Genomic DNA, 60948 nt, shown 5'->3' with positions numbered 1-60948 from the left:
GCTTTATACCATGTCTGAAAGAACCAGATGCTTAGGGTGCTTCTTCTTCTTTGTTCATTTTTTTTTCCCTCAAACTCTAGATACAAGCATGAAATTCTTCCCTCACACAATTTTATTTGATCACCAAAAAGCCTTTTTCTGCATGAGAGACGTACCTTTACATGATAGCAAGATTATACATGCCCAGATAATATTTTCCATAATACTAATTACAGATTAGCTCATTCCCATAATTTTGGACATGAGATACATGGCAGTTCATATCTTGTGGACTTCACTTGTAATCATCATATAAAGTGCTGGGAAACTGCCATAATCCATGCCAAATGCATCGAACACCAGAAGCAGCTTTTAAGAAAGGTGAAAAAGGAAAATTATGGCAATCTTTACATAAAATGATCTCAAAGTGTGATCTATCACATATCCTCTTGATTTACTCTCTCTCTCTCTCTCTCTCTTATAATAAAAATTACATAATACACCTTCCTAATATACAACTGAACAAGGAACTCGAGGTCAGAGGATATTCAGATGGATACTAGAGCAGGTCATAATATTACAGTGGGCACAGAACAAATTCTTCTTGAATCCAGAAGTTGGTCACTGTTACATTATTGATTTTAAAGTTTAGTAACAACCAAAAATCAAATTAAGACCCACTAGAAAGTCATTACAGTAATTCAATTGCAAAAATTAGATGTGTGGAATTAGAAATAATAGTTGATGCAATGAAAAGAAGCATGTCATTCATTTTTCTTTGCAGCCCTATTGGATCGCAAGCAACAAGAAGCATTAGATAGAATTAATGAACTTAATCCATTTCTCCATTCTTCAAAGGAGAAAATAACTGGCTTTTTGACCATTCTTCTAGGGCCATATGCTGGAGAGCATTCATATGGATATAAGGGCGTCTTTCTCGAATTAGCCTCTCAGCGTTTTTCCAATCTTCTGCCTTGCCTAGAGCCACTAATAGTGCACACATGACAGCAACACTTCTTCCATGACCTAAAATAGAAAAAAAAAAAGAAAAAAAAGAGAGGAAAAGTTAAACTATAAATCTACAACACCTCACTACTCACAAGCATGACAACAAATTAGGCCAGAAGGAAATGCATGTTAAAAAAAAGCAACAGTTCTCATCAGCAATATAAATGATTCTGACGACACTCACAGCAGTAGAATAAAAAAATTTCTTAGTTTATATAGAAAATTGTAGGGTCCTGATTCTTTTAGTACTAGTTGTAATATGCATTTACTCTCCAATAAGCAGTGGTCATATGCCCCTTGCTAGAAACCAATTTAAAAGGAGACTAAGCAGCCAACCTAAAAATAAAATTCTGTGTTAACAGCAGTGTTTTACTATTTGTAAGAATGGCAGAAATTTAATAAGAGAACCTGAGACCCATGCCGACCCATTTCCCCCTTATCACTTTAAGTTAAGGCCTGCATAGGAGTTGATTATATTAGTTATTTGAAAATTTTCTGTACCTTTAACCTCTAGTCAGGCTGCAAAATTCTTTGTAAAGACTTTATTGGTACCTAATTCTTGCAGGACATCCGAGCAATAAGATATTCCACAGCCCGCACGAAATTTGTCATGTGGAAAATATATAAATGCCAAATCCCAGGAAAGGCAAGGTGTTTTCACCCTCCCATTGAAACACACAAAATTTTGCCATCTCCCCTTGTGGAAGAACAGCATTACTTTGTCCTGAACCTTCTCCACATGGCATACAAGTAAAAGAAACTTCTTCCACAAGTTGCATATAAGTACCAGTTTGCAGTCAGCTGCAGAACTTTCTTAGTCTGGTTACAAACAGGATCCCCTGTCCCAGCTGATACATGAGTATTAGTGACAGCACTCTAATATGGGTCCATGTGCACCTTTCCTAGAGCAACCCACCCCCATACATGAAGAATCAACTGACAAACACCAAACCATGCTCATTGCTGGCTCCAGATTCATACTCAGTGCAAAAATCAACTATCTCATTCAACAACAACAACAAAAAAATAACTAATTGAATGGTAGAACAATTGTTCCCTAATTATCATTAGGCACACACTCGGGGATTTTAGTTCAAAATGATTTCATTAGAAGAGAACATGACAGTAGAGCATCATAGAAAAAGTATCCCAAGTAATATGAGATACGGCTCTCGTCACCTCTCAACAAAGACTCCAAAGGCTGCTAACCCCAGAAAGCATGAGACCTTAAAACTGAGAACATTACTAAGAGCCACCCCATTTGAATTTTCAATTGAATTCACTCCACAATCCTAGCCTACTTACATGGCCTCATAATTAACAATAATACTAAACTAGGATACCCCACGGTCTCCACCTAATTTCCTGAGATGAAAATGAAGATAGTAAATTAGTAATAGTTTCACCAAAAGAAACAGGGTCATTGACTTTATATGTAAACAAATTTATCAAATTCTACATGACTTTTCTCCATCAAAAGAGGGGAGAAAAATAACTACAAAAGGAAAAAAACAAGAATCATTCAATCCCCCTGGCTTGTTTGTATGTGTGAGCACATGTGCAAAGTAATCACGTCTAAGACAGGCTAAAAACTAACATATATTGTATTCAGCATTTTCAATTCACAAGACATAATTGGATGCTACGCTGTCCAGCCTTAAAAAGCAACTATGTGAGAAATGCAGGAAAAGAAACATAGGAAAATTAAACCAGAGACACCTAGCAAGAGTTCACTATGAAATTTTTATGTAAGACAAGAAAAGGCTAGTATCATGAAAAATTCCCATTGTAAATCTATATGAAGCAATGAAACTGGAAAGAGATTTACTTGGGAAAGGAAAATGAACGAAAGGAGAGAGAGAGAGAGAGAGAGATGATTAGTGGATCATATGGGAAGCTTCACCCAGTAAAGGGAAAAAACTGAATATGTTAAAATCATATAAATCCATGTTCATAAGATATGAAAAAAGTTTACACTGGATGTCAATCTACCACAATCATTTTCCTTTATCTGGGCTTCGGACTAGCTATGCAAAAATACATAACTGGTCTAAAAAGAGGCATCTTAAACATTCAGCAGAGAAATTTTTCTAACATCCAAAACTCCTCCTTTGTCATGCTTAGTTAACATAGCCAGTCTCAAATGTGGAGAAAGCAGGAGAGCTGCAGTAGAGTTTGACAGCCAGCATAAAACCCAAGCCATATCTTATGAAGGTCACATTGGAGACTTACCCCAAAAAAGGGTCACATCACATTGAAGTCCTTTTTGACATAACTCTAAATTAGAATTACAGGAGGAAAAGATTGAGTACAAGTCCAGTAAAACTAGAGTTAGATATGAATCATTGAAACCAATAGGAATACAAAAGACAATCATTTGTTATATCCTCAACAGATCATTCATAAAGACGGGAATTGAGACTTACAAAAGCATTGACTTCATACATACATACATACATACATACATATATATATATATATAGGGTCGATGTGTTCAATTGGCCATGCCTATTTGATAACATGACAACTGTGTTTGTGTTAAAAAATTATAAATGGAAGTAGCATATCCTTCAAAGGGTATTATGATGACACATAGTTTTGTAATATGGCTGTAATTGTAGGTTTCTTCAGGGTTCAAATAACCCAGGTAATAAACAAAAACTCTTATGATGTGAGCATGGTCAAACTTAACATTTAAAGATTAAAATTAAAAAAGAAAAAAGAAAAGAAAAGAAGAGAGATAAACAAAGCTAGAGGCAGCTAATTGAAGACAAAATCAAAGACCAGTACTAAGATTTAGATTACAAGTCATTTACAACAAAGGCAAATGACAACGCGTACTAAAGCTGATGTTATTTAAGCTGTAATTGTAATAAGAAAAAGGGAAATGTGCCAATGTGCCTCTGATGCAATTACAGAAGAAATGATGGCCTGTGGCTAAACAGATATATCTGACTATCCTTGTGATCAAGTACTTAGGTTGCGAGTAAATAATATTGATTTGAGTAGTTAGGTCTGCTAATATAAGCATCTAGGTGACTTTCTCAGAGTTCTCACTTACATAGACCCTAATGCATTAACCATGTAGATGTTCCAAGCAAAGCATATCAAGTGAAAAGAAGAATTAATCATGCTGTTTGAACCATGAGAAAAAAAACACAGAAGATCTAACATACTATGCATTAAAGAGGAGGAGCATTACTCTTCCAGTCTATGAAATCAATAAAATGGCTTCAAAGTTAAGTAATATACCATATGCACAGTGGATAAACACAGGCCTATTCAGCGCTCTCTTTCGACAAGCCCACCGAACAGCAGTTGCGATATCAGCTGGCTTAGGAGCCCTTGTATCCCAAGCCGGAATGCACAAATAGGCATGCCCCGAGAATTCCAGCATTCTTGGCAATTCACAGGTACAATCGATAACTGCAGGGTTACCCGGGGGCAATTTATCTGGAGAATATGGCCATCCACCAACATACAAACCCTCACTAACTTCACTATAAGGATCTTCCCCACTTTTCAATCTCCGCAATGCTGAGAAACCCCGAACAAAGTTCAAGTACGGGCTAAACATTATTTTGGACAAAATGGGGAAGGTCCCATCTGGGTTCTTGCCCAAGAGCAAGGGAAGATCAATGGATGGGAGTGAAGCAATGGAAACTAAGAAATCTACCAAAGAAGCATACAGGAATGGTAATGATAACAATGTTAAGTCACTGTTTCTAAGGTATGCAAAGGACAAGAACAGAACAGTTGCTTTCAATCCTATCAAAGTTGATATACCCAAACCCATGATTTCTTTACACAGAAACTAGAATATTGGAACAAAAACAGGAACTTCAAATCAAAAATCGAAATGGGTTCATTACAATTCCACAAACTTTTCACATTCAACTTTCAATCAAGATTGATAGACCCAAAACCCCATTTTGGCTGAACCCAAAAACTACAATTTTAGGACAGACACAAAAACTCCAATTAAACACAGAAAGCCAACTACAAGACAGAACAAGAAACTGTATCGAACACTCCGAAAGTCCTCAAGGAAAGTACAAAACAATTGAGAACCAGTTGTGGAACAAAGTAGTTAAACGATACCTTCCGGTTCACAACTCAGAATATAAAGTATGCGTGCGGAACTTTCGGAGGATTTTTATCACAATTCACAACTCACAAGCAAAGCTGAATTCTTAGGTTTCGTGTAAAACGAAAGAAGAGTGAATAGGTTCTGCTGGAACCGTTTTTAGCAGAGTCCATTCGGATGTAGTTGGACTGAATAACTGAATAATAAAATGGAAAAGGATATCAGATGCCTTTTAGTTTAGTAACTATTTTTAAACGAAAAAATATATTTTTTTTGGTAAAAAATTTCCTATTATGGTTTATTAATAATTATTATAAAGTTATCATTTAACATGACTTTAATAAAACTTGGAAAAAGTTATGATTAAAGGAATATATTTAGAAATCTTTTAGAAAATTTTTAGGAAAAAAAATTAAATTAGTTTTTTTAACAACTTTTTATCTACACTTTTATGTCTATATCTATCTATATTCTACTATTTAAGAGACTTTCAAACCATTTAAGCCTCTTGATGATACATCTTTATCATAAGACTAAGATACCAATTAGTTTTTAGTGTAGGCGGGAATTGAACCCCAGATTTCTTATACAACCATTAGAGACTTTACTAGTTGAGCTAACTGGAACCTACATGGATTCTAAATCTTGAATATTTCAAAATTGGGCAAAATTTAACTACGAAATTGGTTGTAAAGCTACAACAATACTCAATAAAATAACTATTACTACATATTTTAAAAATCTAACTATTAAATTACATGTTCTTTACTCTCTTAATATACATGTTAAGTTTTGTGTTAATTAGATATTATTTAAGACAAAATTTAGTTACAAAATTAGTTGTAGTTTAAGGCTACAATATTACTCAATAAAGTAAATATTACTACATGTGTGGGCCTTTTTTTGCAAGTGTTGGGCTAGGCTGCCTACCGCTACACTAGGCCCAAAGTTTTCTGGATTAAGGAGTTGAGACCGGTCTGAGAGCAAACCTTCCTGGTCCGGCTTGTGCACAAAAAATTCCCTTGTTAGTCAGGTCTTGATCATGCGCTTACGGCAGACAGAACTATCACGTTAACTACAACAAACAGATATAGTAAAGACAATAATAGGAATTTAGACAAAATAGTCAGTGGGCCTTAATGAAGGGTGCCTATTTTTTACACGATGGTAATAAAGGGATGAGTTTTAGATGGAGAATAAGGAGTGTATTAAAGACATAAATGTCATCCTGCCGTGTTAAGCCATTCTGCGTCAGGAAAGGAAACCACTCCTTCAACGCTACTAATATCTCAAAGAAGGGAAATTAGCTACTTTGAAGGAACAGTCCTAAGTGACTTGGGTCGAGTGAAATTTCTTCCTTTCGTCATCAGAGAGCATGGGTTAGAGGGGGAGATGAAGATTAACCCATTCGGTGCATGCCAATCACTCTATTCTCTCTGCTTCTCTCTTACTTTTTTTTTTTTTTTGTTTCTTTAATCCTTTTCTTTTGTTTTTACTCTCTTTTTATTTTTTCTCTCTTTTTCTTCTTGTTTCTCTTGCTCCCCTGTTTGTGTGATTCTAGCAACTATCTCACAGAGGTTTTTCTCTTCTTCTTTTTTAGTCGTGCACAGTAGGGCTCCTTATATAGGGTCAATCGTGCTTGGCTTTTTACCATTTTAGCCCTTAACCATTTTTTTCTGGCATGAGTTCCTTTGCCGACTGTCACTGACAGGTCAGTCACCCAGCCAGCGCCTCTCCGCCTCAGACAGAGAAGGCTTTTTTCGTTTTGCTTGCTCCTTGTGGCACTCTTACCTGCTGCAGTGTGAATACTCTTCTTCTCTCTACCCCTTTCGGCATGCACCTGGTGGTTCCCACCCAGCTTTACCTCTTTTGGGTAGTATGTCATCCCAGCAGGACAGTACTTCCAAAAGGGCTTGAGTAGGAAACATGAAAATGAGTTTTTCCTCCTCCCCACCGCCAAACTATATCCCCTTAACTTTAACCCATGACCTCACCATTTCTTGTATTGGCTAGGTACAAGCTGGTGGTGCCTAGGCCTTGCGCATGCCTTGCCTTCATGCTTGTTCAAAATTTTGCCTGCTGCTCATCTGTCTGCCGCGGTCTGAACGTCAAACTGCCTAGTCTGTTGCTTGTTTTTGGCTTTTTTGGGCATGGGCTGTTTCGTCTGACTCCTCATTTATGGCCTGCATCTTCTAAGGATTGGGCATTGCCTGGTTGTGGGCCATTCCATGTTTTTATTCCCAACTCTTGTTACTTGCTTCCTGCTACACAATTTTGTTATGCCTGCCGTAAGGTCTACTTGACTCAAGTCTGCTAGGCCACTTTAGACCTTTTTTGTTTATTCTTTCTCTGGAGGCCCAATGATCTTACTGGGCCTCTTGCTACTCGTGGGCTCCCTTGTCCCACCTACTTTCATTTGGGCGTCCTTGGCCCACTTACTCTCTTAGGCATCTTGGGCCATTTTTTTTTCAATTCTATGTTTCTCATGGGCTTTTACTAACTTCTTGGGTTTCCTCGGCCCAAGTACTTCTCACCTTTTCTTTGGGGGTCATGGGTTTTCCATAGCCCCTTACTTTCTTTACTTGCACTACTTTGGGCCTGTTGTAGCAACCGTGACCCATTCTTAGTTTTCCACATCCATACAGCCCATGATTTTGTTTTTATTTTCTTTCGGACCTTTTTAGGCCCACTTACTTCCTCAGGATCCATTTATTTGCTTTTTAGATCCACTATCCGTTATTCTTGCCACTTAGCTTAATGGCATTCCATATACCTTCTTTTGCCCATGACTTTGGGTCTGCTTCCTTGCTGGGCTCGCAAAAAAATGAGCATCTACACTATATATTTTAAAAATCTAACCGTTGAATTATATATTTTTTATGCTCTTAATACACAAGTCAAATTTTTTGTCTATCAGATATTATTTATTATATGATCTATAAGTTTATATTTTATGCATAATTTTAAACTACAAAAACTTGCAATTTAAACAATTTAATGATGGCATAGCTATTGATATTTAATTTTTTAGAAATTTTACAAGTATGGATGATATGAGAAGAAGATGTAATCTAATGATGGATTTGTCAAAATTCACCTCCAATAAAAGATATTGAGTAAGGTTGTAGCCTAAGGCTACAATCAATTTTGTAACTAAAATTTGTTCTCTTATTTACTATATAATTTACAAACTTATATTTTATGCATAATTTTAAATCTACCAAAAGACGTAATTAAATATTGATAGGAATCATTTAAACAATTTATTGATGACATAATTATTGATTTTTAATTTTCTAGAAATTTTGCAAGTATGGAGAATATAAGAAGAAGATGTAATTCAATGGTGGATTTGTCAAAATTCACATTCAATAAAAACATATTGAGTTTTCGTTTGGGAGTAGCTTATCTAACTTTTTGTTGAATTTTTTTTACTGAAAGTGTGCTAAAATATATTTGTACCTTGAAAAAAAAAGAAAAAAAAGGAGAAAAGTAAGGTTTTAGAAAGTTATACATAAAAACTAAAAGCTAAAAATTTAAGTTGATGCCAAACATACTCCGAGCAATTAAGGTTGTAGCCTAAGACTACAATCAATTTTATAACTAAATTTTTTTGTCCCCAAAATCTCTCCTTCTCGCTCACAAGTTTTTAATAAAGAGGGAAAATTTGTAAAATAACAGCTCACATTTTAAAACCTCCCACTAAACTAACATTCTTAGCAGTTTACAATATCTTTATTTCTTATTATTTTTTAAATTTAAAAAGACGCACCCTATTTTCCTCTTCCTCTCTTATAATTTTTTTAAATTTAAACGGACATACTCTATTTTATTTTCTTTCTTTCTTTCTTATTCTATTTTCTCTTTGTTTTTAAATAGAAAAATATCTAGGCATTTGACAAACTCAAATTCACTTGCATGAAAAGAGATGAATGAATGGAAAGCTATGGTACTAAACCGGAAAAGAAAAGTCTCATTGGATGCATGAAGTACTTATGATGAGGCTAGTATTTCTTATTAAAGTGGTACTAATTTTTTTTAAAAATGGTCAATTAACAAATACTCTATGCCCTCGTTTGAGATGAGAGAAATGAATAAAAAAAATAATTTTAGAATATTCATTCATTTCTCTTGTTTGATAGTTTAAACGGAGGGAATGAAAAGACTATTTCTCTTAATTGGAAGTTTAAGTGTGAGATAACGGAATGGGTAAATGAGAACATGTATTCCTCTCTATTCTCTCAAAACTTTAAATTTTTATTCCCTCTAAAATTGAGAGGAATCAGGGGGAATAAAATGAAGTGTAATACAATTTTCACTAAAACTCCTAAAATGCCCTTATATATTCAACCATTTATGTATAAAAAAAAAAAAGGGGTCTAGTAGCAATATTGTTGTGTGAGACGTAAAAACGGCACTTAATGGCCCAAAGGTTGAGGCTTGGGCTTTAGATGTGAGCTCATTGCAACTAATTATTTAGAGATGGGTAAGGCAGACCAATATGTGGATTCCTTAGCTTATGGGCTAAAGCTGGGAAATATGGATAAAACAAAAAGCAAAGAGAATTGAGCAAGAAAAAACTGAAGCTTTTTATTAATGTTCCCCCGGTTGGTCGAGAAAGGTTTTACTTAGCTTTCAACAATACAAGCTTGAGTGATTTCTCCCCCCCCCCCTTCCTCCTGGGCCTGCCCCTTAATGGGGTTTTTCCCTCCTTTTATAGCAGTTTGCCCTTAATCTTGACGCTCTAGCTGAGGGTGTCGGATTTCTCCCAGATACTTGTCCCATCCCTAGTTTAGGAGAAGTGCTTGGTGAGCTACAAGCTTTTTGGGCGCTGTTCAGGCGTCCCTTCCTCCATTAATGCGATTGTCCTAGTTGGTGTAACAAATTTAATGCGGAGGTGATGGATGCTTCCTCAACATATCTCCCTCTCTCTCCTCCTCCTCTAGTGCCTACCCTTAGATGTCCATCTCGGTTTGAATCTCCTGGTATGGTGGTAGATCATTTACCCCCCTCGCAATGCGAGGGGCTCTTGCCAAGCCTTCCTCCCTTAGTCAACCCAATACTTTCTTATCTATCCGTTGGGCTCATACAGTCCTTGGGCATGGTCCAGTGGTGGTTCTGCCCTTGAACCACCCCTCCCAAAACCCCATTTCCTTATTTTCTTGTAAGCAGGGGGTTCACATGTGCCACCCATGTTCATATGTGCAGGCTTGTCTTTTCAATTGCCTGTGCACACTCCTAACGTTTTGGATTCCTAACGCCACATTAAATGTTCTAGGTGGCTGTCTGCTTCCCACATCCAATGGTGAGATGGGGATCTTACGGTCCTTATTTCACCTTGATTTGGGGGAGGGGGGGGGGGAAATTACTGCTTCTTTCCCCCTATATAAGAGGGGGAAGGAGCTCATTTTCTGCCCCAAGAAGAAAAAAAATTTTAAGCCACCAAGAGTCTCCTGAAGAGTGACGTTGTGCTCCCAGCTTTGTAAGTGGTCTCATTTCCCTCCTTGGTCGAGTAGGTTTTGTGTCTAGGATTTACTTCTTACCATATTTTCTTCTTTATTTCATAGTATAGGTGTTTGGTAGATACCGATGAGAAAAAGGAGGCCTTTAAGGCTAAGTATGACATCCCAACTAGTGTCACCATAGAGCATTGTGAAATGGGTGAACACTATACAAAAAGAGCTTTAGGTGTCATGGCATGATCACCTTCATTGAAGGTGGGATGAGTATACCTATGGATAGAGTAATGCATGACTTCTTTCTGTTTTTAGAATAAGCCCCTCCCAGTGTTCCATCAACCTTTTTTAGATAGTTAACAATGTAGCCCGAATAAACAAGAAGATGGGCGTAGACCTAACCCACTACGACATCAATTAAGTTTATAGCTACCATGATAGCCAGGTCACTAGTGTCACACCCCAAACCTGAAAGGGTCCAAAGCATGAGAAAAACATCTCAAAGGTACTTGTACATTTTGTTTCTTTTAGCAATTCAACCCAAATAAAATCATAACAAGTACCAATCCTAATAATTCCATTAAATATACTCCCAAAGTAAGTTAGAGCTCTATGTAATAAATACAATGACCATTTGTCACAAAAGAAATGGAGGTCTGAATAAATAATTACATAACATCAACTTGTTCCATTAGTGGAAATAAATGCATAACCACTATTAGATACAAAAGAATTGGGTCAAGCCTACTCTAAATTATACATCATCAATTATCTCCATCACAAAAGTCAGCCTCCATTAGTAGTTAGTCTAATTACTACTAGCCACCAAAAAGCTATCTCAAAAAGATAGTTGCCTACTTTGAAAAAGTTTGTAAAATAATAGAATGAGATAGAGCCCAGTAAGTAGCACAATTAACGGGGGTGGGGGAAATTCAAATTTCATGATGATAACAATTTACAAATCATGTTTTAATTTGGGAATTTCCAAATAATTTCTACAAAACCATTTCCAAAAATAATATGACAAGAATGAATAAAATGACATGGCACAAAACTTCTCAAAATGCTCTCATGAAACTACATACTATAATTTGTGAGCAATAACAATACAATTCCAAAACCAAGGTCACATGATAATGCCGTCATAAAGACGAAACTAATTTGCCGTCACAAAGATGAAACTCATCGCCGACACACAACCGGAACTAAAAATGTCGTCACAAAAAAGGAACTCATTGTCATCACAAAGACGGAACTAATATGCCGTTACAAAGACGGAACTCAATAACTGTCACAAAGACGGGTGCTAAGATACCAATGTCACACAGACTATAGTATCTAGCTAGGTAATCACTTGGTAATCACATGTCACAACACATGGGTAGAACATAAAGAGCTCACAAATTACCTTTAATTCAAAATACATAATTCACTTCCAAGTAGTTTCTTAAAATATTTGAATGCCCAAGATATTCACAAGGTTCTCAAAGCCCTTAACTTATTTCTTGTCAAAATGATTTTGCATCAACTTCCCAAATAACATAGGTCAAGATAAAATATCTTTATATTTTGCAAATAATGCAATAAATCCATGAAATTCATTCTCAAGAATTTGATCAAAATGCTAGTCTTTTCCATGCTAACAAATCATGCAATTCCCCATATGAAATAAGAATATGCACTTTCATATATAATCATAAATAGTAGGGTTACAACACAACACTTTTTAGAAAAAGATAGTTCCACCATTAATTTTCCAAAAAGTGTTTGACTCAAGAATAATTTTTATGCAACATGGTTATTTTCCAAAAATCCCACTAAAAGCTACTTACCTTGCAACCCGAAAAAACCTAATTTTCCAAGCTCCAAATAAGATTAGCTAGAACCTAAACAATATCAAGCAAACTTATCACAATAGGCATAAAGCTTGACATTGCATCTAGCTATGAATTAGAAATTGCTAACTAAGAAATTAATTAGGCAAACTTAGAATTTAACCTCACGAATAATGTATTCCATTTCCAAAGTTTCTCAACAATTTCATTACAAGGAATAGACTCCTATTATACTCAAGAATCATTCAAGGTATTATTTTTACATCAAAACCTCACTAATTTATGAGTAGTTTCCACAAAATTTTCAAAACATCATCAAGAGACCCATGACACCAAAATCACAATATCCTTCAAAACTAACAATTGAAATCTTTAACTAGCTCCAAATAAACCATAAAAATTATATTCACCATTTATTTCATATGATACACCTCAAAACCCCTAAATTTTCACCATACATAAACCTTAGTTGCCACCACTAGTAAAACCATAAACCCACTCATCAAATTAGTCCACCATATCAAAAATCCATAAACAAAATTACAAGAATATCACCCAAGAAGGTCATAAATCTCAAGAACATTATTATTAAAGCTTGGGTAAAATAACCTTAAACAAGAACATAATACCCATCAAAAAAGATTCGAACTTTTACCTCAACTAACTTATGTGAAGGTGTGATGTTCTTGAGGGTTTTCCGGAAAAATGGTGGAGGTGATGAGGAGTGTACTGGTGGGAGAGTGAGGGAGAGAAGTGTGTGTATGTGTGTTGTGTTGAGTGAAAAAGAAAAAGAAAAGAAGAACAAGAGTGAGAGTGACTGGCCAAAAAGAGAAAAGAGAGAATTGTGAGATATGTGGTGGGGGAGGATGGGTTATGTGGGGCACGTGTGGGCCTTAAAAAAAATGACTTCCTTTTTTTTTTTTTTTATTTATTTAAAGGTGGGCTGGGGTGTTACAACTAGTTACTACCTTTGAACTAGGAATGCACCCGTTAGGCTCATCTCTTGCCTTCCTAAGAACAGCAAAGGCCTCAGTGATTGGTTTTATATATATATATATATATATATATATATATATATATATATATATATATATTTTTTTTTTTTTATCATTTCGGAGGATTGGCATGATGGGCTTACTGCCTTGTCTGAGATGGGGAGTCAAGTGGGATGGGCAGTCTGAGATGCTTGCATTTTCGAGTCTAGTGAATAAAGAAGGGGCCTTTTCTTCTTCTTCTTCTTCTTTTAATTTTTTTTTTCTTTTACTTTAGATTCCTGGATACATTTTTCTAACCTTTTCCTCAAATTCAAATTTCTTGAACCTCCCTTCGGAGGAGGTTGATTTACTCCCTAAGAACATTTGCTTCTTGGTCCCTAGGATCTGGCCCTGAGGGTGTTAGGTTGTCCTGACTTTTCCGGTTGGACTATGCTAAGTTACTTCTGCTGTTCCCAATGAATGGGGTCCCGTCTCTCGCCTCTCTCCTAGGCTCTTGATTCACCCAGTTTTGCCTTTGGCCAGATCCCATAGACTCTCTTCCTTCATTTTGTTCCATCGTTCTACTTCTATCTCTAGAGGCTATTTTCCCATTGTCACAATTGGTTTAGCAAGAATTTAAGGTAGCCTTTCCCATAGGTGGCGCTAGTTGTGTGGGGCGTAAAAGTGGCACCCAAGGGCCTAAAGGCTAGGGCTTGGGCTCTAGATGTGAGCTCACTACAACTAATTATTTAGAGATGGGTGAGGTGGACCAACACATAGAGTCCTTAACTTATGGGTTAAAACTGCAAAATATGGATCAGATAGAAAGCAAAAAGAATTGAGTAAGAAAAACTGAAGCTTTTTATTAATGTTCCCTCAGTTGGCCGAGGAACGTTTTACTTAGCTTTCAACAATACAAGCTTGAGTGATTTCTCCTTAATTCTTCCCCCCCTAATGGGGTTTTCCCCTCCTTTTATAGTATTTTGCCCTTAATCCTATCCCTCCAGTTGTAGGGTGTTGGATTTCCCCCAGGTACTTGTCCCAAACCTCTTTTGGGAGAAGTGCAGGGTGAGTTATAGGTTGTCTGGACACTGTTTAGGCGTCCCTTCCTCCATTAATGTGACTATCCTAGTTGATGTAGCGAATTTAATACGAAAGTGATGGGTGCTTCCTCAACACGCCTTTCTCTCTCTCTCTCTCTCCTCTAGTGTCTAGCCTTAAATGTTTGCTTCGGTTTGAATCTCCTGGTACAGTGGTAGTTCATCTCCCCCCCCTCCTGCAGGGTGCGAGGGGCTCTCACCAGGCCTTCCTCCCTTGGTTAGCGCAATACTTATCTATCTGTTGGGCCTATACGATCCTTGGGCATGGCCCAGTAGTGGTTCTGCCCTCATACCCCCCACCCCCTACAATTGTGATTAAATGATTTTATTCCTTCTTCTCTATATTATTTCCAAAAAATAGTTATTTACATTCATTCTAAAAAACAAAAAGTTACTTCCATTCTATTACTTTTTATTCATTTATTTTAAAACTTCCAACAATGTAACTTAAACAAATTCTATTCTCTTCCATTCCTTTCAATTTCTTAAATGCATTCTATTCTATTTCATTTCATTTCATTCATTTCTTGTATGAACTCCCAAACAAAGTGTACGAGCATCCATTAACAAAACTCATAAAATTTTAGATAAAAATGACATAATATAAAATTATGCTATTGGTTTGTAAAGTCTATAAGTTAAGCATTTTTGGTCTTTGATGTTTTAAATGAGTGAATTGGAGTACCTTAAGTTTAAAACAAGATATCTACATGTCCTTCTATCTAGTTTTGTTAATTTTTCTATGTTTGTAGCTAACGGAATAATAAGATGGTTTATTTTTAGTGACAAAATATATTTTATATCTAAAAGGCCATACATTAGATTTGCTCAACTCAAACCCGTATTTTTGCCCCAATATCACATTTCTCCATTATGAGCCCTAGGCAACTATAGTATGAAAATTTCCTCAATTTCAAATTGCAATCTCAAATCTCCCCTCCCAATCTAGCATTGATTAAACCCTAAAGCATCTCAAGTTCATATTGTGAGATCATTTGCTTTCTTTATACAGAGTATTGAGTGGATCAACAACTGCTTGAGGGTGTCTAGAAATCATAATTTTAAGAGCGGATTATAAGATCTCAATTTCGACAATGTAGCTTCATTGCAATCTACATGGTAGTTTTCAGACACATTTTTAACAGTCTTGGATGAGTTGCAACCTAACATTAGGTAGCAAAAGTCTATAACATGATCACATTCCATTCATTATATAATATAGTTTCCATCATAGGATAACAAATGAAATTTCATATATAATATAGCTACATACTTGAGGAATTGTTTGGAAGCTAAACTAAAATTTTTAAACCCAAAACTCATAATTAATTAATTGGGAAATGTTAAATTTGGACACACAAATATGTTTGGTTTGGGTATTGTGTACTTTAAAAACTAAAATAAAAATTGGATGCCACATCATTAAAATAGGCCATTTTGTTTGATAAGATAAAATAGGCCACCTTGTATCTAGGCTAGACATAATATAAAATTAGCAAAAACTGATTGGTGAAGTCTTTGGGGTAATTTGCAGAGTAGCATGAGTTTGCCACACTATGTCATTAATTATCAACTATTGGAAAGAATTGAGGAGAATAACATCTCGAGCCTTTGAGGCTCGAGTTCAATGAAGAAATCGAGCCTCAAAGATTACTGACATGAAGATGTTTTTGCCACATGGAACTTGAGTCTTTAAGACTCAGAAGACTCGAGTTCCATAAAAGAGGAAGAACAAAGATGATGATGAAGATGAAGAACTAGAAATGAAGGAAGAAGTACCAGATCCGAAGACCTCTCTGGAGAATGTAGATCCGAAGAAGCAGAATAGGGGAAGAAGAGGAAGAAATATGGGCTAGAGGAGAGAAGAGAAGGAAGAAGAAGCACGAGTTGGAGGAGAGAAGAGGGAGAAGAATAGGCATTGGGAAAGTAATTGGTGGAACTTGAGTCTAAAAAACTTGAGTTCTATCTTGGAACTTGAGTTTTAGATACTTGAGATGCTAGTTTGCAGAAAAACTAGACAACTAACTAAAATATTATGAAATGAAGCTAAATGCAAAAAAAAAAAATTCTGAAGTGTTTGATGATTGAATAAAGAGTTATTATCAAGAACAGACGTTATATGTTGAAACTCTTTCAACATATATATATATATATATATATATATATATAATTAACAGAATTAAAAATGGGTAAAATTAATAAAACTCATTTCTAAAAACTGTTGGACTAAATTCGCACGTTCGAAAATTCAAATACTAAAAATATTATTGTTGGATAAAAGATATATGGTCCAATTTTCACCTATACAAATTAATGTCTTGATTTAATAATAGATAATATGTTGAAAATTTATATATATATTAAAAAAATTACTAAAAATATTAAACATATATAAACTTTAGAGGCAATTTTGACCAAATTTTTTTCCCTTTATAAAAATAAATTAACCGGCCTGTGGGACTGAACCTATGATCACTACCCAAAGTGGAATACCGGTTGTGCTATAATCAAAACTGAGAGAAACTTGTCCCCCGAAAAAAAAAAAAAAAAAAAACAGAGAGAAATCTGAAGAGAGAGAGCAAAGCTTTTAATTAATTCTAAAGTTTGATAGTAGAAATGGAGAAGGGAGTCCAGAGATGGGTAGTGGACATATCAAAGTGGGACCCATCTCCCCATGACTTCTGCTCTGTCCTCTCTCTTCTCCCTCAACATCAACGCTCCTTTGTTACAAGGTTTTTGCTTCTCTTTTCTCTCCTTTACTCTCTGTTTGCTTTCTGGGAAAATTGAAAGAAAACCAATTCTGTTCTATGCTATTCTTAAAAGTTATATATATATATATTTTAAACGAGTTGTCATTGAAATTCACATACATCATCATATCTGTCCTTTTTCAGTAATAGTTTTTGATGCGTCTTTCAGAATCATGCAGTGAAGCTCTCTTTGGTCTCTAAGAAAATTAATAATTGGAATTCTGAACATATACATTCACAAACTGAAATAGCATAATTATTTTCTTCAAGATTTAATCTTGGTGTCTTTCCTAGAGGTGATTCAGTTTGATTTTTTTATCAATGTTATAACTTGGTTGATCTTTGTTTAGTTATATGAAGTTGGTGTTGTAGATTGTAGTTTGTAGGGTGTTTTAACAATGTAGAATTGTTTTTTTCACTGTATCTGTACTTTAGTTTTCTTGTTTGCAGCTTGTTGCTGTATGATGATGACTTTTGTTGTACTATGTTCAAATTTATTAATAAAATTTCAGCTTATTTATCAAGAAAGAAATGTTGAATTGTCTGTGTAAGAGTCCATGACCTTTCAATTCGCCTTCACATTGGTAGGTTTGTGAGAATGGAGGATAGAAAACGGGCACTCGTGAGCCAATTGCTTCAGTATGCTCTTGTACATGAAGTGCTGGGAATCCCCTTTGATGAAATCACCATAAATCGCACATTGGAGGGCAAGCCATATCTGGTATAACCATAGCTAACAAGTTTATTATTATTATCATTTTTTGAATTCAACAGATAATATGTGTGTGTTACCCAATTTTGGGACATTTGGTGATTATGTGGTCAGGTTCAAATTCAAATATGAAATTCAAGTCAATTTTGGGTTTTATATTTGATGTTAAGTTTTTGCATCTTATTCTTAAGACATCAATTAAAGTATAACTTAGGGATAAGAAATATTACACGTAAAATTACAAAGATCAATGAACCCTAAAAGAGAAAAACAACAAACATCCCCAATTTTCCTCAACTAGTTAAACAAATAATTTTGAAGAGTATGCTTTAATCCCATCAAATGATCTAGTATTGACTATGTAATTTTAAGCAGGAGTAGTCATCATGTGGCCAACATGCCAATAAGCTATTGCTCAAATGGCACCTCCTCTCCTTGTAAGAGTAAGTTGCAGAGTGAGGCCATGAATTTGAGATCCACTGGGTGTGTGGCATTCTCCACTGTGTTCCCCATGGATTCAACTTAATTAGGAAAAAGTAGTCTTAGCATAAAGAATCGATTTGTTCCCATGAATTCAATTGCATTTAGGAAAAATTGGTTTTTGGCAAAAAGATTTTCAACTGAGAATTATGTGATGGACATGGATAATTATGATGGAATGACAATCTGAAATTTGCTGCATCAGAGATAATTGGGATAAGTGCATAATGGTCCATTTATATTGGCTTGGCTATGAACAACCAAATTGAGGCTTTGGCTGAACCCTTATAGCTTCAAGCAGTTTTACCGGTCAGACCACTAAAACATAGATGGATGGGTGTAGTCCTATCAAAAGTTAATACAAATAGTAAGTCTTACAACAATTTCACCCATCTCTTTGCTACTTAAGCCAAGCCTAGATGCAATGAAGTAATATTCAATATAGCGACAGGAAAATTTCAATTATCAATAAGGGGTAAAAGAGAGAGAGAGAGAGAGAGAGAGAGAGAGAGACTAACATATGAGAAAGTTTCTATAATGCAGAGGATATTTCTGCCATGTGTGATAGTGTGATCATTTTTTCTTTTACCCAAATTTACTGTGTGTGTGTCTCTATATATAAACTGAATAGATATGTTCCTTTTCCACTTTTATAATTCAGTTTATATCATATATAATTATTGTGTCATGCATGTCATAGTTTTCATTATGTCTTTTCCATGTATCCTGATGTAGATTCAATGTTGCAACTCATTTCATATGTGATATGATGCACTCTCTTGTACCTATAATTATCAATTGTCAATAATCACAACTTTTAAAAATATTTCATGCAAAAAAGTTTATATAAGAAACAAACATGACATATTTTTTGATAATTTGATAGTCGGGGGAGGAGGGAGGGAGAAATCAAACCTAATAGATATTAGAAAGATGGTAGACTTTTGCACTAACTTCAAAATTTCTTGATATGCATGTTATTGGTCTTTAGAGTCATGGTAAATATCAAAAGATAATAAATAAATAAAAGGAAATCTATTGGATTTTTCCAAGAGGTTACAATTAATTGGGTCAGAATGGCTCATTTTGTTACTTGCTTTTAAATAATGTGGAAGCAAGCTATGTCTTTGTTATTCTCTCTCATTAAAACCCACAAACTTGGAAACTTTCTTTTGTCTCTATTTTTCTCAAACAAAACCTGCTCTCCTTAGATTCTCAATTGTAGAATTGTGTTGAGAGTTTCATCATTATGGAGAAGAGTGAAAGGAAAGTATGACAATAAACTGCAGATCTAGAAAAATAGAGAGGAGAGTAATATTCTAGTGACAATATTTATCTGTGAATGTGAATAGTATGAAATTCTATTGGGAGCCAGTGTTTATGTCTATTTCTGTTTTCTAGTAGAAACATCTATTGGTAAGGAGTTGCCGAGTTGAAGTTTATTCAATTTACTACTTTAGCCTCGTCGTTTAGTAGTTTTTAAATTTTTTGTTATTATTGTTGATTTTAAATATGTAAATTAGAGGGTGACATCAAAATCATCCTTCTATACTAGTGTAGCACTAAAACCCTGCCCTTGACAGAGCAAGGTACATGGTAAGGTCATGGGTTCAGGTTTATGTATAACTTACCAATAAAAAAATAGCATTAGATTTTGTGCCCTACCTGATGCTCAAAGTGATTGTTCTTGGGCTTCTTAACAATGGACATAAAGAACAAGACCATGAAAAAAATTTAACATCACGAAATTTCACTGTAAGAAGTTGCGGACATTTGGTACTCACATTTATACGTGAAGTGGAATACCAGAGTGAGTTTTGGGAATCTAAAACTTTAAATGTAGAAAACGGCCTGGAATGCGAGCACGATGACAAATGAAATTTGTTGCTGAATATGAAAAACTTCATCCTTTAAGCAGTATTGATTTTGGGAATAATTAGTCACTTCAATATGCAATAGAAGTTCTGGATATTAATTTATTGAAATTTAAAAGAGGTTCTCCATTAACAAATAACAACTTTCAACAAAGGTTGTAGTTTTCTTTTTCTTCTTCTCCTCTCCCCCTTCTCTGTTTCACCCTTTCCTTTTTACATTTTTGTTTGTGAGAGTCAATAGATATCATCTTATAGCTTTCCCAGCTTACTTGTAGCCCCATTACGATAATTATATTTACTAAAGCACATTTGTCCTTTTCAGGGAAATGATAATGCTGGCTTGGAATTTCCCAATTTTAATTTCAATGTATCCCATCATGGTGACTATGTGGCTATAGCATCTGAACCTTTGTGCCTTGTAGGGTTGGACATAGTTTCTTATGACATTCCCCCAAAGGAGACAGTTCTAGAATTCATTCAGAACTTCTCCTCATACTTTTCAAGTTTGGAATGGGATAATATAGTGAATGCCGGCTCTTGTGATGGTATTTTGGCTGAGTTTTATAGGTAAAATTGCACTTCATCTATAAGATGATTCTTATCAGCAAAACCATTGAGCCAACTAGAAGGCGTGCAATTCAGTATATTTTCTTAGAAATCAATTATTCAATCTCTTTTTAATGATATTTTCTTTTAATATTCACCACTGTTATCATGCTTTCACCCCATCTTGCACAACAGTAGTAAATTGAGTAGCACAAAATTGTAATCAGCTTAGCTTACATCTAAGGTGCATTCTGTTGTCTAGAAAATAGATCACACACACATGCTGAAATTAGGACGGTATCCAGCCAGGTGCCTGCTTTGATTGATTAATTTTACCTGTTTATACTTGGGAAGACAATGATTGACCTACTATTATGATGCATTTGTATCTCTCTTGACATTCCAGTGGGTAGAAAACTTACCCCCCTCCTCTTCCCCCCTCTGAAGAAAGAAAGAAAAAAAAAGAGTTCCTTCCTCTTCCACGAGCAACTTTGATTATTCTTTTAATTGCATATAGTACTAATGTTAGCGTCCTACCTGATAATATTTTAGTTGTGAACCAACCAGAAATACTATAATATTAACTGACAATTTATACTTTTTGCAGATATTGGTGTTTGAAAGAAGCATATGTCAAAGCAATAGGAAGTGGACTGGCATATGGGTTGGACAAAGTGGAGTTTCTTCACACTAGGTGGACCAACATATCTGTCAAAATTAATGGGGAGGATACAAGGGAATGGAGATTTTGGCTTTTTGAGTTGGGAAAAGGACATTGGGTTAGTTCCTGTCATGCCTTAATATATATCTTTCATTAAAGTTTTAAATCTTGAAACACCTTTGAAGTGTGTCAATCCTGTTTAAGATTAAAATGATGCTTCTTATAGCTTCCATATGCTGTAATATTGCAGTATTTTATGCATGCCGATTTTTGTTAAATACGCACAGAAGCATTCCAGGCTGTATACTATAAATTCCAGCTTCCTTTAACTAGAAGTTAAAATGAATCATTTTATTCTACAGAAATAGTAATTTGGTTTTTCATGGTTTTAAATTAACCAATGCCTCTTCAAAGGTGAAATTGCTCACTTAGTCTAAAAATCTCTCCGTAAATGAAAGAAAAAGATCACTATTATCATTGAAATTGAATAATAAAATAAATAGTAAAAGCAAAAAAATGATTGTTACTTTCTTGATAGAAATATAGTTTAAGCCAGGTTTCTATTGAGACATGAATAGTAAAAAAAAAAAAAAGATTGTTACTTGATAGAAGTATATAATATTAGACCTGGTTTCTAATTTTATGGTAAATGATTAAAAATTAATTTAGAACATGAAGTTTTTTTTAAAAAAAAAAAAAAAAAAAAAATGGTAATAGGACTTTAATTGTAGTATTTTAAAACTTTTTGCCTTGAATAACAGCTTTCAATGGATTTGCAGGCATCGATTGCAAGAGGACACCCTAGATCAGCCACTGAGAGTTACAGGAAAACATTACAAGGGAGTGAGTTTAATTTAGAGGAATATCATAAGGGTCTTCATCTTCCCAATGTAGATTTTGTGTCACGAACCATAGAAGAATTAATTTCAGTCTTGCATGGAGAAGCTTATAAGATACCTGGTGATGAAAGGTATACATGAGTTTGTTGAAACAGAATATATGGCGAAAGTCAATGACATTAATTTGACATGCTGTAGCATACCGTCCAAATATCAAATTTTGCATATTGGTGATGTGGTTCCTCACAGTGGCGTTTTGTTTGTAGTAGGCTGGGGGCTTCTCTTTTATCTTACCGAGAGATAGGAATTCTGTTTGCCAATCACTTATATGTCAGAGTTGAAGGGTAAGAGATGTTTTCATGCCACTTGAGGAAGCATGCTAGAATTGCTTCCTGTGGAAGGTTGGATTGCGTTAGAGTTATATGCATGGTGGAATCTGAAATTTATTGACACTGCAACTCTTAACAATTTTTTACCTCTTGATAAGTAAACATATTTGGGGATCCAAACAGACAAGGTTGAACATGTTGCTCTACCTTCCAACCCTTCTTTTTGGGTGACATCCCATTTGCTTCAATTAAGCACCATTGATCCATGACTAAAAACAAATTATATTGCATGCTGCCTTTGCTGACATTGTCAAGGGCTTGTTTCAACTAATGTTGGAGGATTTTTGTTTTTCTTTACTGATTAATAATATTGAAGGATGTTAGATAAAGGCCTACTGTTATGCTTGTTTTTTTTTTTCTTCCCCCTCACCCCCTTCTCTACTTTTGGCCCAATATCTATAATGCTTTGCTTACCAGATCTAAAAGCAATGTACTATGTCATTGTTATTGAATCATCCACAAGCTGTGTTTTCAGAAAACAAACAGCTTTGCACAAATTAAGGCACATATATGGCTTCAGATAGAGGAATCACAGAGCCAGTAGGGAGCTTTCTTCGTGCGTATGTGCAATTATACGTGATTGGGGGATGTAGTAACTCTAAAATTTGAATGTTCATACAACTTATATATTATGGAATGGGAGAGATTTAAATTTGAAATTGTAAGCCTTGGAATGGGAGAGATTTTTTTTTAATGAGAAAGAGGGGGGGGGGGGGGGGGAAAGGTATGTAAAAAGATACTTATGAGTTGTAACCAGACTTAACCCAACTAGAGAGGAAAAAAAGGAAAAAAAAAATAAAGAAAGAAGAATAACATTTGATTTGATTTAGTTCACAGGAAATTTTTAACTTGGGTCAAATTACACTTTTGGTTCTCCAATAATATGGATGGTTTCAATTTTGTCAGTGTGTGTGTGTGTGTGTGTGTGTGTGTGTGTGTGTGAATTTCATTAATTAATTATTATTGCATCAATTCTTTCTCTTAACTTAGAAGATAAGTCAATTTTGTTCTAAATCAAGTGAACTTAAAATGGTTAAGTTGTTTTATCCAAAAAAAAAAAGATCTATTTTTGAAAGATGAGGGATAATTACATGTTAAGGTACGTTGATTCTTAATTTGCATGACGAAATTGACACAACAAAACCAAATTTGTAGCTTTGTGGCCTTTGATGGGGTTCCAAATCAATTTTGTAGAAGCGGAAGAACTGAAATCAATGCTAAACCAAATTACAGCGATTTAGTTATAGGGAATATAATCAGATCAACCCGAACCAATAGCACCCCTTGAATATGGCAATTCAAAAAACTATGAACATCAAACGGTTTGTTTTTGATACAAAATTCTACACCAGGCAAATGAACTTACCAGTGACATCGTACCCCCCCCCCCCCCCCCCCCTCTGTGTTTTTATGGTAATTACAGAAAAAAATGCCCTAGTCTAAAACTCTGTTGGTTTTGCACATAAATCATAATTGTAGTGGGTGATGAATTGGAATGATGACAACGTTTAGGACTTGATGGCGACACTACTTTGGTGGGTAGAGGCTTGCGATGAGGCGTAGTTTGCCAAGCTGGGGTGCAAGTTTGTGTTTACAAAATGACATTCGGTTTTTCTATCAGTATTTGGTTTCATCTTAATCTGTACCACAGGAAAACAAAGCATCACACTTAAAATTCAAGATCATTTCTGTGATCTAGGGGCAAATCAGATGGATTCCCTCCCCCCCCCCCAAAAAAAAGCAAATTCAAAACCATTATTCATTTTTCTTAGAAGACTTGCTAATTCATTAGTGTACAACTATATTGCCACAAAACTAGACAGGACTAAACAAATTGGATTTTTCTTAAAATCCAAAAGGCAGACTTCTAAATACAATGACTAAGCTTCCATCATGACCTGTCCAAATGACTCTTTTTTTTTGATAATCTGTGTCCAAATGACTTAAATTGTTTGTTTGTTGCTATGTATTTGCACAATGTAAAAAGAGGTAAGGAATGTGCTAATTAACAAAATTTACAATTGCAAACCTGGGCCTGAAACACTTGTAAGTACACATATCAAGTGCTTTTCGATTAATCTCTACATGCAGCTTGAAGTAGAAGTCTAGGAAGTGAAGGTGACCACCACAGAAAATCCCAAACAATATGCTAATTTGCATCAGAGGGTCCTTAAATAAACCACACCAGAATGCAAAATTGGGGGAATTTTCAACTGAAGACGCAAGTGTAGTCTTAAAGAAAAAAAAAAATCAAAATACTTAAAAACGAACTAACCAGTTAATTGGTCCACTGTTACCAGTACAATAAGGAGTTAATTTGGATGGAAGTGATTGATTACAAAATAGACAATGAGACAAAGCCAAGAGGGCATAAATAACCAGTTATGCTAAAGTTTATCCTTGTATCTTATTTTTAAAGTGTTGGTTTCAATTTCAGAATCAACAAAACACATCAAATAAAGATAATATGAGGAATGGGTTTGATAATGCAAACGGATGGTGAAATACATCAAAACCACTCGACATAAATTCGATCACCATTGATTCTAAAAAGCAAAAAGAAAAATTGAGGACCATCATGCTAAAAGCAAGGCAAATGCTACCTAGTGACTTTATGGGTCCTGCAGAATCCATACTGTTCATATCTTCTTTGCATAGGCTGCCTCTGATTGTGCATAGTTAGTTACCTGCCACTTCATAGGAGCACTTATATTCTAATTTTTTTTAGGGCTATTATACAAGAACTAAGATCTCTGAAGGTTAATGTATTAATTTTGAGTGGCTACTTAATCTTCTTCATTATTGACAACCAACTATATATCACTTCAACAAGAGTAGACGTTAGGCATCTTAATGTTAGTATGCATATGACAATCCACTTTTTCACGTTACATGACCATTAGATCACGAGTACTACCAGCTTGACCAAACAGACTCAGCCACCTCTTTTGAACACCAGGTTAGTTTCACTATTTAATTTTAAAATTCTGAGAAGCCATTTTAAATTTCAGCTACAAGACCGTAACAAGGCAGGACTCTAGGTCATCATCCATCAAGCAACAGTGCACTGCACTCAGCAGAAGCATAATATAAACTTGGGGCAGGAAAAAAAAAGCTCCTAGAAGCTTAAGTTAAGAGCGACCCAAGAAGCAATCAGTTGTCAGTCTTGATTTTCCTTTTGGCAGAAGTAATTCAATTGGCAATCAAGTACATATACAATTCAAATTTTGAGTAACTTAACGGACAAATACTGTTTTCATTACAAGATATAGTAAGGATTAACAACTCCAATAACAAACTTAGGATTAGGAGAGGCTCTAACATGAAGGAAAAGTTACATTGCACAGTCAGTGAATGAAATGTTTGTTAGGGCTGTAGGGAGTAGCCCGTTTAGGGCTAATTATTATAGTTTCATTGATAACAAATTGCTGAGTAAAAATGTCAATAGAAAGGTTAGTAAAGGTTTGAAAAGAAAGAGTGGGGGGGGGGGGGGGGGGGGTAGGAATTGGTGGCAATTCTGGGGCTTAGTTTATTTTGTGAACAGTAGAATTTTTATTTTCCAAAATTTTAAGTGAAGTTGCTGTATGTTTCGTGAAACTATTGGAATTATCAAAACCAGATGTTTCAGCCAAAGAAGATTGCACAGGAACACATAAATTTCCTACAATTTCTTATTTGGTTGCTAAGGATAGGATAAACGATAAGTTAAAAGCTTGGAATTGTAAAAGGAGTTAGAGCGTGTATTTTGAACAAAATAGCAGGGTTTATAGGAAAGAAGTCTAATTGTGCAGAAACAAGTCACAGCAATTTTCAGGAAAGCAACAAAAGTTTTAAGATAAGGTGGTTAAAGGGGTTAATTAGAAGTTAAGGCACAAATTATATGGGGTGCTTCAACAAATAAGACGCAGGTTTGTTTAAAATCTTAAAAGAGGCTTGATGAGGTAAATCTTTGAGCTTTTCAGAAGCATTGAGCAATACCCATAAACCATATCCATCAACTGTAACAGGGCAAAAAGGAGAGAGTGAGGATGCATACAAAATTTTGTTCTTAGTTATAAAATATTGGGTAAAACTTCAGTGCCCTGGAGATATTGAGAAGAACCGTCAAGCAAAATTACAGCATCTGGAAGGTTAAAGACAGACATCCTACCAAAGAGCCTTTGACCCCTTAAAAAAAAGTTCAGCTATTCTGAACAGCCTTAAAACTGCAGTTTTTTTCTTTTAACAAAATACACCATTTAGGCAAAGTGATATAACCATTCCAAATCCCATTATTGTTGTGCCTTCTGCACCTTCCTTCCTACCATCCTAATTTCTCAACAACCTACTAAGGCAGCCAGTAAACCTGAAACAAGGAAACATTTGCAGCCTTTATTAAACTATAACTAAACAGCAACAACTAATCAATATTTTCTCTCCACTACCTTTGGATATTCTTTACTAATTAAAATTTTTCCTAAAGCTGCAGTCTTGCACAAAAGAACATTAAAGGACACCATTGGATTCCATAGAAACATAGCACCAATAGGTGCTTTGAATGCCCTACAATAAGAGTGGACAACAAACTTTCTAAATTCCATTTAACTCCAAACCACGCCATCCTATCCTCCAGGATGAACCTTCATTGAATCCAACAATTAAGAAAAGGAAGGCATTAACCCTTGCTCTCCCTACGATGCTCTGCTTCAACAAATCTTTGGCTATGATGAAGATTCGCCAATGCAAACAAATAAGAAACCAACTTTAGAATTAAACGAAAATTTTTTGAAGACCTTGCTTGAGTGGATGGTAGCTTCAGGCAAACTTTCTTTTCAAATTTATTTGATTTTATCGTTCATTGTAATTTTAGATCTCCTATACAACCTTCAGCTAGTATACAACCTGTGTACTTGATTCTTTTTGAGTAAATATTATTACTTATTAAAAAAAAAAAAAAAGCCAATTTGGCAATCTTACCAAAACCATCACAAAAAAATGTGGTTGTCATCTCTGCCATCAAACAATACAAATTCCTTCAACATCGGACGCTTAAAAGAGAAATTAAAAAGAAAACAATTGAGACTAGCTGAGGTTAAGATTTAATTGTTATATGTAAGTTAAAGGACTAGAATTCTAGGGTTATTAAAGACTATTCTATATAGTCTCAATGTCATAGTATGATATAGGAAGATCATATATTGCACAACCAACTCAATGTCATAAAGAATTAGCTCCTTCCAATTGATATTAAGGTTAAATGTAATACACAAACAACAAAGACCATGTAGCTTGAACCAGGGAAGTAAGACGTATGACCTTGGAAGGGCAACATGCTCGCTAGACAAGTACTACTAAAGGAAAAGGAACAACAACATCCATAACACAACAACCATTCACTCACAAATCTCAAATACTAATTTATAATAGTCACAGAAGCATGATGTAAACATCGGATAAAAATGAAGCTTTCAGCAATACTATCATGCCTACAACGAAAGGAAAAAACAACAACAAGGGTTTCAGTTCATCAATACCACTGTTTAGTAAGATATAACATTTGCTTCATCAAGTAAAACAAGACTCTCCATGAAAGTAGCTGCAGATAGAGATATTTGGATACCGAGATCCTTTTTCTCCTGTAGAGTTTCAATGTCAATCAAAACAAACTTGTCTTCATACTTGAATCTATTTATGTTGTTGTACGAAAACATCAGAAGTGAACCATACTCGGTAAAGGCAGTGCAATGAGCTATTCTTTCAAATGGTACAACAAAAATTTTACTCCAAGAGTCAACCACACCATACTCCCTCATCACCCATATTGAGAAGAGAAAGCCAGGTTGTTCACTTTTGATAAAAGACAGTTTCCCCTTGAATGATGAAAGATGTGTTTCGAGGTTTTTGGCATCGATATGACCATGAGGCAGTGCTAGCTTTCTGAATCTCTCACTATTGACATCAAATGACATAATCATTCTATCCATGGGATTCTCTTCTGCTATCCAGTGTAGAGCTCCACTGACCAATGGGGTTGGCAAAAGGGACCTTTTAAAGTAGTAGTAGATACCACTGGCTCCCAATGATATTTCAACCCTTCTCCATGAACCCGAGCTTAATGTGTACACTTCAATCTCCTGTGCAGACGAAGGAGGAGATGAAATCCTGACAACCTTGTAGTCATTATTCTGGGAATGATAAGCGAATCCAAGTTTAACAAACCTTAAGTTTCCTAAGCAAGTATCGGGCAACTTCTTGAATTTTCTAACGCTGGGGTTCCACAAATATATAACGTTACCGTAAACAAGGTCAGCGAGGCACAACAAGCCATTGCAGGAACCCACTATTTGGACACGCGGATGAGGGAAATCAAAAGGAATTCGAATCTCGGAAATCGTATCGAACGAGCGGCCCAGAGCGACCGTGCAGACTGGTATTTTAGGCCGAGAAGAAAAGGGCAGGTGTATGACACAAGCATTGTCGTGATTTATGTTGTTTTTGGTGTGATTAAGGTGGGTGGAGATGAAAAAGGGAGTGGTGATTGAGGAGTACAAGGATTTGGAAACGCACCTTAATCTTATCACTGATTTCACCGGCAGTCTTGTCAGGATGTTGAGTACGATGTCGTAAGGAAGATGGTTGAGAATCGGTGGTTCTGTCATTTGGGACATTTACTTTAGTAGAGACACGCTCAAAGAGAGCCAACTTGGTGTTGTAGTTATTGAAGTTCAGATTCAGATTCAGATCGGCTGCTAGTTATTGAAGTTCGAAGATCAAATCTAGATCGCCCAAAACAGATTAGACTTCGGTACTGTAGTGTTGAGTTGCTTTTACCTTTGATAAGATAAGCTTGCTTCTCCTTTTTGTAGTGCCGACGGACAAAATTTTTTATGAATAAATAAATAAATAGTCATAATTTATTTGTCCTAGTGGGTATCCTTGCCTAATAGTTCTAGTGGGGTGGATCAAACCTTTTGGCTCACTATTGATGGGGGATGAAGGAGGTAATTTTCCAACTAGTATGCATTTAGGAGAGAATATTGTTAATTAGTATGCATTAGAAACGATTCAGTAAAATAGCATCTCAAGTTTTTTAGACTCAAGTTCACTGTAGCGACTTGAGTTCTATGTGCTAGCACAGTTGAGGTGGAGTCTAAAATCCACGTGAAAATCAAGTTTTAGACACTCGAGTTCCATTTTTTCCTTCTCTGTTTTCCCTCTCTCTATTTTCCCTTTGCCCTGTTCTCTTCAAACCACCATGGTCAACGATTTCTCTAACTCTGAAAACCCTAAACCCACTTTTGAAGACAACAAACCCATAAAACAACAAAACCAAGCAACAATACCAGACAAAAATATCAAACCCAAGTGCACTCTAGTGCTGAGATCAACAAATCCAAGCCGCTTAGGTTGATTGTGATTTTGGGTTTGGGTTTTTGCTTTGGTGCCAAGATATTATGAATCCTTGGGTTTGAGTTGTTGCTCCGGTGTCAAGATTTGATGAATTCGTGGGTGAGGTACAAGGAGAAAAGGAAGAACAAGGAGAACGAAGGAAGAAAGGAGAAAATGAAGAATCAGAACTCGAGTGTCTAAAATTCAAGTTTTACGTGGTTCCACGTGGAAAATTTTCCACATCAGGTGTTTCCCAGCTTCGGAACTCGAGGATTTAAGACTTGATTTCCACCCTGAACTCGAGATGCTATTTTCCAACTTTGTTTTGCCAACGTGCCCACTAATGAAATTCTAAGAAATTTAAAGTTAAATGGAACAAAAATTCGAGGATGGAGTAGGAAACAGTTTTAATGCAGACCATAACCAACCCAATCCACATTTCATTGAACATTTGAACCCCATCCTTCGCATAAGGTCTTCCTTAAAAGACCTTTCCACCCTGTTATAAGTCTTGCTCATATCCAATTTGAGAGCCATGTACCCAAAGTCACTTGAATTATGTGATTTTATACTATGAAGTGTTTCAAAACAATAAGGATGTTGTCAGAAGTTAGGTGATTTTTTGCAAAGGCAGATTGATGTTCTATTAAAATTTTTGCCAAGATCTTTTTCAACCTATTTACACGTACTTTGGAGAAATTTTGTACTTGACATTACACGGGCTAATAAGGCGGTATGCTAATACTCATGAATATATTTAGGTTTTGTGATTTTTTGAATGAGAGTAATGAAAGTGTGGTTAATAGGGTGGAAGAGAGTACCTGAATTGAGCTAGGGGAGAATAGAGCTTACCACATCCCAATCCATAGCTTGCCAAACGTGTTGGTAGAAAAGTGGAGGCATCCCATCAGGTCCAGGTAGTGGTGTCATTTGCTTTAAGGCCGTGACCACTTCACTCTCCAGAAAATTTCCTGTCAGCATATTATTCATGTCTTCAGTAATCACATAGGGGACATGGGTGAGAGTGTTTGGGGATGATTCCAGGTTGGCAGTAGAAAAGAGATCTGGATAGTATTTCAACAAGACTAAAGCAATACCATCTGGTTCATTCCAGCAATCATTTTAATAAAAAATGCCTCCAATGGAATTTTTTCTATGTCGTTTTGTGGCCTTGCTATGGAAGAATTTTGTGCCTTTGTCTCCACCTTTTAGCCAAAGTACTCGGGATCTCTGGCTCAATCGAGCTTCTCTGTCAAGGAGGATATTTGTCTCAGCTTTCAAATCTCTAATCTTGTAGTTTGAGCCACTAATAAAAGCTTCCCTTTCCGCTTGTATCAATAGAATTTTTTTTCTTCTCTAGTTCCTTCTTAACATTTCCAAAAACATTCAGCTTCCACCATGAGAGGTCTTTTCCACATTTCTCCACTCTTTTTAGGATAGCGTTATCCTCCAATTTATGCATTCCAAGTCCCATGAAGGTTCCACTGTCTTAGCACAATGGGAATCGGACAACCACATTTTTTCAAATTGAGAATTTTTTTTCCTTGGATGATGAACGAGACCTGAAAGATTTATTAATAGGGGAGAGTGATTCAAAGAATCACAATGAAGATAATGAACCCGTGTACCTAGAAACTTTAGGAACCAATTATTAGTAGTCGAACCTCTATTAAGTCTCTCCCATATAGAATACCCATTCTCAAAATGTTTGCTCCACGAAAATTTTGGCCCAATAAAGCCAAGGTCCATAAACCCACATTCTCTGTAGCATCTCTAAAAAACTGCATCTGTTGGTGATTGCGTAATGCTCCTCCTAATTTTTCATCTTGTCTCATTAGCTCATTAAAATCCCTAGCACACGACCAAGGAATATCCAACATGTGTTGCAATCTTCAAAGACTATCCTATGCCTCAATCTGTCTCGAAGTCTTTGGTTCCCCACAAAAACTAGTGAATCACCAAGCATTGTCAAAATTTTTGTCAATACAAGTATTGATAAAGTATTTGGATGAATCCTCAATTGTGAGGTTGACCAAAGACTTCCAAAACAGTGCAATTCCACCACCACACCCTTCTCTAGGAACCATCCACTTGTGATCAAAATCAATGTTGTGTAAAACTGTATCTAGCCTTACTCTGTCTGTTAATGTTTCAGCTATAAACAAAATAGAAGGATCTTTTGCCTGGATTATATCTCCAAGCTCATTCCTTGTATGTAGGTTCCCAAGCTTGTAACAGTTCCACACTAGGATATTCATGATTCATAGCAAGATTGGATTCTAGCCTCCACCATTGAAAGACATAAAAGTTCATCACTCCTCAAAACCTGCTTCCTTCTTACAAGTTAATTTTGAGTGATCAACAACCTGGGAAAGAAACCTCTTGCATCCACATACATTTCCTAGTTCTGCTTAAGCGCTATCACGTATGCATGGCCTGACTAGTCGGGTCCACGTATTTTGTGTATGTTCTTTCTATGAAGTGCTCGACATAAGTGACTTATGCATCTCACGTGACACATGTTGAGTAAGAGCATTAATGGAATTAAGTCTGATGGAGCTGAGATATGAGGTGGGATGGATTTGGTTAGCAACGAATCTTTATCATTAACTCTGGCATCAAAAGTGTTGGTTATGAAAGCTATCTCATAATCTGAGGAGTTAAGATTTGGCTGAGCACATGGAGAAATTAAAGGATCACTAATTGTGTTGATGCGTAACTCTTCGACGTTATGCGTTACATCATGATGCGTATTTGAGGGTTTTCTTGGACTCCAATTGAGATGATCTTGGTCTCCATGGAAATGTATGAACATCTAGTTTCTAGAACACTAAAGAAAATGAACTTCCAACGGTCGGATTAAACATTATGGCCTCGGGAAGTAAGCTGACATGCCTGGCATGGTTTTTAAGATATCTCAACCGGTTTAACTATGATTTCGACTCATGAATATTTGTTGGGAAGAAAATTCAATAATCTTCGTAGTGGCGCTAGTTTCAACCCGTTCTGACGGTTGGATCAAAATTAGGATTTTCGGGGCCTTTGAGAGTCAACTTTAGGTCAAACTTGGTCAAATGTGACAAACATCTCTGAATAGCTTGGGTTTGATGTAAAAACATGAAAAAAGTGGTTTTGGAGTGATTTTGACAAACTTTAACTTTTAGTCAACCCAGGGTTGACTAGGGACATTATGGTCATTTCGACCTAAAATGTATTTTGAGGGTTTCAATGCCTGAACTGGTTGTGCCTTGTCAATCTAAATGTTTCCATGGTCCTATAGTGAAAAGTTGATATTTTTGGATTTTTAGCGTTCCGGCATGCTTGAGGGCGGACGAAATACGATATCTACACGTAATTTAGTGGGGAACCTAAATTACATGTAGTTTAGTCACCGAGTGCCTTTCCCGCCTCTTCATTTTTCCTTAGCGGTTACTAACTGTTTCTTTTTTCTTTTTATTTCTTCATCTTCTTCATCTTTTCATTTTCCCTACAACTCTTCAACTTCCTCCCTCTCCCTACGAAAACCTTTGCCCTTTGTTCATTCCTCACTCTCTCATAATCTGATAATCCCCTTCTCTCCCAAATTCTCTCATCTTCTACAATGGCACCCAAGACCAAAAAGACTTCCCATTTGATTTCCAGCGAAGTGTTCAACCTCACCCGCTAGGTTGGAGCCACAAGGCTAACCGAGTCCCCTCCACTGCTCTACAGGCCACATAATTTATTTATTTATTTATTTTATTTTATTTTTATTATTTTTTTTTTGTGGAGAAAAAGTCCAATCAATTTCTTAAATCAATTCAAGTCCAAGAAGACAAGCCCCTCAATTTCTTAAACTAGGTTAACCCTGCTTTAAGCCCAAGCCCATAGCTTCTTCTCCAAGAACTTACAAAAAGTCATTCCCAATCTCTCTCAACTGTTATTAATGAGTGTGTTTGCTCTAAAAAAAATGGAGTTTGTTGTTGAAGAAGACTAGTACCTCACGACTCATGACCAGGGTTCCATTGCGTGTGTGTATATTTTAACATTGCATGTGTGTATATATATATTAAAAAAGATGTTGATATTTTATTTACTAAGAATTTGCTTTTACCCTTTTAACTTTTACTAACATATTATTTGTTGAATGAATATGTTAAAGCTACCGTTTTCAATTGGAAACGTGGGGCCATTGGTAGTGGATCTTATGGTAGGGTCAAAGAGCTAAAAATCAATGAAATTTACCTAACCAAAACCTAAACCATTTACACAATCAGAGACAACAGAACATAAACACTAAATAATGAATATAAACTCTAGGAAAGTGTTGTGCACATTGCACAAGCCACTAGTACACCTGCACACTTGGCTCATTAAAAAATAATTCATCCGCATCAATGTTGATCAATTCCAACGCACTTCTTCAAATATTACCACTTGCTCAAATACATATTTAACATTCATATTTTGACTCGTTATTAATGAAATAATTAGAATAAAAAGAAAATTAGAATCAAACTATAAAAAAAGTTTAAAAAGAAAAGGATCAAATTGGAATTTGATTGAAATTATCAATTGGACAATTGATAATTGTAAACAATTGAACATAAAAAGCCATTCCGATTTTTTGCAATTTAGTTGTAGAATTTCATGGCATTCATAACAAAGCCATTTGAACTTTCACTTACTTTTTAAGAGCAATTGAATTATTGACTCAACCCAAGGCAATAGGATCCTTAGCTATTTGAGCTTTTTGATGCAAAGTTCTAAAAGAAAAAAAAAAGAAAAAAAGAAAAAAAGAAGAAGATGTAACTCATGTAAGTAGATAAAAGCTCATAAATAAATTACGAAAACTCAAACAAAATGAACAAATAATGTGCTTGCGATTCAAGGTCATAACCTCTACATTTATATTCTCCCGAAGGTCTAATGCTTGAATTAAATGTTTAAAGCTCAACCACTTGTGTGCACAAATCAAGGCCTCAACTGCCTTGGAAGATAATGAAGTACGGAAAGGATAAAACACACAGCTTGTACTAAAAGTGGACTTTGATGTAACATACTGACATGTTTTTCTTTTCATTTTCTTAATTCAACATGTAAATTTTTGGTCTCACGTGTGACAGATCATAACATGTTTCTAACGCATATTAAGAATTAACATGTTCTTCGTGATGCTCACATGACACTTCCATGTTTGATCTAGAACTTCTTTGTTAACATGTATATATGAAATATGAATGCATGATTCCAATATTGCCATATGATGATATATGCCATCTTTTCTTTTTCTTAATTTTGAACATGAGGATCCATGATCTTCGAAATTCCTGATTTTTATTTTCTTTGCAGTGATCTATGAAACTCAGGTTTGATATAAGAATATGGATACAAAAAAAAAAAAAAAAGTTCTCATGGTTGCTTTTTCTTCAATCACATGCTAAAGTCTTAGCTTTTCTTTCACATGCTAAAATTTTTAATTTTTGTTTCATACTAGTCGCGGATCTATGTTAAGCGTGATAATATTTTTAGAATGGTTTCATTAAATTTAGTTCGGGTAATTTGGAGTTTGGATTAATTTAATAAATAATAATGTATTTTATAATCATATTTTCATTTATTATAAGGACAATCACAAATGTAATATATATAATTTCTGTAGTGTCAAAATGTAAACAATACAATTTTTCTCAGAAATTTAAAAGATAATTATTTAATAAAGGTTAGTTATAGCATTTTATGTACCATTAAAAAGTATATAAAATTTAGAAAATTATTTTTCTAGTTTTAAACAAACTTTCTCAATTTTTTTTCTAAAATAGAATCAAAACCAGGAAACATATATAAAAAATTAATAAAGTTCAACAAAACTACAATTTAAAATAAAAAAAGAAAGGGAAAAATAAAACTTACATCAAAGTCAACTCATTCTTCTTAACATGTAAAACATATCAAATGTGATGTAATCAAGCCAAATATCCATTGCATAATCAAATCAAAGTTTTTAATAAGACTTTAAAGTAACGCAAAAGAAAAATGTAGTTGTTTCGAAGCAAAAGTGAGGGTTATAACTTTATACATAATGATTGTGGAGAAAGTATCTCATGAGACGATTTCATGAGATAGTCTCATGAGACCTTTGTCTTAATGACATGTAGGTCCAAAGGGAAAAAAAATTAGATAATTAAAAAAAAAAAAGTAATATGTTAATACTGTTATAATCTAATCTAACATCTAATCCAATTTATGAAAAATAAATAGATAAATAAATAATTTTAAACACAAAATTGAATTTATTTTCTCAAAAATCACAAAGTATACACTAATGAGATATGGAAGACAAAGAGCAATGTAAAATATTGTAAAAGCTTAAAAAAATTACTCAAGCATCTAAGAATATCATATAACAAAGATAGAATACTTTATTGCTAATTTGTTACAAAATATTCACAAACATTGAAAGGAAACTGCACAAAGAATATCTTCTTCAACTGCACTAATTATTATTCATCATATTGCCCAGACTATCCTATTGTTTTCCAAATAAACTAAAACCTAATAACAACACAAAATATGACATATTATAATATGATTTTTTTTCTCAAATTAGGTAAAAAACAAACATCATTCATTAAAAGTATTTAGTGTTGTATGAATTAGTCAATAATAGGATAATGGGGGTACAAACTGCTAGTAGGAGATCCTTCTACGAGGCAATTGTCAGGTTGTATCTTTTCTACTATTAATGATTAAGCAAAATTTGCGAATACTTTTTTTATAAACAAATTTTTTGATACTTTTTGCTCTTCGTTGATTTCAATTTTTAGTTGTAAACAACCAAAAATTAAGTTAAAAAAAATACAAATATTCATTAATCTAAGCTAGAGATGCAAGGAAAATAAAAAATCCAAAAAAAATAAAATAAAATTGTGTGTGTGTTTGAGAGAGAGAGAGAGAGAGAGAGAGAGAGAGAGAGAGAGAAATAATATTTTTGTGTGAGAAAAATATGCATAGAATGAAAGAGATTGGAAAATATACAGTAAAAAGATGGGAATAAGAAGATCCAAAATAAAGGAAAATAAATAGGAAAAATTATATGTAAAGTTAAATCTGCTCAAGATGAATATGTATAGACAATACTTTTGTTATGATTTTTCATTGATTTATTATTTAGTTATGAAAGCTCAATAGTATAAGCACTAGAGTTAGTTTAGACTCCTAAATTTTAATTTTGGCTTAATTAATTTTAATCTAAACACACTTGTGCGGAATATACGTGATTAGCAAATTAATTAACCAAAACATTCAACAATTGCTTGGATGAACATATATATGTACAAGAAAATAATGTAAAGTGTGGTAGGGAACTCAAACCCAAAATAACAAGAAATGTGTTATCGAATATGAAAACCGAAAAACTTGGCATAAAAACCTCTTTGCGGCTCCCCAAGTCGAAATGATTTACTAGTGAATAAGTTGAAGTACAAGGATATCAAAAAGATATTCCAAGCCTAATCTATCCAAAGTAATTGAGCTCTTAAAGCTCCAGCTACCAATGGACTTCTTGGAGTTTTGTCTTCACTAACTTACCTGATCGCAATATTGCTTGATTGCACTGCCAAACCTTACTGGCTTAATTTGGCAAAGACCTAATACTTCCCAAGCTCCAAACTCTCTCTATACTCTGAATGAGGGTGGATTGTGTTTGAGTAAAATCTTTTCTCAAGGTATTATAATGGGAGAGGAGGAGATTACAAAGGAATTCTCATTTAAGATGAGTAGCTCTCTTTAAAAGGTGGGTTTTGTGAAAACCTCTCTCTAGTGTTTTTCTTTTGAAAGCCTCTTTACAATTTTGTGGGTAATGAAGGTATATATAGCGTGGGTGAAGGAGAGGAAATGTCATACTTAAAATCCACCTGTCCAGAGTGTCTCGTGGGTCACTTTGCAAGTTGACCAAGTCGCAAGATACTCACAAGACATCTTGACTTTTGAACTTTCACATGTGCTACTCACATGACTTTTGTGGGAGCTCTAGTCTCGAGCCAGTTGCAAGCTAGTCACAAAATTCATTGTGTTGAACAATTTTTGACACCTTAAGGGTCTTTTTGGTTGGAGGAGCGAAAAAGTGAGAGGATAGAAAATCGGGAGGGTATAGAAAAATGGGAGGATAGAAGAAGTTTAGTTTTCTTCTATTTATGTTTGGTTGTGAGGATAGAAAAGTGGAGAGATAGAAAATTTATTTGTTTAGTTGAAAAGAAAAATGAGAGAATTTAAAAGTGAAGTTGGTATAAATTTACAATTATGTCTCTATTAAATAAAACAAAAAAGCAACATATTTTTTTAGCAAAAAATTGTGTATATGCAAACAAAAAAGTAACACATTCTTTTAGCAAAAAAATTGTGTACTGTGGATGAAAAAAAAAAAAAAGAAAAGAAAAAGAAAAAGAGTAACTGAATAGTTTCTGTTCAGTAAAAAAAACATAACTTTACACAATACATGGTGAAATCCCCTAAAAATCCAAGGAACGGTTGTGCAGATTTAAGGCAGAATCATACCAAAGAGAAAAACCACAATCTATTTATGCAAGTCTTTCATGTTGAAACTGGTGCTCAAGCTATTCCACCATGGCCAGGTAATCTTGATATGAAATTTGGAGGTGGTACTGAACAGAAAGCAATTTATGAATAGCATTATCATATAAAGAATATATATATATATATATATATATATATATATATATATATATATATATATATATATATATATATATAAACTAAGATATAAAAAGGTCATTTACAAGGTCACTCACGTGGGATATATAGTTTACATTTTTACCCGTTTGCACCAAATATATATAGTTCATCAATTCAGAGTAATAAACAGAGGATCTCAAAGCATACAAAGATATATCTTAGGAACAAAAAACAAAAGCTTTAGGATAAAGGAATTTCATCAGCAGCTATAGTTGTTAGCCGGATTTTTTTGCCCTTTAATACAATTTTACTAACAATTTTGCTAGTTAACACAATTTGCAGATTAGCATCTCGAATTTTAGAGACTCGAGTTTCATGAGACTTGAGTTCTAAGTGGTGGCAAAGCTAAGGTGGATATTAAATCCACGTGGAAGAAGGAAGTTAATACCGTATCGGAAACTGTACCGGTTTGGTCACCGGTACGATATATTTCGGATACCGGTCAATACCGGTGTACCGTTTCGGATTTACCGCAACACATATAAAAAACTATATATATATATATATTAATATATCTAATTACATTTCAAATTTTTATCTCTTTTGTTCAAATTATTTTAAGCTAATGCCTAGCCCATTTCACTACTCAATTAAAAAAAATTAAAAAACATAATAAGCCTTTTGCGTGGAAGTGGTAAAAAAGAAAAGAATAGTAAATTGTAAATGATTTTCTAAAAAATTAAAAAACAAAAATCAAAAATTAAAAAATAAAAAAGTCAAAGAGTGGTAGATAAACCACGTTGGTTTGTCTGCCCCTTAGTAACTTTTATTAAATAATAATTAAAAAAAACTTTTAGTAAGAATGAGAAAGTGGGCAGGTGTAAAAAAGTGTAAGTCATCTTCTTGATGAAGGTTTGTCCGCCCCTTAGTAGAAAGTGGTTTCTCTACTAACACTATGTTTAGAAACCCAGACCAGAAATGCCTAAAGAAAGAGTGACAATGAGGAAGAGAAAAAAAACTGAAGAATCTACTATGGGATGGCAGCGAGCTTCAGCCTCAAGATTTGACAATATCTCACTGGTGGATGAAGGTTCAACAATGGTGAAGAGGCACTGTAAGTAGAAATTTTTTTTTTATGAAAACCCATTTCAGTTTGTATCGGTCCAGAACAAATTTACCGCTGAAAAGCATCGGAATCCACTGGAATGGCCGAAACACACCGATATTTAGGATAGTACAAATCAACCTAGTTCCTATACCGGTCCAAGCACGGACATAAAATATTTCGGCCGTACCGATTAGTATGGTACGAAATTAACTTCATTGCGTGGAACTCGAGTTCTTGCTTTATTCTTTCTTCTTTATTCTTTCTCACTCATTCTCCTGTTCTTCCTGCTTTCTTCTTCTTTCTCCAGACCCAAATCAATCTTCCTTCTTTCTTTCTTCTTTCTGCAATGCAAATCAAAACACACCCCCATGGATTCATATATTCTCATATCCGAAAATCTCATTTCTCAAACATGCAAACCCAAAAATTAGAAAATACTCCTACTTAGATCAGATTCAGAGATCCCTAGATCTTCTTCATTCTCCAACATCTTCTTCTTTTTGAAAACAGAGGTCTGGTTCTCTTTCTTGGTTTTTCTCTATGGAGATAAAGTCTGAGAGACTCCAGTTCCACGTGGATTATTTATCCACATCATCTGCGAATTTGAGTTTCTAAAACTCGAGTTTTATCTATGAACTCAAGCCTCTGAGGCTTGAGATACTAGTTTGTTAATAAGTTTTGAAAACGTGCTTACTAGCAAATATGTTTCACAAATCATGTCACATAGCTAATTTCCCCGATGTTATCCTAACAAAGATGAAGTTGTGGCCCTGCAATCCTGTTAATTCTAGTACCAATTAACAGAGAAAGAAACAAACAAACAAACAAACAACTAAAAACTTGTTCTTTTATATCATTTAAGAAAAAAAAAGGGCAATCAATCAAAAATGTATTATATTCCTCTAGAGATCCCAATCAAAGGTATTTTGGCAAGCCCATCAACTCAATTTTTGGCCAACATGTTCTAATTGACTAGCTAACCTAGTAAAATTTCACACACCAAAACATCCCAAAATCACTGTAGTAGCAACATTGGATTGATAGTTGATGGGACTGACGAAGTTAAAGCACAGGAGAAATTGCCTTCATGGACGAACATGACCAGTATCCGCGTCATCAGAAAGAGTTAATGCCATTCAATGCTGCCAATAAAGCCCCAACCGTTACGAGACCAGCTGGACGAATTGGTTGTAACGCATTAAAATCCATAAAACTTCACCAGAGACGTTATCAGGGGAGTCATTAACACCCCAACGGCTATAATCCCCAAGGGAATATAAAACCCTCGCAACACCAATACAAGGTACAGAGATAGCATCACAACCTGAATTACTTTATTCTTGATATTTCGATTATTGCCTTCTTTCATATTGACTTTGCCATCGGAGGTGTTGTGGCAGGCACCACACCGGTGACCACTTGAATAAGTTCTTGCTCCCGCAGGGTCGTCAGAGTACTGTCAGGGACCATCTGGACGAATCCCAGAGGAACCAACGAGATACTGCTCCATCAGTTTGGCGCCGTCTGTGGGAACGACTTTCTCATACAACAAGAACGTGGTTCCTACCAGCTCCAGATGGAATCCAGCCATGACTCAGCGGCCTTGGCACAGCAAGTCCGAAATCTCGGGGCCACTATCGAGGAACTTACCAGACGTAATCAAGAGATGAGACAGAGGTTACAACAAGAAGAGAGCCGGTCAAGAGCTGTCCAAGAGGACGAAGGGGATAGCCATGGAAGAAGTGACCGACGGAGAACGGTAACCCCAGAGGAACAGCATTCTGACATCCTCCAAGAGATGAGAAAGGAGATGGATGAATTAAGAAATTCCATCAAAGAAAAGACCGATTGAAGCCTAGATAAAATGGTCAGAGCGACGGACTACCCTTTTACCATTGCAGTCTTAGAACGACCAGTACCAGCAAAATTTCGGTTGCCTCAGCTCGAGCCTTTTGACGGGCTCAAGGATCCCCAAGATCACCTTAACATGTTCAAGACGACCTTAGGCCTTCAACAGCCCCCTGATGAGATCATGTGTCGTTCTTTCCCCATTACGCTGAAGGGAGCTGGACGAGAGTGGTTCACGAGATTGCCCACTTCGTCCATTGACAACTTTGAGCAGTTGAGTAATGCTTTCCTGCGCCATTTTGTTGGGGGGCAACGCCCCAAGAGACCAGCGGATCACCTACTCACTATTAAGCAAGGAGAGAGGGAGACCTTGCGGTCGTACGTAAAACGCTTCACTCGAGAGACCCTAGAGGTGGACGACGCGGACGATAAGGTCCAGCTGACGACATTCAAAGCAGGGCTTAAATCCAGAGAATTCGTCGTCTCGTTAGCAAAGAACCCGCCCCGAACAATGGCGGAGATGTTGTTGAAAGCTTAAAAGTACATGAATGCCGATGATGCGCTGGCGGCCATCGTAGACGAGGAAAAGCCAAAGAAGGAAGGAAGAAAGGAAGACGAATGCAGGGGACAAAAGAGGGAGCGCCCAAGCCGCCGAGGAGGTGACATTGACAGACGAAATCACGAGAAAGCTCCACGACCGGTAAAATTCACACCTCTAATTATGCCTGTTGACAAGATTTTGATGCAGATCCAGGATCAACACCACCTAAAATGGCCAAGACCCTTGCACTCGTCACCAAGCGTGCGTGACAAAAGCAAATACTGCCGATTCCACAAAGATCACGGCCATTACACGGAGGATTGCCGAGACCTGAAAGGACAGATAGAAGAATTGATATGAAAAGGAAAGCTTCAGAAGTACGTAAAAAAGGGGGACTCCAGTAGGTTCAAGGAGGGCGACACGAGCCAACGTGAGTCCTCGTCCAAGAATGAGAATCGCCCATCTCAACCACAAGATGTGATCGGGGAGATAAGCACAATAGCAGGAGGACCTTTCATGGGGGGATCATACAAGTCCCTCAAGAAAGCATGCCAGAGGCAAGTAAACAGTGTCCATATGGAACCCTTATTGAAGAAAAGAAGGACGAACCAAGATTTATTCTTCAGCGAAAAGGACGCAAGGGGAGTAAGGCAGCCCCATAACGACCCTCTGGTGATAGCACTCACAATTGAAGGGTTCAACACTAAGAGGATTCTCGTCAACAACGGTAGCTCCGCAGACATCATGTACCTATCGGCCTTCCAACAGTTAAAGCTAGGTCCTGGTAGATTGCGCCCGTTCGAGTCCCCCCTCGTTAGCTTTAGCGGTGACAGAGTGTATCCCAAGGGCATTGTGACGCTAAAAGTCACAATAGGCGTCTACCCGAAGCAGCAGACCCGTCATCTGGACTTCTTAGTGGTAGATTGCCCCTCTTCGTACAATGTGATCATTGGGAGACCCACGCTCAACCGGTGGAAAGCAGCAATGTCCACCTACTGCCTAAAGATAAAATTCACAACCGAAGACGGAGTCGACGAGGTAAAAGGAGACCAAGTTTTGGCCAGAGAATGCTACCAGGCCGTGTTGGCTGTAGGAGAAAACCACACATGGATGATCGAGGGAGAAAAAGAAGACAACATGGAAGCCCTGGAAATGGTGGAACTCGTCGAGGGAGAAAACTCAAAGGTGACGAGGATAGGTACAACCATGAACCCCGAGATGAGGAATGAACTCGTCCATTTCCTTAAGGGAAATTTGGACGTATTTGCATGGAGTCATGAAGATATGCCGGGTATACCACGCCAGGTAATCCAGCACGAGTTGAAGACAGACCCCGAGAAAAAACCCGTCCAACAGAAACGACGGGTCTTTGCCCCCGAACAAAACCAAACAATCACGGAAGAAGTTAACAGGTTGTTGTAGGCAGACTTCATCCGAGAAGTTTACTATCCCGAATGGTTGGCCAACGTCGTGCTGGTGAAGAAAGCAAATGGAAAGTGGAGAATGTGCGTGGACTTCACGGACCTGAACAAGGCTTGCCCGAAGGATAGTTTTCCCCTGCCGAGGATAGATCAGTTGGTAGACTCTACGGCTAGACATAAGTTACTAACATTCATGGATGCATTTTCTGGTTACAACCAGATAAAGATGGCTGAGGAAGATCAGGAAAAAACTGCTTTCATCACAAGCCAAGGACTCTACTGCTATAAGGTGATGCCCTTCGGACTGAAGAACGCAGGAGCGACGTACCAAAGACTGGTAAACAAGATGTTCAACAAGCAGATTGGGAGAAATATGGAGGTATATGTGGATGATATGCTTGTCTAGAGCAAAGAAGAGTTTACTCACCTGGACGACCTGGGAGAGACATTTAATACCCTCCGAAAATACTAGATGAAGCTTAATTTAAGTAAGTGTGTGTTCGGGGTAGCTTCAGGAAAATTCTTAGGATTCATGGTATCCCAAAGGGGAATAGAAGCAAATCCGGAGAAGATGCAAGCGTTACTCAGCATGGCATCACCCAAGACCGTCAAAGAAGTCCAAAAGCTCACGGGAAGGATAGCTGCACTCAATAGGTTCGTCTCTAAAGCAACGGACAAATGTCTTCCCTTTTTCAAAACGTTGAAGCAGGCTTTCTCCTAGACTGACGAATGTAAAGCAGCCTTTCAAGAGCTCAAGCGTTACCTTGGTAGCCCGCCCATCTTGAGTCCCTCAAAGGCAGGGGAAAACCTTTACTTATACCTGGCAGCATTAGCCACGGCCGTCAGTGCAGCCTTAATTAGAGTGGAGGATAAGAAGCAGCTTCCAGTTTACTATGTCAGTCAAGCCTTCCAGGGAGCAGAGGCCAGGTATCCCAGGATTGAGAAAATCATTTTCGCCCTAATAGTGGCCTCACGAAAGCTACGACCATACTTCAAAGCACACCCTATCCTTGTAATGACGGACCAACCTATCCGAAAATCCATGAACAAGCCTGAAGCAGCTGGGAGAATGGTCCAATGGGCAATTGAACTCAGCCAGTTCGACATCGAATACCATCCCAGAACGGCCATCAAGGCGCAAGCTCTGGCAGACTTCATAGCTGAGTTCACCCTTCCAGAAGATGACGACGGCAAAAATGAGGTGGAACGGTGGACGATTCAGACTGATGGATCGTCAGCCCAAAAGAGGGGAGGAGTAGGGGTCATTATAAACACCCCCAATGGAGAAAAACTCCAATATGGAGTCCAATTAAAATTCACGGCAACCAACAACGAGGCTGAGTACGAAGGCATACTGACGGGACTGAGACTTGGCAAAGCCCTTGGGATTAAGAACCTGCTTATTCAGAGTGACTCGAAGCTGGCAATAGGGCAGATCCGGGAAGAGTATGAGGCGAAAGAAGAGAGGATGCAGAAGTACCTTAAGCTGATTAAACATTTAGCTTGTGGGTTTGATAAGTTGGATTTCGTTCGGATCCCAAGAAACCAGAATGCGGCGGCAGACGAGGTCGCCAAAATGGCCTCGTCCGAAGAAGAACCAACGAACAGTGAAATTCTCATGGAGATTCAGAAACACCCCAGCATTGAAGAAGTCCCAGTATTCTCCATCCAGAACATAGGTGGTTGGATGGAACAGATCGTCTCATATCTTCAAGACGGCCATCTCCCTCGTGACTCAGTGGAAGCCAGGAAGGTTAAAGCAAGAGCGGCTAGGTTTACAATTTTGAATGATACCTTATATAAAAGAGGGTTTTCCTTGCCTTATCTGAAGTGTCTCGATGAGGAAGAAGCCAAGTACGTCCTCCACAAAATCCACGAAGGGATTTGTGGAGACCACGCCGGGCCTAGATCCCTGGTAAGCAAAGTTGTTAGAACATGATATTTCTGGCCAACCATGCAGGCAGACGCCACGGAGCTCGTCAAGAGGTGCGATAAGTGCCAGAGGTTCGGGAATGTCCAGAGGCTGCCAGCAGAAAAGATGACGACGATTACCTCCCCGTGGCCATTCGCACAATGGGGGATTGATATCGTAGGCCCATTACCCCAAAGAAGAGGACAGGTAAGGTTCCTGCTCGTCGCTATCGACTACTTCACTAAATGGGTCGAAGCAGAAGCAATGGCAACAATCACAGAAGCAAGAATCCGTAGCTTCATGTGGAGAAATATAATTTGTAGGTTCGGAATTCCAAGAGCAATTATTTCAGATAATGGCCGACAGTTCGATAGCCAGGGATTCAGGGACTTCTACTTAGGGCTAGGCATCAAGAATAAATTCTCGTCACCTGGACACCCGCAGTCAAACGGACAAACGGAAGTAACTAATCGAACACTGCTCAGAATCATCAAGGCCCAGCTAGACGAAGCTAAGGGCGCGTGGCCGGAAGAATTGCCCAATGTCTTGTGGGCCTACAGAACAACGGCAAGAACCCTAACGGGAGAGATGCCTTTCAGGCTCACTTATGGCACTGAAGCTGTAATCCTCGTCGAGGTGGGTATGGCCAGCACCAGGCGAGAAGTGTTCCACGAGGAGGACAACGACGACCAACTTCGAATCAATCTAGATTGCTTAGACGAGGTAAGGGATAAGGCCTCGAACATGACGATGAAGTACCAACAGAAGATGACTAAATATTATAACAAAAGGGTCAAGCTCAGAAGACTAGGAATTGGCGATCTCGTCCTACGCAAGGTGACTACTGCAACTAAAAACTCCGCCCACAGGAAGCTCGGTCCCACATGGGAAGGACCTTACAGGGTCGTGCACTACTCCCGGCAAGGTAGCTATCATTTGGAGACCCTAGACGGACAAAAACTCCCGCGACCCTAGAACATAGAACACTTGAAGAAGTACCACCAATAGATGTAAATCAAGAATGTACCGATTCCTCAAAATTAAATGAAATAATGGTTCAAATAATGTGTTCATACAGGTACCGTCAATAGAAAGTCCCGGAGACCCGCTACAAAGAAATTTTTGTCTAAGTAATAAGATTCCGCATAGACGGATGTACATTACTGACGAAGGCAAAAACAAAAAAATTTGTCTAAGTGATAAGATTCCGCATAGTCGGATGTACATTATTGACGAAGGCAAAAACAAAAAAATTTGTCTAAGTAATAAGATTCCGCATAGACGGATGTACATTACTGACGAAGGCAAAAACAAAAAAAAATTTTCTAAGTAATAAGATTCCGCATAGACGGATGTACATTACTGACGAAGGCAAAAATTTTTTTTTTTTGTCTAAGTAATAAGATTCTGCATAGACGGATGTACATTACTGACGAAAGCAAAACAAAAATTTTTTGTCTAAGTAATAAGATTCCGCATAGACGGATGTACATTACTGACGAAGTCAAAAACAAAAATTTGCCTAAGTAATAAGATTCCGCATTGACGGATGTACATTACTGACGAAGGCAAAAAAAAATAAAAATTTTGTCTAAGTAATAAGATTCCGCATAGACGGATGTACATTATTGACGAAGGCAAAAACAAAATTTTGCCTAAGTAATAAAATTCCACATGGATGGATTATTGATGAAGGCAAAGTCCGAAAAACACCTAAGTAAAGGAAAATGCCTAAGTAATAACGTTCCAACCAGATGAACATACGAAGACAGAGGAATTAACATACAGAAGAACATGTGTAAGTAAATACGATAAAAGCCTAAAAACCAAAGGCCATTTTTTATACAAAAAAAAACCCATAAACACTAGGCTAAAAATACACATGAAAATTTTAGATGTCCTGGAAATTGAGCCTTAAAAACATATCAGGCACCTCAAAAAAAAAAAAAAAAGATAAACTTCTTGATAACAGGTTCAAACATCCGGAGCGGCATTGACTTCAGCTGGGGCATCGAGGGCAGGGGCATCAGCGACGTGAGCATCAGGAATGTCTCCAGTAGCCTCAGCTGCGGCGGCTTGGGCAGCCTCGTCAGCAGAGATCTCCCTGTCGACCTCCTCCATATCCAGCGCCTCCAAATCTACCCCGGAAGGATGCTTAAGGCAATACCTCCTCAAGAGCTTGAACCCTTTAAAATACCAGCTGAAGAGCACGAAGTTGTACTCCTCGGTCTGCTGGAAGCCCTCGATGGCCCTGGAGGCGACGACCTTAATCTTTTCCTTCGCTGCCGCGAGCTGCTCGTCCTTCTCCAGATTCAGCTGCTGCTCCACCTTAAGGTCGTCACCCAGCTTCTTGACCTCTTCCTTGGATTGCTGAACATCCTCCATTGCGGCTATCAGATCTCTCTTCAGCTTCGAGTTCTCCATCTCCAGGACTTTGATCCGAGAAAGCGAGGACTCGACCTTGGCTTCCTGAGCTAGATACTCTGCTGAAAGATGAACAGTTTCCCCCAACACCTAAAAAAAAAAAAAAAAAACACGCGAAGAATAAATAAGAAGGGGGGCATATATGTAGATGCGTCATGTAAGACAAACAAGTTACCTGGACGAGCAAGCGGCTTCCTTTCCTCTGTCCGATGTACAAGGCCTTTTGGAAGCAGGGGTTGGGATCTCTTCAACCGAGGTGGCCGGAGAAGCCGTCCTCATCGTCTTGGCACCCGAAACAACGGGAGTGGTCGAAGCCGTCGGAGTAACGGAAGAGACTTTCCCCTTTACACGAACCACCTTCTTCCCGAGGTTGGATAAAGGTTCGTCTTTCTTTGACCTCATTTTCTCGTACATACCCTTGTTGAATTTCGTTGTCATCTCTGCGAAAGGGAAAAATTTTATAAGAGAAAAAGCAAGTCAAAAAAGCACAGCCACAGGGTTGAGTCCGGCGAACTCAGGAGCTTACTCTTCTTTCCCTCGATATCAAGGCTTCGCAAGACGTAGGGAGACGGATCGGGGCCGAGGCTGTAAAATGCAAGCGTCCTCGGATCTACTAAGTCGTCCCAGTTCTCGATGGTCTGGGAATACGTGATGGCCGCCTCAACGCACTCCTTGTACCTACTTTTCAGCTTTGGCCTTTGTTTAACTGCACAGGAACGAAGAAAGTTAGTAACGATAACTTTAAAAAAGAAAAAAGAAAAAAAAAAACGAGAAAGGAGACTGACGCACCTAAGGTCGGGGTTCCCCACCGACGAAGCAACCTGGGGATCTCATCCCAGTCTTGGCTAGAGGGAGTCTCAAAATCATCCCCAGACACAAACACAAATCTGGACTTCCAATACCTGAAGGACGAAGGTAAGCCCTTGACGATCCTGGTTCTTCTCTCCCAAGGTACTAGCTCGTAATACCCGTACTCTTTGGACTCTTTTAGACGGTATAAATAGACGAGCTCGTTTACCTTAATCATATCCCCGTTAGCAGCCAACCATATTGCCATACAGTTGACCACTATTCTCCACGAATTGGGCATAAGCTGCCTAGGGGCAATCCCCAGATATGCCAGGAGCTCCATCACAAACGGGTGGACAAGAAGTCTAAGTCCACAAGTAAAAGCAGCCTCATAGAAGCACACTTCACCTGGGAAAAACTGGCAAGCCCTATCATCGTCAGTAGGGCGACGAACATGAACCAGCTCTGGGAACTGAAACCTATCCCTAAACCGACTGACGGCATCAGAATCTAACCCGCACGGCTCCACGAGGGCATGAAAAACCCTAACCTCTCTAAAAGTCGAAACGGCTGTATCTCCCCCCATAGGGTCGTCACTAGACGACAACCTAGTGTTGAGGTCACTAGACCTAACTTCAGACATCGACTGCGGCTCCCTCACCAAGCCTTCGAACCAATCGATCGACTTTTGGAGCAATGGAAACAAGTCACCTAAAACAACGCCTAAGCTGTTACCTTCAAAAACAAAACCCCTCAAATTGGGAAAAGCGCCTAAAGCCCCCCCTAAGCGAGCAAAGAGAAAAGAAATTGAAGGACAAGCTTCCCTAACCTCTAAATTACTGACCATGAACTCCCAAGCTAATAGGAAAATACTAAAATTCCCACAAAAAAGAGGGGGAGAAACAAACAGGAACACAGAAAGAACCAAGAAACAAGAAACCAAAAAGAAACCAGATACTTGCGAAAAAAGAAAAAATAGAAGAAGGAAAAAGAAGAAAAAGCTTACCTCAAAGAAGAGAAGCGAGAAGCCCAAAAGCTAAGCAAACACCAAACTCGGAAAAAAGCGAAGAAATATACGAAGAGGGTGCTCGGAGGAGAAGAACTAAAGTTTGAAAGAAAATGAAAGGTAAAGTACAAAGAAAGGAGTTTAAAAACCAAATGGAGGTGAAAACTGAAAATCGGCGGGAAACCCAAGGGTCAACTCCTCTCCAACCACATCACGCCACGTGGCCACGACCCACGTAGTGCCGCCACCACGCATTCAATGCGGCACGAAATCCCAAAGGACAAAAAAAAAAATGTTCAGCTTCCACGATCGTCACCGACGACCATGAAGCCCGGGGGGGCATCTGATGGGACTGACGAAGTTAAAGCACAGACGAAATTGCCTTCATGGACGAACATGACCAGTATCTGCATCATCAGAAAGAGTTAATGCCATTCAATGCTGCCAATAAAGCCCCAACCGTTACGAGACCAGCTGGACGAATCGGTTGTAACGCATTAAAATCCATAAAACTTCACCAGAGACGTTATCAGGGGAGTCATTAACACCCCAACGGCTATAATCCCCAAGGGAATATAAAACCCTCGCAACACCAATACAAGGTACAGAGACAGCATTACAACCTGAATTACTTTATTCTTGATATTTCGATTATTGCCTTCTTTCATACTGACTTTGCCATCAGAGGCGTTGTGGCAGGCACCACACCGGTGACCACTTGAATAAGTTCTTGCTCCCGCAGGGTTGTCAGAGTACTGCCAGGGACCATCTGGACGAATCCTAGAGGAACCGACGAGATACTGCTTCATCAATAGTGATGCGGGAGATGCAAGAATATTATTATTTAATATTATTTTTGTTTGAAAGTCAATTGTATTTTTATGTTTTAGGTCCTAGTAGTTTATTAGGCTATTAGTATTTGAATTTGGAAGCAAGATTATTTTTGTAATAAGGCAATTAGGGTTTCCTATTGTACTCCTTGAGGAGATAATTGACATTTTGATGAATGAAAAAAATGGCCATTTGGTCTTTTTTGGTCTGGTGCTGACTTCTAGTGGTTTCCCCGTTTGGTGCAGGCTCTAAGCAAGGCCTAGATGCTGACCCCTAGGTCATATCCATTTATTTTATTGTTGTTTCAGTTTTATTCCAGTTGTCTTGCTTTAGTTTTGGTATTAGAGCAAACACCAATTTGTTGAAGCATCACCGCAAGGAAGAACCAGAAAATATCACCCAAAAAAAATTAAAAAAGAAATCCATTACCATGTTTCTCATCCCATTAAACCATAATACCCACACAAAAGTCAACCACCATAAAAGAAACCAGATCCAAAAAACCCATAACCCACTCCACCAGAACAGTATCGCAAGAATTCGTTAATACCGATCTCACCCCGTCGTTCCCAAGCCGCTGTCCGTAGCCATCACAAGCTGCTAGAAGGGCTAGCCACCACAACCACAACCACAACCACAACACCATCAGTAGCCTTAGCCTCGCACGCCGCTGGTTCTACTACAAAGCCAAACTTGCATCTATCCAATCTCATGAGCTCTCCATCTCACCCAACTCCGCTGTTAAACCACTGCACTTACTGGAACTGAAACTTCATTTTGTTGTTACCAATCCACACCACGGTGTATCTGGCTGTTTAGTCATTAAAAAGGGGGGGGGGGAGGTCAAGTCCTCTAGCCCCTGCACTAGAGAAGTTCCAAGTCCATGAACAACCAACTCCACGTAAGGCCCACTACACTTAGCCGCCATCACAAGGGTCAGGTTCTCTTAACTCAACTTTTCATTTAAGATTCTTCTTTAGTTTCTTTACGTGCATACCAAAAAAAAAACCAAGTCTAGTTCTTCAATCTAGTCCACATGGATGCATTGATTTTTCTATTGGTGTTCAAACTTCAAACAGTGAAGCTTTGTTTGGTTAATGCCATGACAATCCCTTCTTTAGTAGGCCATACTTAGCAAGTCAAGTTGACAAAATCTTTTTGCCCAGTGAGCTATGGTAATATCTGAAGCACCTTATTTTGATGGTTGTAAAACTAATCCACTGGATTTTGTCTACTGGATGAATGGGATGGAGCAATTCTTTGAGCAAGCAAATTTTGTAGATAACAAAAAGGTTAGGTATGCAAAGTTGAAGTTAAAAGGTGGAGCACAAAGGTTTTGGGAGAATCTTGAATATTTCCGTTATCGACAGTATGAACCTGCCATTAGTGTGTGGGAAGATATGAAAGAAAAACTTTGTGATGAGTATTTGTCACCATACTTTTGAGCTAAGTATCTACCCTAATCTCAGTGTGGTATTTTTCAAGTTGAAGCAAATACGATGAATCCTCATCCCATTTCATGTACTTAGCGTACTTTTGAACAATCTATCAAGGAATTATCTACCAAGGAATTAAATGAATTATCTATAAAGCTCATGAAAGATGTTCAAGACAGGATTGCTCAAATGAAGCAAATGAAGACTCAAACTGATTCAATTGGGAAACCAAGGATAATTGATCACAATGAACTTATTGTTGCCCCCATAGAAGACAACTTGATGATGATATCTTGGTCGTGGAGAATCCTCACGCAACACCAAAGCCTAATGTTGACACAAACGTACATGCCTCGACAAGTGTTGCTTTAACATGTGTGCAAGGAAATGAATCTATTGAAGAGCAGTAAGGTGAAGAGATGGTTTCTCCAAAGAGTATTATGTTAGAGGGTGCATATGATGTGATATTGGAAGCTAATGAATCTGTTTTTGATCAACCTTCCATGGTGAATGAAGACAAATAGTTTGCTAAAGTGGAGAAAGTGGATAACATAGTGCTTCCAATGGTTCAAGATAAGATTATGTTGATTTCACACATTGATTTTATTATTCCAGAAGAGTTTGACACGGTGAAATTCAAGGTTTTTCTTTTCTCTATGGTCCCTAAGGTGATTCCAGACTGGAAGCAAGTGTTACTTATCAGCATCCTAATCCTTCAATGCTTTAGAACTCGAGGTTGAGTTTCCTCCAATCAGAGGAGAATGATGCAGGAGATGCAAGAAAATTATTATTTAGTATTATTTATATTTGCAAGTCAATTGTATTTTTATGTTTTAGGTCTTAGTAGTTTATTAGGCTATTAGTATTTTAATTTGTAAGCAAGGTTATTTTTGTAATAAGGCAATTAGGGTTTCCTAACCAATTAGAACTAGAGTTTAGCCTTTATAAGCAACCTATTGTACTCCAGGTCTACCCTAGGTACTAACTTCTAGTAGCTTCCCTACTTTGTGCTGACTCCAAGCAAGGCCTAGGTGCTGACTCCTAGGTCATATTCCTTTATTTTATTGTTGTTTCAATTTTGTTATAATTGTCCTGCGTCAGATAGACATTTCCCAATTAAACATTTCAAACACCAATATTGCTTGAGCAATGTACATCAATATGATATCCATCCCCAAACCAATTACCCAACTACTAACTAGGTAGAAATCAGGTAAGTGCAATGAAGGTTATACACATCTTCATTTTTTTTAATATTTATTTTATTATTATTACTATCTCAAATTACTTTGTTTTCTCTATTTTCACAAATACTAAGGAACTCCGTTTATCCCTCCCCTTTTTGGTGTATTGTACATGTTGTTAGCTTCTGAATTGGAAGATATGATAGATAAAAATAAATAAACAAACTGTGGGCTAACCTTGGCTGTTTAAACATATAAAATAATTAAAAAGAAAACAAACAGATGGTAACAGTTGACATACACAGTAGATTAAACACGACTTATAACAAAACGAAACTACCATAAGGAGTTCCCTAATGCTACAGCAAAAGAATGATTGACCAGGCCATTCTTGAAGTGGGACCTCATCTCAACAAACTGATTAATCATCAAAAATGGAAAATCTTTTGGCAAATTCCTGCTGTAATATGTATTGGTTAGGCTTAACATGTCTGATAAATATATGCATAATCAAATTCTTCGCTTCTTAATATAGTAAAACTATTTAAGGCATAGGATCTAGTGTAGCCCTTTTAAGTTTCAATATTTATTAGCTGAGTTATTTTGTTTCTTATGCACTTAAAAAAAAAAAAAAAACTTCCATGAAATTCGATGAACTTCAATAAACAAAATTATTAACTCAACTTCCAAAGACACCAAGCATAATCCAATTTAATCAGTACCTAATAAGTAGTAATAATCCAATCTATAAAATACTCCACTGCTAGAGAGGCTGAAGCTTAACTCAAAGCAATACAATAAACCCAAGTTAGTTGAAGGATTTCAAATGACAACTCAGCTTGGTTTGACTCATTTAATTATTATTATTATTTTCTTTTTGATAGGTAAGTTTCAAACACCATTTTAATCCAAAATAAATAACAAAAGCACATTCCAATTCCTATCAAAAATAGCATTCCCAAGTTATACATTATTGTGCTTAGGGGTGTGCAGCCAATTCACCAACCTGCCAAAACTGACCAATTCCAACCCAATCCGTCAGGTTGAGTTGGTTTTTAGGCCTTGGTGGGTTGGGTTGGATTTCAAAATTTTTTTTGATAGCGGGTTGGGTTGGGTTTGGGTCATAAAATTTCAAACCCACCAAACCCAACCCAACTCACTCATATATTTAATATATATATATATATATATATATATATATATATTTAAAATATATTATATAATTAATAAAATTTTTAAAATAACCGTCTCTTCCTATCCTATATAAAAGCCAATTAGTTCACACAAACCCTAATAAATTACTATTGTTGTTTATCATTAGTGCTGTTTGCCTTTAAGGAGTTACATTGATACTAATCTTTGAGTTTTTTTAATATATTTATATTTATATTTTTTTCTACTTAATTTAATAATAATAATAATAATAATAATAATAATAATAATAATAATAATAATAATAATAAATTTGTTCAACCCGACCCATGTGGGTTGGGTTGGGTTGGACTTATGTGATGAGTTGGGTTGGGTTGGGTTGAATTTTTTTTGACCCATCATGGTGGGTTGGGTCAAAAACTCCTCTCAACCCGACCGAACCCAACCCATGCACACCCCTAATTGCGTTTTCCATGAACTTCTTTCCTTTGGAGAGGAGGATCATCCATGATAATAAGCTCCTACATATAACTGAAATCCACATATGATTCCAGCCATTTTTATAGATTATGAAACTCAAGTATACTACCAGCAACTATTGGCAATACCAAGTTCTTTCAGACCTCCACCTTTACTAAAGTAGGGATGGCATCAGCAGAAGGCCAGGCATGGTGAACCTCATATTTTACTTTCACTACATATGTATGTATTTCTGTGATTGATTCCTCAAAATGACCAGCCTAAATAACAGGCAAAATTAAAGTTTCACAATTGCACCTAAAAGTTCCATGTTCTATCTCCTTTTATTTTTAAGAAATTGGTTTAAATTGTTGAGCCTCGTTCACCAAAAAATTGAATCGACATCCACAACAAACATTTATCATAAAGTTTTTTCAAATAATAATGCCAGGAGCCATTTGTTGCTAATGATGATAATTCTGCATCCCAGAGTAGATTTTGGAAACCTGATACACCTAATTCTATTAAGTATCCTTAACATGTGAACCTAGGGTCATCTAACTGTATTCAAACATAACAACTCTCGAAAGTAGTGATATTGTGGCCAAGAAATGTGTAGACACGTGAAACAGGTTTTTTTTTTTTTTTTTACCTTCGCATTCAATAAATAAAGTGAGTATTTAAAACCTTCTACATAAACTGACTTGATAAAAAAAAACACCCAACTAATAAGCTTAAACAAATGCACGCCAACTAGCAAAGTCAGGAACCAACTATACACCCTCAGACCTAAGTCAACATTCGATATTAAAGATCAAGCATTGGATCTTCAATTCTTCTAATTCCTAGTCTGAAATTCTCATTTTTAATAGGTTGCATATGAGAATATTGAAGGAAAGCAAGCTTGAAGACTTATCAATGGAGGATCAACAATGAAACAGAGAAAAAATGGGAATGAATAATCAAAAGATTTCTATTAAGCTTGCTTGAATAAAATACATAACTTGTACCCTCTATTTATACATTACACAGATCGTAACTACTCTAGAAGATTCTATCTAACAAACTCTAACAAACTCCTAACTGACAATACAACTATACATTATAAACAAATATCTACAATCAAATATCTGAGCTTGGAAGCTTGAGAGAAACAAAGCAAGTCTAGAATAGAAGAAGGAAGAACTTCTGATTAGAACAACGTCGCTTGGAGCACCACACTAAACATGCGTGTGTCAATATAAAAATGGTGTCGTTTCTCATTTAACCAAACGCCACCGTTTTAAGCTCAATTCTCTTTTAAACAAAAGTTACTGTTGGAGCGTTGGAACTTTCTTGTTCCTTCTTCTTCTTCTCAAGGTCAGATTTAGTAATTCCACTTTCATCCCCCCTCAAAACCAAGGGGTCAATGGAAACCAAGGTTTTGGAACGCAAATAGAGAAACCGAGAAGAAGAAAGGCTCTTAGTAAAAATGTCGGCAAGCTAGTCACCTGTAGCAACATAACCAACCTGAAGATCACTGCGAAGCACCTTCTCACAGACATAGTGGTAATCAACCTCCACATGCTTAGTCCGGGCATGAAAGACAGGATTGGAGGCAATAGCAAGAGTTGAGACATTGTCGTACCAGAGCTTGGGAGTGAAGGAAAGGAAGATGCCATGATCCTTCAAAACTTGGTGAATCCAACAAAGCTCCATGGCAATGGTGGCAAGAGCACGATACTCAAACTCAGTGGAGGAACGAGAAATAGTATCTTGTTTCTTAGCACACCAAGTAATGGGATTGAAACCAAGGTAAACCAAAAACCAAGTGGTGGAGCGACGATCAAAAGGGTCTCTAGCCCAAATCTGAGTTGGAGAAGGCAGAGAGGGACAAAGGGCCATGTTGAAAGAAAATTCCCAAATTGGGAGTCCCATTAACATATTGCAGAATACGTTTGGCAGCAATTAAATGAGTCTTATCTGGAGCAAACATAAATTGATAGACCTGATGTACGGAAAAACTGAGATCAAGTCGAGTAAATGTCAAATAGTGTAGAGAACCCACAATACTCCGATATTCATGAGGGTTAGCAAGTAAAGAACCGGTAGCAGGAACCCATCTGAGGTTAGGTGCAAAGGGTGTCTGGTAGGCTTGGTAGAGAGCATGTTGTGTTTTTGAAGTAAATCATAGGCATATTTAGACTAATTGAGGAAGAGCCCTTTAGAAGTTCTTGTAATGTGCAAACCAAGGAAGTAATGCAAATTGCCAAGGTCCTTAAGCTCAAACTTAGAGCTCAATTGGAGAATGAGGGATTGCAAGAAAGAGGGGTTGTTCCCAGTAAGCACTATATCATCAACATAGACCAAGAGGAAAACCAAGAACTTGCCATGTCTCAAGATAAATAGAGAGGAGTCTGCCAAAGATGCCTAAAACCGCAAATGCAGAAGATGAAGAAAACCTCTCAAACTAGGCCCTAAGTGCCTGTTTGAGACCATAGAGAGACTTTTTCAAGCGACACACATGATTGGGAAAGGCTGAATCCACATAACTAGGGGGCTGAACCATATAGACCTCCTCCTTCAGGAACCCATGAAGAAAGGCATTTCAAACATCCAACTGTCTGAGAGGCCAATTGAATTGCACAGCAAGAGACAAGATGATTCTGATAGTGGGGGGCTTGATCACTGGACTAAAAGTCTCATCAAAGTCAATGCCATATTTTTGATGAAACCGCTTAACCACAAGTTTAGCCTTGTATCTGTTAATGCTACCATCACTATTATGCTTTAATTTGAATACCCACTTACAACCTACAACATTTTGAGTAAGGGAAGGAGGTACCAAGACCCAAGTGCTTGTCTAGTGAGAGCATTAAACTCCTCATCCATAGCAGAACACCACTGCTGATATTGGGTAGCAATTTTATAAGAAGGAGGCTCAGTCACTGTGTAATCAATAGAGGCAACTTTGGATTTTGAAGAAACAAAGGCTTTAGGCTTGAAGATACCAGCCTTAGACCTAGTAACCATAGGATGAATGTTCTGAGCAGACATTGAAGGTAAAGGCACATCAACAGTAGGCAAGGACACAGAAATAGAAATAGGAACAATAGAATTGGTGGTAGAAGCAATAGGAACTGTGGGAGGAGTTGGAGGATCTGTGGTAGGAGGAATAGGATCTGTGGTAGGAGAAATAGGTTCTAGAGTGTCTAAAGGTAGAGTGGCTAAAGTGGGTGTGTGAGTAGGAGATGAGCTTGAGGCAGTAGTAGTAGGAATAGGATGAGTGGAATATTTCTGAGTAGGAAAATGAGAAAGAAAGGATAACCAATGAGCAATTAAAGAAGACATAGAATAGAGAGGATGTATAAGAAGGAGAATCAGAGGTGGAAGAGGAGGAATTTAAGTTTAGGAACTCAAATTCATTAAACAAAACATGCCTAGATATATAAATTCTTAGGGTGCATGGATCTAGATAGATATAACCCTGGAGTGGGTAGGATAACCAAGAAAGATACAAGGTTTGGTATGAGGATGAAGTTTGTGCTTATTGTATGGCCTGAAAAGAGAGAAGCATGTGTAGCCAAATGTTCTAAGATGGAGTAAATCTGGTTTGGATTGAAACAACACCTCCCATGGAGATTTATTGTGAAGTAAAGGTGTGGGAAGCCTATTGATAATGTGAGTTGTAGTGGAAACTGCATAAGACCAGTAAGACAAGGGCAAACCAGAATGGGAGAGCATGGTTAGAGAACACTCTACAAGGTGTCTGTGTTTTCTTTTAGCCATGCCATTTTGTTGTGGAGTGTGAGGATAGGTTATTTGATGAAGAATACCATGACTAGAACAGAAGTGATTAAAGGCAGTAGAGTTATACTCACCTCCACAATCAGTTCTAAGGACTTTAAGAGAAGTATTTAGTTGGTTTTCAATGTAAGCCTTAAAGTACTTGAAAATATCAAACACATCAGACTTATTCTTAAGAAGATAAACCCAAGTGAAATTTGAATAATCATCAATGAAGACAAGGTAATACCTAAAGTCATTGATGGACATGACAGGAGCTGGACCCCAAATATCACTGTGAATGAGTTCAAGTGGTTTAGAAGCAACAAAATCAGATTTATTAAATGGTAATTGATGCATTTTACCACTAAGGCAATACTTACAATGACTTGCAGAAGCAGTGTTATTACACACATCAGTACAATTAAAAGAAGATGAAGCAGTTCTAAATACATTGTCACTAGGATGACCTAGTCTGTGGGCCATAATAACCACTTATGTGACTTTTGTACATGAAAAGAAGTAGAAGAGGAGTGATGTAATTGTGAAGGAGAGGAATTGAACTGTGTTGAGGAAGATGTAGTTGAATGGGAGGGCAGAGGCTTGGTGAAGAGCTTTGGATAGATAGGGTACTCCCCATTCTCACTCAAGCCCTTGTAAAGGATTCTCCTCGTAGGAACATCCTGAATAGTGAGCTCATCAGCATTAAAGTGGCAAGATCAATTATTGTGCAAACAAAATTTGTGAACTGAAAGAAGGTTCATTGCTATTCTAGGAACATGAAGCACATCCCTAAGGACAAAATTATGAAATTTGGTAGAGAGAGAAGCATTATCAATGTGATTAATAGGAAGAGATTGACCATTGCCTACTGTGATTTGATCTGAACCCTTGTATTATGATTGAATAGAAAGATTGTTGAGGTTAGCATTGAGGTGGTTTGAAGTACCTGAATTTGCTAGCCAGGGGTCTTGATTGTTGGTCAAAGCAACATTTGAAGCTAAAGCCATTTCAGCTAGCTTGGTTGGTGGATTCTTGCCTTGATAGGAAAAATCCATCCTGTGATAGCAGTCAACTGCTATGTGACCTGCCTTCCCACAAATTTGGCAGTTAGGTCTTTTATTCTTGAAGGTTTGACCTCCAAACTAAGTAGTCTGAGTAGAATGGTAATTCTGTTGAGGTTGAGGTGTGAAGAACTGATGTTGACCACTACCAGTATTGTTGTTAAACCTTGCTCCACCTCTGCCTCGATTACCATTGTTCTTTCCCCTTCCTCTATTTAAGCCACCACCATGATTGTGTGACTGAGATTGATGATTGTTGGAATTCTTACTGCCTGACGCAAACATAGCCAGAGAATGTGAAAAGCTATCAAGATTCTTTGCCATAGCCTGTTCTTCACTTTGTAACATGATTGAAAGTTGTTCATAGGTGATTGGCTCACTTTTGGTGTGAATTGCTGAGCCAAAATGAGCAAAATCTTTAGGCAGTCCTTGAAGAACAATACAAATAAGTTCTTCATTGTCCACAACTACTCCAACTGCAAGGATTTTAGCGTGAGCTACCTTTATTTTTTGTAGGAAAGTGTTCATTGAATTTGAACCTTTCTTGAGACTTTGGAGCTCCAATTTCAAATTGAGAATGTTTGCCCTTGAGGTTGAAGTAAACCTTTGTTCTAGAGTATTCCATACTTACCTTGAAGTGGTGATTCCAACCACAAGTGAGAAAACTTGTGGTGTAAGAGTGGAATTGATCAAATAAAGGAGACCTTTGTCTCTGATCTTCTAGGTTTGGTACTCTGGATTCACATTTGAGGTCAAGTTTCCTTAAGTATCAAGAAGGAAATGACAATGACCAAGTTGAGAAGTAGAACCATCAATGTGCTCTACCAGAGAGTAAGCTTCCAGTATTGTGATCAACTGGTATCTCCATGGAATATAGTTCGTATAATCAAGCTTGATTGACATCAAGTTTGACATGTTAGAAAGGAGTAATAGTGGTGAAGGTGAGGAATGTGTTTGTGTAGTGGTTTGTGCAGGTGATGGTGGTGTAGTATTTGTAGGAGTAGAAGAAGCCTTGAATTCTGGCTCTGATACCATGAAAGAAAGCAAGCTTGAAGACTTATCAATGGAGGATCAACAATGAAATAGAGAAAAAATGGGAACGAAGAATCAAAAGATTTCTATTAAGCTTGCTTGAATAAAATACATAACGTGTACCCTCTATTTATACATTACACAGATCGTAACTACTCTAGAAGATTCTTTCTAACAAACTCCTAACTGACAATACAACTGTACATTATAAACAAATATCTACAATCAAAATATCTGAGCCTGGA

At 37.1% G+C, this 60948-nt stretch overlaps 4 protein-coding genes across 5 annotated transcripts; 2 read left to right on the top strand and 2 right to left on the bottom strand.

Moving 5' to 3' along the window:
* Positions 1 to 516: 516 nt before the first annotated feature.
* Positions 517 to 5284, bottom strand: LOC142614480 (uncharacterized). The gene is made up of 2 exons (XM_075786996.1): positions 4240 to 5284; positions 517 to 1005 (listed from the first exon to the last, which is right to left on the bottom strand). The coding sequence occupies exons 1-2, from the start codon at positions 4781 to 4783 to the stop codon at positions 812 to 814; spliced, it is 738 nt and encodes a 245-aa protein (XP_075643111.1). The 5' UTR covers positions 4784 to 5284; the 3' UTR covers positions 517 to 811.
* An 11645-nt stretch (positions 5285 to 16929) lies between these two features.
* Positions 16930 to 23020, top strand: LOC142615350 (uncharacterized). Of its 2 annotated transcripts, none has more exons than XM_075788100.1 (6): positions 16930 to 17171; positions 17778 to 17910; positions 20578 to 20822; positions 21409 to 21580; positions 22242 to 22432; positions 22571 to 23020. In XM_075788100.1, exons 1-6 carry the CDS (start codon positions 17056 to 17058, stop codon positions 22647 to 22649), a joined length of 936 nt encoding a protein of 311 aa, XP_075644215.1. In that variant the 5' UTR covers positions 16930 to 17055; the 3' UTR covers positions 22650 to 23020. The 2 variants fall into 2 exon arrangements, with proteins under 2 accessions (XP_075644215.1, XP_075644214.1); XM_075788099.1 differs by having other exon boundaries at positions 22568 to 23020.
* Positions 23021 to 27884: 4864 nt separating this feature from the next.
* LOC142615104 (F-box protein CPR1-like) lies at positions 27885 to 29499 on the bottom strand. Its single transcript, XM_075787799.1, has one exon. It carries the CDS (start codon positions 29335 to 29337, stop codon positions 28210 to 28212), a length of 1128 nt encoding a protein of 375 aa, XP_075643914.1. The 5' UTR covers positions 29338 to 29499; the 3' UTR covers positions 27885 to 28209.
* Positions 29500 to 42804: 13305 nt separating this feature from the next.
* On the top strand, positions 42805 to 46536 carry LOC142616505 (uncharacterized). The gene is made up of 5 exons (XM_075789344.1): positions 42805 to 43533; positions 44371 to 44576; positions 44772 to 44910; positions 45058 to 45402; positions 45610 to 46536. Exons 1-5 carry the CDS (start codon positions 42805 to 42807, stop codon positions 46534 to 46536), a joined length of 2346 nt encoding a protein of 781 aa, XP_075645459.1.
* Positions 46537 to 60948: the final 14412 nt, after the last annotated feature.

The sequence above is a fragment of the Castanea sativa genome, chromosome 11 (assembly GCF_040712315.1).
Source record: "Castanea sativa cultivar Marrone di Chiusa Pesio chromosome 11, ASM4071231v1".
In the NCBI taxonomy this organism is placed as follows: Eukaryota; Viridiplantae; Streptophyta; class Magnoliopsida; order Fagales; family Fagaceae; genus Castanea; species Castanea sativa.
The sequence above is the reverse complement of the archived record's forward strand: the minus strand, read 5'-3'. Positions and strand labels throughout refer to the sequence as shown.

What these genes read in the sequence shown, in the direction of transcription:
- LOC142616505 (XM_075789344.1), top strand. Translation starts at nt 42,805, where the DNA reads ATGGAACCCTTATTGAAGAAAAGAAGGACGAACCAAGATTTATTCTTC. An exon ending in AAAAGAGGGGAGGAGTAGGG is followed by an intron (nt 44,911 to 45,057) that starts GTCATTATAAAC and finishes CTGCTTATTCAG; the next exon opens with AGTGACTCGAAGCTGGCAAT. An exon ending in ACTCAGTGGAAGCCAGGAAG is followed by an intron (nt 45,403 to 45,609) that starts GTTAAAGCAAGA and finishes CCAACCATGCAG; the next exon opens with GCAGACGCCACGGAGCTCGT.
- LOC142615350 (XM_075788099.1), top strand. Translation starts at nt 17,056, where the DNA reads ATGGAGAAGGGAGTCCAGAGATGGGTAGTGGACATATCAAAGTGGGAC. An exon ending in TGGAGGGCAAGCCATATCTG is followed by an intron (nt 17,911 to 20,577) that starts GTATAACCATAG and finishes TGTCCTTTTCAG; the next exon opens with GGAAATGATAATGCTGGCTT. An exon ending in AAGATACCTGGTGATGAAAG is followed by an intron (nt 22,433 to 22,567) that starts GTATACATGAGT and finishes TTTTGTTTGTAG; the next exon opens with TAGGCTGGGGGCTTCTCTTT.
- LOC142614480 (XM_075786996.1), bottom strand. Translation starts at nt 4,783, where the DNA reads ATGGGTTTGGGTATATCAACTTTGATAGGATTGAAAGCAACTGTTCTG. An exon ending in GTTTATCCACTGTGCATATG is followed by an intron (nt 1,006 to 4,239) that starts GTATATTACTTA and finishes TTTCTATTTTAG; the next exon opens with GTCATGGAAGAAGTGTTGCT.
- LOC142615104 (XM_075787799.1), bottom strand. Translation starts at nt 29,337, where the DNA reads ATGTCCCAAATGACAGAACCACCGATTCTCAACCATCTTCCTTACGAC.